This window comes from Pygocentrus nattereri, chromosome 10 (genome assembly GCF_015220715.1).
Source record: "Pygocentrus nattereri isolate fPygNat1 chromosome 10, fPygNat1.pri, whole genome shotgun sequence".
Classification (NCBI taxonomy): Eukaryota; Metazoa; Chordata; class Actinopteri; order Characiformes; family Serrasalmidae; genus Pygocentrus; species Pygocentrus nattereri.
This window is the reverse complement of record NC_051220.1, coordinates 41,466,622-41,538,710: the sequence shown is the minus strand read 5'-3', so window position 1 is coordinate 41,538,710 and position 72,089 is coordinate 41,466,622. Positions and strand designations below refer to the sequence as shown.

General features: G+C 42.3%; 1 protein-coding gene and 1 long non-coding RNA gene across 4 annotated transcripts; one reads left to right on the top strand and one right to left on the bottom strand.

Moving 5' to 3' along the window:
* Positions 1–20,472: 20,472 nt before the first annotated feature.
* Positions 20,473–45,369, bottom strand: LOC108440446. Of its 2 annotated transcripts, none has more exons than XR_001858847.1 (3): positions 45,304–45,369; positions 42,720–42,797; positions 20,473–20,512 (listed from the first exon to the last, which is right to left on the bottom strand). It is a non-coding gene; the product is annotated as an uncharacterized LOC108440446 (long non-coding RNA). The 2 variants fall into 2 exon arrangements; XR_001858846.1 differs by lacking the exon at positions 20,473–20,512 and adding an exon at positions 40,421–40,483.
* On the top strand, positions 40,222–69,896 carry ccdc175 (coiled-coil domain containing 175). 2 transcript variants are annotated; one of them, XM_017719309.2, is made up of 19 exons: positions 40,222–40,487; positions 41,433–41,518; positions 46,613–46,724; positions 46,862–46,997; positions 48,442–48,670; positions 50,348–50,470; positions 52,874–52,983; positions 53,863–53,944; positions 60,547–60,683; positions 61,977–62,087; positions 63,384–63,455; positions 63,549–63,684; positions 63,773–63,901; positions 64,529–64,667; positions 65,909–65,988; positions 66,949–67,101; positions 67,190–67,292; positions 68,359–68,402; positions 69,550–69,896. In XM_017719309.2, the coding sequence occupies exons 1-19, from the start codon at positions 40,421–40,423 to the stop codon at positions 69,724–69,726; spliced, it is 2,226 nt and encodes a 741-aa protein (XP_017574798.1). In that variant the 5' UTR covers positions 40,222–40,420; the 3' UTR covers positions 69,727–69,896. The 2 variants fall into 2 exon arrangements, with proteins under 2 accessions (XP_017574798.1, XP_017574799.1); XM_017719310.2 differs by lacking the exon at positions 40,222–40,487 and adding an exon at positions 41,723–41,906 and having other exon boundaries at positions 41,434–41,518.
* The last annotated feature ends 2,193 nt before the right edge of the window (positions 69,897–72,089 follow it).

The following is a 72,089-nucleotide window of genomic DNA, read 5'->3' as shown; positions in this document are numbered from 1 at the left end:
TATTTCTTACAGCATCAACAGCATTTTTATGAAGCAGTCCTAAAGATATGAATTACAGTCTTGCTATTTTAATGTTTTAATGTGTGTCAGTCATGTGGGCTTTTTGCTGTGATGTGTTCTCTTTTCTTACTCTTAGCATTGTTTTATTTTTGTTTTTTACATAGGATTAACATAATATTGCTTCTTTTTTGATGAAAGATAAATAAATACATACTTCTCACTCATGCCACAACAGAAACGGTCCTCTGTAAGTGACTTTCACACACCGTACAGCTGGTGATGCGTTCCTGGAAAGGCCTGACTTCACTTTGATCAGTCTGGTTTGAATTAAACCCCAACACCACCGTCCTTTTTCAAACCATTACATATAAAATATTGTAAATAAAGTACTCAACACAGCAAACCTGGCAACCCCGTTCTTCCTGTAAATCAATGTGGCATGCTGGCTCAGGCAATGCGCCAGTTTCTTTATCAATGTCTCATAAAAAGCACCAACACAGGTGTCTTTACTTGAGGCATGTGTGCAGTCAGGGGGAAAAGGGGTAACACTTTCTATGAATGTCACGTTTGTAAGCATCTATAAACACATAACATATGCATTCATAAGGCATCATAAACATCAGGAATTTTCTTTATAGTATCTAGGTAGATGTAGCTAAGCAAACTCCCCCATTGTTTGGGACTTCAGAAGCTGAAGAGAAGTCCTAAAAATGAACTCGGCATAATCATGACGTGACCGAGGAATCAAATGTCGCTTAAATTTACAACATGCAGGACCAGTTTAATAAAACAGCAGTCAGTCTAGGCCGTCTGGACATTCCAGGTAAGTCATTAACAATGTAAATGGCAGGCCACAATTCACTTTTACTGGAAAAACAGCAGCAGCAGCAGCAGCAGCAGCTGTACACCAGCGCTCACTACTGAGCATCACTGTAAAAGAGATAGAAGTCAAAAAATAACGTCTGTCAAAAGCTTCAACGAAAAGAACTGCCAGGAAATGTTTATGCAAATCACATTTAGTTTAGCACTAACCAACTCCTACAATCCCATAGGGACACTAGCAGAATTTAACCCCACACGTCAATGATCATGGTTTCTTATTACTTATTGTTTTGGACTTCAATTGAAGGCCGAGCTCTAAAAGCCACGGTTTTCACCACTGACATGGATAAAGAAGCAGAGGTGACTATGCCAGAGAACTTGTAGAGAGGAAAATTCCCACTCTGTAGGTCTTCCAGGTTTCCCTAACTCTAGAGGGCGCTCCCGAGTGAGTGAGTAAACGAAGGGGTTGAGATGGAGCGTTTGAGCAAAATCGTAGTTCATAAATGCTTAAACGTTTTTAATGTAGAAGAATATAATCTGAACACAGAGCAGCATAAACCATGTTAACACTGCGCTTATATATTTAAGAGCTTTTAAACTCGAGCAGCCAATGAGCTGCTCCGCTCACCAACCAATCAGCACTCAGTATCAGTAACGCTGGCGTCCTGCTGCCCAAAACCCGTTTACTGTAGAAAAAAAATAATATTCGTCGCTTTTTCAGTGAAATACGTCTTGTTTTTACCCATTGAGCTCCATTTATTCCCGTTCACTGAGGACTCGCTCTAGGGCGCCCTCTGCTGTTTTGCGGTCCTGTTATATATAACAAGAGAAATAGAAAGTGGCCAGGCTCCTCAAAAACCAGCTCTGATTATGCATTGATAAAATTAGAAGCAGAGGCGATTCACAGGTCCCCAAAAACACAGGGCCCTTATGCAACCGCACACCCTGCATACCACCCGTCACAGAAGCTTTTCTTTGGAAGAAACCACAATTTTGCCGATACTGATAAGACTGTAGTGCCAACATTGGTGCCATATGCACCTCTAACAGAAAAAAAACCCGTCATATTTCATTAAAATGTTCTCCCGTGCAGAAAACATCCCTCAAAATCCTGAAAGGGCACATTTAAAATTTAAATCGCGCTAAAGCGAATGCTTTCCTGCATTGGCAGGAAGCACCGGCAGCAACCCAATTACGACATGAGCAGAGTAATGCTTCTCTGGAGGACCTCAGCGTATAAGGAATGTCACCGTTTTGCTGTTGTAGCATAATGTGCTTTAAACCCTGGACTGAAGGTCATGGCACTCGCCATTATGTGCAATATTACATTCAGCAGCGAATGGCAACAAAAGCCACAACAATCTCTCTCTCTCTCTCTCTCTCTCTCTCTCTCGTTCCTTTCTTCATGATTAGAAAGGGTGTGTGCTGCATGTGCAGCAGGAGCTGTGCCATAAATAATCACCTTGCATTTTCCTAACTGCGTGTTTCGATCCAACAAAGCGTGTCACGAGCAAATTTCACCTAAACATTAGATTTTCATGCATCCCCGTCACTAATGAGGGAGAAAAAGCTCTTTCAGGGGCCACGTGGTTTCGTCATGGGAGAGAACGCTTCGTTCTCAGCCAAGAGGGAGTCTCAGTTGAGGCCTTTAGCAATGAAGTCAAAATCAGAAAATAGGTCTTTAAGCAGTTCTGATAAAGTGACTCATGCATAGGGATGAAAAGGCCTCGCATAAGCAGTAGACAAATTTCCCTTCCCCCTTCCCAAATGTAGATGATCAGGACATCCAGATTTTTCTTTTTCTTTTTTTTGAGGTGGCTGTTTTTGAACCATTTCTACCACCATAGCCTCAAAATCCATGGAACCACCGGTGGGTCCAAACCGCACTCGGTCATGTTCTTCATAACGTTCATATTCCATAAGCTCCATTCAGAAGATGGGCGTCGTGTGAGGCTGTAGCTCTTCTCTCCAGTCTAATAGACGGTGACGTCATTTTAAACCCTTATAATAAAAGAAGCTGAACTCAGTTTGTTTTTCTACTGAAAGTCGACCCGTTTTTCCCCAAATCTGGGCTCTAAACTATAAACAGACGGCGTCTCTTCAGTGATCTGCTCTGGAAACATCACTTTTAGAGAATAACACAAAGAGCCTTTGAGATTTTTGGCTTTCAGCAGTAAATTATAAGCATATAGTGATGTGTAGATCATAAAACACGTTCTGTTCATTTGAGGAGCTTTTACAACAAAAAAGAATTTCATGCGGTTACTGAATAATTTGCCTTGCAATTTGGTCATGAAAATTCAGATGGACAAACCAAAATATACCCTGGAGAATAAGAGGTTAAATAAGACCAGCAGTTCATAACTTTCATTGAGTACAACTGTTTGTTCAGCGTGAAGGCAGGGGTTGTGACCTCAAGCGACGTTCCAGTGCTGATGTTGCTTCCAAAGGCAGTTTGGAACTTTGTGGCAAATGATAATTTATATCGTATTACATACTCCACCACTCGGCAGCCCTCCTCCAAGAACCTGTGTGGTCTACTGCTTCGGGGCTGAGCTGTTGCTCTTAGATGCTTCCATTTCACAATAATAGCACTTACAGTCGTCTAGGGCAGCTCTAGCAGACCACTAATTTCCCAAACTGATGCTCATCAGTACAACCCTCTACAGACAGTGTTCATCTATCGAAACCACAAGGCTGTGTGCTTGGTTTTAGGGACAGGTGTGGCCGTAACACCTGAAGTCAATAATTGGGAGGGGTGTCCACATACTTTTGGCCACGTACTTCATCACGAATGATAATGAATGTAAAGATTAAGTGCAAACAAAATTCAGTTAACCTACTTCTTCCTTTTATTCATCGTCTGAAAAAAGTCTTAATCTGGCCTGGACTCTGTCCACATCTCAGTCTTGACTTGAACTTACCTCTAATGGTCTTGACTACAACACTAGCAACCACTGCTGCTGAGGTCCACAGTGCCCAGACCGAAGCCTGCACTGGCACTCATAGCAACACATGAATCTCAGTCTGTATAAGCGCATCTGAAGCAGCTCAGAAACCATAATGTGCACATGCTGCTTTCCTTATAGGCACATTCAGTGCTACATGCTGTAATATGTGAGAATTATACCCAGCACAGCGTTCCTGATAATTCCCAGAGTGAACTGATTACTACATGCAATGAGAGCTCGAGTGCTGGGAGTGTATCCAACAACCTCAATCAGCCACACACACACACACACTCAAGGAGATTTCCCTCCATAGCCGAGCTGGACCAGGACCTTCATGATCTTACCATTCCATCCCCCTCGAGCCAAGCTCGCCCAACATGTGCATATAGACCCACACATGCATACAGATTCAGCGGCACCTGGTTTGCTAACGCTCTTCTGCCCCCTGCTGGTGGAACTGTGTATTTTTATGAGGCGTACACTGGGGCTGTGCTTTTATTAGCTCTGCAGTCAAGGACGCATCTTCAGTCAAACATGTCAGAATGGCTTTACGTTCGAATTAAGATTAGACAGGCATTGCTTGGCCTGGATCAGCACTGATTGCTGCACAGCATTGCTAAATGCTCGATCGCATTTGCGCATCATGAGTCATTTCCTACAAATTATCCACTACTTAGCCGAGAGCTTTAGTACTATTTTAGGTCACTTGAGAATAAAGAGTTTTAAACTTGATTAGCAGAATGTCAATTGCCACCGTCACATAAGTGTGTTTATCAATACATGTGCATTACATGCATATCAATTTTACATATACATACATGGTTTACATACATCTCAGGTCATCTGAGTCGAGGGCCTGTAAAGCTTTTTATGGGCAATAAGTGTTTATTTAATTGAATAAAAGCAAATAAACAAATAATCAGAGGTGGGCAGTAACAACACATCTACTCGTTCTTTTTTATGATTAATAGGAGTCATCAAGGCAATACCAACTCCTAGTGACCATATTGATAACTCTAAAAAAAAAAAATAAAAAAAACTTTTCAGAATGCCCTATTTTGGTTTTTAGGCTTCATAGAGTGTACTGATGCATCACGCTTTAATATGATGGGCCCTTTATCTGTTTGTATTTAAAAAATTTTAAAAAACAAGAAACGGAAGTGTGTAAAACTGGTTAAAACAAGTTCCGATGCTGCCATACGGATAGTTAGTAACCTCAGAAGTACAGGCGTTCCTATCACTTCAGCTCCCCACCGAAAGGAGTCTCACTTTATCTTTGTCACAGTTGCCAAGACTGAAATTGGAGGATGTGTCTAGAACTGTTGGAGAGCCAAAAAAACATCAATGTGAGAGTCCAAACTAAATAAAGGATATAAATGATTCACAGCTATCAGAGCACAGTAACGTCGGCTGACGTCTACAGAGAGATAAACCGAAGGACAGGTGGAAATAACTACACCCAAAACGCCGGATTAGCCACGTCAGCTGGAGATGCTGAAACAGCTCGCTGACAAACTAGTTGGCAACAAGCTAAACACAAACACGTGCCAGCAGGGGGCGCACAGGGTCATCATGGCCCGTAGCGGCACGGTAGACGTTTTACACAAACAACGACTCGAGTGAACGAACATCCACCTCTGAGCTCTCGGTCTCTCAGATACCGACAGCTTTTGAGAGGAAAATGAAAACGGTTCCTCTGAAAGCGGCTGAAGCAGCGACTTTAAAGCACAGACTGCACATTAATGTTAGTCAACAGAGCTGAATCGCTGACTCAGAGGGTCTTTTCCTCTGTTTATTCCTTCTTTAACTGCACAAACTCATTTTTCCTCTGTTCATCATCAGCTGAACAACCACTGAAACTGAGATGCGGCTGTTTTTGCTTCAAACTTGAACACCTGATTGAGCTGCACACACTCTACGTATCATCACTGTTATTGCTTTAGAATAAGCAGTGTTACCCTGCATTAAACAGTCGGTCAGTTCCGGCCATGCAAGCTGATTGGTTGAGAAGCGCTCTAACCGTGCTGATATTTCACCAACACCATCACTCCGCTGAGACGCCGTTGCTAAGCAACGACTCTGACAGCTGTAGGAGACGCTCAAGCCATGTGAACATTTTCACTTCATGCTTTGCCACAAACAGAAAACGGACACTTAAGACCACATCTGACCGACAGCCGATTTGATCCGACTCTGAAGACGAGACGACACTAAATTCCCAAACTGCCATCACCACTGAGCAGCTTTTCAGTCGGCAGCTGTGACAGAAGAACAGCTGGACAACCTGGAATCAGCCAGAAATGAACCCAACACCATTCGCCAAACTAAACGGGCTGTAAGAAGCTTTACAGACCGGCTGGAACAAAACAACATTAATACTGATCTGGACAAACTGACCAAACTGAGCTGAACCTGATATTGGGTCAGTTTTATGGCTCAGTCTGATTGGGTCAGACTCTGAAGATCAGACTCTAAGTTTCCAGCAGAAAAAAGTCTAAATGTGAAAAGAGCCTATTGTCCCCCGTCGAGTCCCCTGCTGGCCTGCGCTCACATTACACTTAACGTTCTGGGCTTTAGCACACTTACATCACAATGCAACGTTCTGTGTGAAGCAAAGTGATAAAAGATCCGTCACTTAGGCAGTGCAGTGGTTTTCAGTTAATCGTGCTGCTCACACAAAAAGATTTTGGACAGTCGGTCCATGTTCTGTCTTGGTGATTTTGTTGGAATTTAACAAATCCATGCAGTGACCGGAGTGCAGCGAGAGGTGAGGAACCAAACTTCTGCAAACCAGCTTGCAAGAACAACAGCTTTAAGAAAAAAGAAGTTCTTGTTACTTTAACTGTGTTTGTTTATTCTGAGGATGTCAAATAGTTGAAACGATCACAATAAATCACATTTGTCTTATTTGCCCAATTTCTTTCATTCCGAATAAGATCAACCAGAACGTATTTATTAACAATTTGAAAACATTTTTATAACGTGAAAACGAAATCAGGACATAAAAATTAAATTAACTCGTTTATGATGCCCAGCGAGAGCAACAGTGGCTGCATGTGCCAACCAATGAGAATGTATCATCTCATATATGCCGTCAGTGAGTGTGTATACATGCAGTTATCAGATTATTCAAATGGTGATATACTTGCCGTACTCTGATCTAGAAATCTGTTTTTCTGCATCTAACGGATGATCGAGTGCATGTAAACACATTCAATGAATGTACAGATTCTATAGATCATATACACAGCCAGTGGTTTAACTCCTCCTAGTGGCTCTAGCACATTTTTAACATGTTATCTTCTTTACTGGAGCCAATTTATTCCATTAGCTGGTGTTTCTACTGTCAAAACCACACTTACTGCTGAGATAAACAGGTTTATATACTATTTTCATGGCTGCCTAAGACTTTGAACAGAGCTGTCTGTCTAGTAAGTGTGTCGGGTGTGCGCATGGCTAGGGGTTTGTGTTTTAAATCCTCCCCGGCACTGAGAGGCAGGCTAAGATCTATTTTCACTTATGGGAAAGTTCTGCCACCTTTAACAGCTGAAGTGTTTCAGATCCAATAGAGGGGCTGCAGCGCTGGCTCATCTGCACCCAGGGCACCTTTGTAAATAGGATCGTTATCTGTGAGTAAACAGAAGAGCCACTGTTTATCTGGGTGAAATAGATCTCCATGGAGAGCCGGGTTCTTTCGTTAGGGTGAGTGAGAAAGAGAGAGAGAGAGAAAGGCAGAGCAAGGTGAATCAAACAAGGTTTGATTGCAGGGAGGTTGCCTTCACCTCTGCTATTCCCCTCCAGGTCCCATTCACATCTTAACATGAATTGGAATGGGCAATTGGAGTGATGAAATCAATGTAAAACTACACACGCTGCAGATTCATACTGGATTAAAATCACTCCACAATTATTACAGTCAGACAGTAAAACTACACACACTGCAGATTCATACTGGATTAAAATCACTCCACAATTATTACAGTCAGACTGTAAAACTACACACTGCAGATTCATACTGGATTAAAATCTCTCCACAATTATTACAGTCAGACTGTAAAACTACACACACTGCAGATTCATACTGGATTAAAATCACTCCACAATTATTACAGTCAGAATGTAAAATTAAACACACTGCAGATTCATACTGGATTAAAATCTCTCCACAATTATTACAGTCAGACTGTAAAACTACACACACTGCAGATTCAAACTGGATTAAAATCTCTCCACAATTATTACAGACAGACTGTAAAACTACACACTGCAGATTCATACTGGATTAAAATCACTCCACAATTATTACAGTCAGACTGTAAAACTACACACACTGCAGATTCATACTGGATTAAAATCACTCCACAATTATTACAGTCAGACTGTAAAACTACACACTGCAGATTCATACTGGATTAAAATCACTCCACAATTATTACAGTCAGACTGTAAAACAACACACACTGCAGATTCATACTGGATTAAAATCACTCCACAATTATTACCGTCAGACTGTAAAACTACACACTGCAGATTCATACTGGATTAAAATCACACCACAATTATTACAGTCAGACTGTAAAACTACACACTGCAGATTCATACTGGATTAAAATCACTCCACAATTATTACCGTCAGACTGTAAAACTACACACTGCAGATTCATACTGGATTAAAATCACTCCACAATTATTACCGTCAGACTGTAAAACTACACACACTGCAGATTCATACTGGATTAAAATCTCTCCACAATTATTACAGTCAGACTGTAAAACTACACACACTGCAGATTCATACTGGATTAAAATCACTCCACAATTATTACAGTCAGAATGTAAAACTAAACACACTGCAGATTCATACTGGATTAAAATCTCTCCACAATTATTACAGTCAGACTGTAAAACTACACACACTGCAGATTCATACTGGATTAAAATCACTCCACAATTATTACAGACAGACTGTAAAACTACACACACTGCAGATTCATACTGGATTAAAATCACTCCACAATTATTACAGTCAGACTGTACAACTACACACACTGCAGATTCATACTGGATTAAAATCGCTCCACAATTATTACAGTCAGACTGTAAAACTACACACTGCAGATTCATACTGGATTAAAATCTCTCCACAATTATTACAGTCAGACTGTAAAACTACACACACTGCAGATTCATACTGGATTAAAATCACTCCACAATTATTACAGTCAGACTGTACAACTACACACACTGCAGATTCATACTGGATTAAAATCGCTCCACAATTATTACAGTCAGACTGTACAACTACACACACTGCAGATTCATACTGGATTAAAATCGCTCCACAATTATTAGTCAGACTGTAAAACTACACACACTGCAGATTCATACTGGATTAAAATCACTCCACAATTATTACAGTCAGACTGTAAAACTACACACACTGCAGATTCATACTGGATTAAAATCGCTCCACAATTATTACCGTCAGACTGTAAAACTACACACACTGCAGATTCATACTGGATTAAAATCGCTCCACAATTATTACCGTCAGACTGTAAAACTACACACACTGCAGATTCATACTGGATTAAAATCGCTCCACAATTATTACCGTCAGACTGTAAAACTACACACTGCAGATTCATACTGGATTAAAATCGCTCCACAATTATTACAGTCAGACTGTAAAACTACACACACTGCAGATTCATACTGGATTAAAATCACTCCACAATTATTACAGTCAGACTGTAAAACTACACACACTGCAGATTCATACTGGATTAAAATCACTCCACAATTATTGCAGTCAGACTGTAAAACTACACACACTGCAGATTCATACTGGATTAAAATCACTCCACAATTATTACAGTCAGACTGTAAAACTACACACACTGCAGATTCATACTGGATTAAAATCACTCCACAATTGTTACAGTCAGACTGTAAAACTACACACACTGCAGATTCATACTGGATTAAAATCACTCCACAATTATTACAGTCAGACTGTAAAACTACACACTGCAGATTCATACTGGATTAAAATCGCTCCACAATTATTAGTCAGACTGTAAAACTACACACTGCAGATTCATACTGGATTAAAATCACTCCACAATTATTGCAGTCAGACTGTAAAACTACACACACTGCAGATTCATACTGGATTAAAATCACTCCACAATTATTACAGTCAGACTGTAAAACTACACACTGCAGATTCATACTGGATTAAAATCACTCCACAATTATTACCGTCAGACTGTAAAACTACACACTGCAGATTCATACTGGATTAAAATCGCTCCACAATTATTACCGTCAGACTGTAAAACTACACACTGCAGATTCATACTGGATTAAAATCGCTCCACAATTATGACAGTCAGACTGTAAAACTACACACTGCAGATTCATACTGGATTAAAATCACTCCACAATTATTAGTCAGACTGTAAAACTACACACTGCAGATTCATACTGGATTAAAATCACTCCACAATTATTACAGTCAGACTGTAAAACTACACACTGCAGATTCATACTGGATTAAAATCACTTCACAATTATTACAGTCAGACTGTAAAACTACACACTGCAGATTCATACTGGATTAAAATCACTCCACAATTATTACCGTCAGACTGTCAAACTACACACTGCAGATTCATACTGGATTAAAATCGCTCCACAATTATTAGTCAGACTGTAAAACTACACACTGCAGATTCATACTGGATTAAAATCACTCCACAATTATTACAGTCAGACTGTAAAACTACACACACACTGCAGATTCATACTGGATTAAAATCACTCCACAATTATTACAGTCAGACTGTAAAACTACACACACTGCAGATTCATACTGGATTAAAATCACTCCACAATTATTACAGTCAGACTGTAAAACTACACACACTGCAGATTCATACTGGATTAAAATCACTCCACAATTATTGCAGTCAGACTGTAAAACTACACACACTGCAGATTCATACTGGATTAAAATCACTCCACAATTATTACAGTCAGACTGTAAAACTACACACTGCAGATTCATACTGGATTAAAATCACTCCACAATTATTACAGTCAGACTGTAAAACTACACACACTGCAGATTCATACTGGATTAAAATCACTCCACAATTATTACAGTCAGACTGTAAAACTACACACACTGCAGATTCATACTGGATTAAAATCACTCCACAATTATTACAGTCAGACTGTAAAACTACACACTGCAGATTCATACTGGATTAAAATCGCTCCACAATTATTAGTCAGACTGTAAAACTACACACTGCAGATTCATACTGGATTAAAATCGCTCCACAATTATTACAGTCAGACTGTAAAACTACACACACTGCAGATTCATACTGGATTAAAATCGCTCCACAATTATTACAGTCAGACTGTAAAACTACACACTGCAGATTCATACTGGATTAAAATCGTTCCACAATTATTACAGTCAGACTGTAAAACTACACACACTGCAGATTCATACTGGATTAAAATCGCTCCACAATTATTACAGTCAGACTGTAAAACTACACACACACACACTGCAGATTCATACTGGATTAAAATCACTCCACAATTATTACCATCAGACTGTAAAACTACACACACACTGCAGATTCATACTGGATTAATATCACTCCACAATTATTACAGTCAGACTGTAAAACTACACACACTGCAGATTCATACTGGATTAAAATCACTCCACAATTATTACAGTCAGACTGTAAAACTACACACACTGCAGATTCATACTGGATTAAAATCACTCCACAATTATTACAGTCAGACTGTAAAACTACACACACACTGCAGATTCATACTGGATTAAAATCACTCCACAATTATTACAGTCAGACTGTAAAACTACCCACACTGCACATTCATACTGGATTAAAATCACTCCACAATTATTACAGTCAGACTGTAAAACTACACACACTGCAGATTCATACTGGATTAAAATCACTCCACAATTATTACAGTCAGACTGTAAAACTACACACACTGCAGATTCATACTGGATTAAAATCACTCCACAATTATTACAGTCAGACTGTAAAACTGCACACACTGCAGATTCATACTGGATTAAAATCACTCCACAATTATTACCGTCAGACTGTAAAACTACACACTGCAGATTCATACTGGATTAAAATCACTCCACAATTATTACAGTCAGACTGTAAAACTACACACACTGCAGATTCATACTGGATTAAAATCGCTCCACAATTATTACAGTCAGACTGTAAAACTACACACTGCAGATTCATACTGGATTAAAATCGCTCCACAATTATTACAGTCAGACTGTAAAACTACACACTGCAGATTCATACTGGATTAAAATCGCTCCACAATTATTACAGTCAGACTGTAAAACTACACACACTGCAGATTCATACTGGATTAAAATCACTCCACAATTATTACAGTCAGACTGTAAAACTACACACACTGCAGATTCATACTGGATTAAAATCACTCCACAATTATTGCAGTCAGACTGTAAAATTACACACACTGCAGATTCATACTGGATTAAAATCACTCCACAATTATTACGTTCAGACTGTAAAACTACACACTGCAGATTCATACTGGATTAAAATCACTCCACAATTATTACAGTCAGACTGTAAAACTACACACACTGCAGATTCATACTGGATTAAAATCGCTCCACAATTATTACAGTCAGACTGTAAAACTACACACTGCAGATTCATACTGGATTAAAATCGCTCCACAATTATTAGTCAGACTGTAAAACTACACACTGCAGATTCATACTGGATTAAAATCACTCCACAATTATTACAGTCAGACTGTAAAACTACACACACTGCAGATTCATACTGGATTAAAATCGCTCCACAATTATTACAGTCAGACTGTAAAACTACACACTGCAGATTCATACTGGATTAAAATCGCTCCACAATTATTACAGTCAGACTGTAAAACTACACACACTGCAGATTCATACTGGATTAAAATCGCTCCACAATTATTACAGTCAGACTGTAAAACTACACACACTGCAGATTCATACTGGATTAAAATCACTCCACAATTATTACAGTCAGACTGTAAAACTACACACACTGCAGATTCATACTGGATTAAAATCACTCCACAATTATTACAGTCAGACTGTAAAACTACACACACACTGCAGATTCATACTGGATTAAAATCACTCCACAATTATTACAGTCAGACTGTAAAACTACCCACACTGCAGATTCATACTGGATTAAAATCACTCCACAATTATTACAGTCAGACTGTAAAACTACACACACTGCAGATTCATACTGGATTAAAATCACTCCACAATTATTACAGTCAGACTGTAAAACTACACACACTGCAGATTCATACTGGATTAAAATCACTCCACAATTATTACAGTCAGACTGTAAAACTGCACACACTGCAGATTCATACTGGATTAAAATCACTCCACAATTATTACCGTCAGACTGTAAAACTACACACTGCAGATTCATACTGGATTAAAATCACTCCACAATTATTACAGTCAGACTGTAAAACTACACACACTGCAGATTCATACTGGATTAAAATCGCTCCACAATTATTACAGTCAGACTGTAAAACTACACACTGCAGATTCATACTGGATTAAAATCACTCCACAATTATTACAGTCAGACTGTAAAACTACACACACTGCAGATTCATACTGGATTAAAATCACTCCACAATTATTACAGTCAGACTGTAAAACTACACACACTGCAGATTCATACTGGATTAAAATCACTCCACAATTATTGCAGTCAGACTGTAAAATTACACACACTGCAGATTCATACTGGATTAAAATCACTCCACAATTATTACGTTCAGACTGTAAAACTACACACTGCAGATTCATACTGGATTAAAATCACTCCACAATTATTACAGTCAGACTGTAAAACTACACACACTGCAGATTCATACTGGATTAAAATCGCTCCACAATTATTACAGTCAGACTGTAAAACTACACACTGCAGATTCATACTGGATTAAAATCGCTCCACAATTATTAGTCAGACTGTAAAACTACACACTGCAGATTCATACTGGATTAAAATCACTCCACAATTATTACAGTCAGACTGTAAAACTACACACACTGCAGATTCATACTGGATTAAAATCGCTCCACAATTATTACAGTCAGACTGTAAAACTACACACTGCAGATTCATACTGGATTAAAATCGCTCCACAATTATTACAGTCAGACTGTAAAACTACACACACTGCAGATTCATACTGGATTAAAATCGCTCCACAATTATTACAGTCAGACTGTAAAACTACACACTGCAGATTCATACTGGATTAAAATCACTCCACAATTATTACAGTCAGACTGTAAAACTACACACACACACTGCAGATTCATACTGGATTAAAATCACTCCACAATTATTACCATCAGACTGTAAAACTACACACACACTGCAGATTCATACTGGATTAAAATCACTCCACAATTATTACAGTCAGACTGTAAAACTACACACACTGCAGATTCATACTGGATTAAAATCACTCCACAATTATTACAGTCAGACTGTAAAACTACACACACACTGCAGATTCATACTGGATTAAAATCACTCCACAATTATTACAGTCAGACTGTAAAACTACACACACACTGCAGATTCATACTGGATTAAAATCACTCCACAATTATTACAGTCAGACTGTAAAACTACCCACACTGCACATTCATACTGGATTAAAATCACTCCACAATTATTACAGTCCGACTGTAAAACTACACACACTGCAGATTCATACTGGATTAAAATCACTCCACAATTATTACAGTCAGACTGTAAAACTACACACACTGCAGATTCATACTGGATTAAAATCACTCCACAATTATTACAGTCAGACTGTAAAACTACACACACACTGCAGATTCATACTGGATTAAAATCACTCCACAATTATTACAGTCAGACTGTAAAACTACACACACACACTGCAGATTCATACTGGATTAAAATCACTCCACAATTATTACCATCAGACTGTAAAACTACACACACACTGCAGATTCATACTGGATTAAAATCACTCCACAATTATTACAGTCAGACTGTAAAACTACACACACACACTGCAGATTCATAATGGATTAAAATCACTCCACAATTATTACCATCAGACTGTAAAACTACACACACACTGCAGATTCATACTGGATTAAAATCACTCCACAATTATTACAGTCAGACTGTAAAACTACACATTGCAGATTCATACTGGATTAAAATCACTCCACAATTATTACCGTCAGACTGTAAAACTACACACTGCAGATTCATACTGGATTAAAATCACTCCACAATTATTACAGTCAGACTTTAAAACTACACACTGCAGATTCATACTGGATTAAAATCACTCCACAATTATTACAGTCAGACTGTAAAACTACACACACTGCAGATTCATACTGGATTAAAATCACTCCACAATTATTACCGTCAGACTGTAAAACTACACACTGCAGATTCATACTGGATTAAAATCACTCCACAATTATTACAGTCAGACTGTAAAACTACACACTGCAGATTCATACTGGATTAAAATCAGTCATAGACTGATTGAACAGGATGATTAGGCTTCAGAAATGGTGATGTCATGATTAAATATTCGCAGACCTATATAACAAGACTTTTGATAGACTGTTGAAAGTATTTATTTGGTGATAGCACCAAAAATGTAAGATGCCACACCTGGGGCAACTAGACTTCATTTCCTTTCAGACAGCTATTTTGCTAGGTAGCACCATCACGCTATCAGGGACGTCAGTGTTAACTCAAAACATAATTTTGTCATAGTCTGATAAAATGGACAATGTCAGAGCTCCCTGTCCTTCACTAGCTGGCTGTTGCACTTAAAAGATATCTTCAGGAAGCACCTAGAATCTCCAGAAATCACTTAAACCCACGAACTGGTAAGCGTGTTCTATAATTTCACATGTAGCATATCCACCTTGAAGCAATAAAAGCTCCTAGAAATTTGCACTGCGTCCACGTCCTAATATCTTGCAGTAGGAAATGCTGAGAGTGAATATGCATTGCATGGAAGGAGACGAGAGCAAACTGTGAGCACTAGAACCGTTTATTTCTACACAGACGACATTCAAAGCAAATCTTTGGATTGCAAATGCAAGGATATGATAGTTGTCTGGCAATGCATGAGGGTAATAAAGTCATCAGCCTAGTATTAGAGCTCCAACTAACATGACATAATGTGCAAATATTGATTCAAACATCACTGAATACAACATGATGGATATTTGAGAGATCAGTAGCCCTTAAATTTCATTATTTTATAGGTTGATGGGGGGGGGGGGACTCATTAGTTGACTACTTGGTTACGTTACTTTGTTACGTTGATTCTTGGTTACGTGTACGAACACATACACTCAAAAGATTGATGAGCTTCTATGTTTTAAAGGATGTGATTGTGGGGTTTATTTGGTTACTGGAGAATTTCTTTCTCTGAGCCAAACCAATCTGTGTAGAATACAATTAAACATGGACCAGATCCACATCTGCTCCATGCAGACTCTCCACTGGTGTCCCACAAGGCTCCGTGCTGGGGCCCTTTCTCTTGTTGCTTTATACTTGCTCTCTTGGCAATGAAATATCCTCTCATGGCTCTTCTTTCCACTACTTTGCTGAAGACAACTGATCCTTTTCTCCCCACATGCAGAACTTGCATTTGCATGCGTTTTGGGCCTGGATAGTTTCTGGATTAACTTTGGCTGGTTTCCATTTGCACTTTTCACTACGGTGGATCCCCAGGGCAACCAGATGAGACCGGATTGGACTTTTTCTGTGTAGGTGGTCAATACATACATCCTTTCTGTTTTACTTTTGTTTACTCTTTTCCCCTGATACAATACGAGTGGAATTCTCACACCTGCTACTCGGCACTCTGCAGACACATTTCCACTCGCGTAATTGTAAATGGATAACAAACACATTTTGTTTAAACTTGTGTTCAATGCCATTGAGATCTCTTTCTCTCTGACCACCTCCAAATGTGGTGGGTGGGATCCAATCAATCTCTTCACAATTCTTCCTGAGGGTGTTTACATCTGGCTTTTTTAATGCACTAAAGTGAAATCTGAATGTAATCCAACCACCAAAAATGCATGTTAACATGAAGGATTCAAGTCACATCTTCTCATGAAGAAATCTCGGCCCACTCCCAGAAAGACCAAGCTGCTATTCATCCCTGGAACTAGAGGTCCCCACCATTATCTTGCACTCTCATGTGAAGACCCCTTGGTCGTGAAGGTGCACAAAGTCTCTGTTAGATTGAGTAATCGGCCTTGTCTCAAACTTGACTTGGTCATGCAAGCTTCTCCTCTACAACTGACAGTATTCAACACTTTTTCTTGAGGAAGGCCATCCAGGTGCTTCTGTCCTTCGTCACCTCAAGGCTTCATGTGGCAAAGTACTGAAATTTAAGTCAAGTAAAACAGAAGTTTCTTTTACTGCTTTAATCTTTTTATTTTCATAAAGAGCATCGTCTGCAGAAGATGCACCCCTTTAGGCAAATAGTTCACACTAGGGCTAGTTGATTAATCAAAAACCAATCAAAAGCGACATTCAGAACCTCCAATTGATGCAATCTTGTCCATGTCATTTATTTCAATATTTTATTTATTTATTTATTTAATTCTGTTGATCCTTTCCCAACTCTGTGTTCATGTACTGTCCCCTTGAAAACTTACTACTGTGTGTGGTCACATGACTCACCACCTCTACTCTGTGACATGGAAGCTAAGGCTATATTCACACAGCAGGTAAAAGTGGCCCGAATCTGATTCTAACCATACCTGATTTTTCATTTGTTTGGCTGTTCAGGTTCTCTTTTAAATGTGGTCTGTATGTGACATTAATCTGCACAGATCAGCTCCTAAACTGACCCACATGCACAAAAGAACAGAGCATCACGCTGCTTCACGCGACTCATCCAGAGGTAAACAATCACAACTGCCAACAAACACCAGTCGCTCCTGGAGGATCAGCTTCATCTTCACCAGCATCACGGGAGCCATCATGAAGCTTCACTGACTGACAGCTGGGCTCATCACCCAGGACGTGTTTGAGCCGTAAATAGGGAGCGGTCACTTCTTTGGTTCACATCCTCGGGTTCTTTAAACTTTGCTTTCAGACTTTAACTGTTCTTTCGACGCCGCAGCCTCGTTCTCCTGTGGTCGAAATCTCTTCAAACACGGAGGGTTTCGGATGAGTCTCATCGTCTTTGTACAGAAATCTCTCCGAGTCTCAGCAGCGCAAAATTATGGCGCATGTCGAGTTGGACTGACGTAAAAGTCACGTCAATTCCGACCGAACTGTTCAGTCGATTTACATTAAGATATGCAGATTGATTTGATGTCATATTGCCCAACACACTCCCAAACCCCATGTCTCCTCCCAAAATGCACTCTACCATTTTAACAATCAATTTCACCCAGCTGCTTCTGACATCAGCGCCTTACCCATGTGCCTCACGGCACTTCCCTAAACAACAGCAGGGCCCGTCTATAGGATAAGGCCCCATTTTCCTCACATTCCCTCCATTTTCTTTCTTACCATTGTTTAGAGCCCACTAGACAATCCATCACCACATATAACAATGTATACATTTCAGGAGGCCTTCAGGGAGGCTTTTGGTGCTCTACTCAGAATATAAACATTCACAGGTCACCAAGTTCTCACACAACAGAGCACAACATCCCCCTCACATGGTACCATGAAGTGTAGAGGATACATACACTACACTGACTCTCAACTCTCTGGCTGGTATTCTTGGACAATTGATCCAGAATGCAGCAGCATGGATCATCTTCGGTCTTCACTCATGTCCATAGTTGGGTAGTAATGGAATATTTGATGCTGTTATGTAATCAGTACATAAAAAATCAGATTAAACACCTCAGTGTTGCTGCTGGACTGAGAACAGTCCACCAACCAAAAATATCCAGCCAACAGCGTCCTGTGGGCAGCGTCCTGTGGGCAGCGTCCTGTGGGCAGCGTCCTGTGGGCAGCGTCCTGTGACCACTGATGAAGGACTAGAGGATGACCAACACAAACTGTGCAGCAGCAGATGAGCTGTCGTCTCTGACTTTATATCTACAAGGTGGACTGTCAAGGTGGGAGTGTCTAATAGAGTGGACAGTGAGTGGACACAGTGTTTAAAAACTCCAGCCGCACTGCTGTCTGAGATCCACTCGCACCAGCACAACACACACTAACACACCACCACGTCAGTGTCACTGCAGCGCTGAGAATGACCCACCATCCAAACAGTACCTGCTCTGTGAGGGTCCATGGGGTACTGACCACTGAAGAACAGGGTAACAGAGTATCAGAGAAACAGATGGACTACACGCTTAGTTCTCCACAGGCCTGGACAGCCCACAGTACAGCGTGTTCATTTGTGCTGTAGAGCACTTTAGTTCAAGCATTCTCCTCCAGCCCTCTCTTACAGAGCCACTCAGGAAGAAGCACCAAATCAAATGACCTGTGCTACCGAGGGACCTCACAAGAGAGAAATCCAATAAACTCTTGCTCCATAACCACCAGAGCAAACAGCAGCGTTCCGCTCGGGCCTCGTTTATGAAAAATTTTTTGTGTTTGAAAGAGCACTCTGAAATTAGAAATGCTTCATCTAAGAAGATACATAAAGAGGTGGCATTCTTCACGTTCACACCCTCTGCAGTCTGTGGGGAGGCAGCCTCACTGTAGTCAAACATAGGCTGCTACGTATTCAAACACTGCGTAAAGACGGAGTACTTAGAGAGGATTTGCATGACAACTAGAAATCTGTGGAAGCTTCTGCTTAAGAAAGGTGCAATTTGCAAAGGTCTTTTAGGAGAACGCTGAGGGTCGACTCCCGTGTTAAGAGCTACCTGCATGTTTCAGTGGTGTCTGGCTGCAGACGTGCACTCTCACATCCAGTGACGTCACATGAACATGCACTCCCTGCCACATTGAGTGCGTTTACATGCGTTTAATAATACGATAACTGCAGAAAATCAGATTCTAAGTAATCCAATCGAGGCGTTTACATGCATTTGAGTAACAGCAACAGACAGTAATCAGATTTCTGCTTTATAACTGACAGAAGACGACGAGACGTAAAACACTAAAACTTCATACCATGGCTTTTTTTTTTTATAAACGTCGCACCACTTTACCTGAAAATATGAAGATGCATCATCTAGAAGATGAATATTTAAATCCTTTATTTTGTGGTTGGTTTCAGCGCCTCTCCAACAGTTTTTGTGATATGCTACGTCTCGCACATGCGCAGACTGAGAAATGGGAAAGAAATCAGAGTAAGAGTTCACAGCACTGAAATCTGACTAGTGAGCTGAAATCCAGCCTTTTCACCAGGTTTCTAGACCAGAGTACGGTGTTTACATGACCACTTGAATAATCTGATAACTGCAGAAATCCGATTATGATCCGAGTTTATTGGATGAGTTTATTGAGTGCATGTAAACGCAGTCAATGGCACATTAACGCTTGGCTGCTTCTGCTAAGCGAGATCACCACTTCATCCATTTTTCGTCCATAACAAGGCTGGAGAATCCCATTTAATGCACCTCCCTGTTGAAAAAAAATTCATAGAACCCATTAAAAGTGTCTGCTGGTTCCTGGTGGTGTCCAGTAGTCACTGGTATTCTGTGTTTTCTGATGGGTTCTAATTTTTGATCTGGTGTTGTGGGACTGATTTGAGATACACTTGAATGTTGTCTGTCTCATCATCGTGATCGGTATTATTTTGAAAGTTTTTAATTTAAAAAAATTTAATTTATAATTAACCAATATCTGCACGTATTTATTCAGTACTGTCATTATACGCTGTTACCTGCGCCGCCTTGTACACTCATTATTGCACTGTCTATCTCAGGATAGATCTTATTGCATATTTTTGGATATTTCTAGTTCTATATATGCCTACTTACTGTATAGGTGCACTTTGTAGTGCTGTAGTTGTGTAGGCACGAGTGGATCAGACACAGCAGTGCTGCTTGACTTTTTAAACTTTGAGAAGATGCTGTAAGATAAAATTATCAGTGTTATGCTTTTACGCAAATCAACAGTATATACTATTATTAGCTAATTATGTTACAAAGGATCTATAAGCGCCAAAATTAAAGTGAAGCAAAACAGAGATGATGTTGCATGCAGTGTCATTTGTGTGTGTCCTGTAATAAATAAGTTATTTTATTATTAATAATTAGACTGCTCATTGCAATATCATTATTTCTGCACTGTTTTTTCAGGTTTTCTTTTCGGACACATTAACAACCACCTGGGATACCATAGCAACAGTCTAGAAACACCTTAGCAACCACCTGGAATTCCATAGCAATGGCCTGGCAACACCTTAGCAACCATCTGGGATAAGTTGCAATGGCCTAGCAACACTAACAAACACCTGGGATACCATAACACCCTAGCAACCACCTGTGTGTCCACACCAGTAGCATAGCATCATCTTAGCCACTGCCTGGGATCACATAGCAACACCCTAGCAACCACCTAGGATTCCATAGGAATGACTTGGCAACACCTAAGCAACCCCTTTGGGACAAATTGGCAACGGCCTTGCAACACTTTAACAATCACCTGGAATACCATAGCAACACCCTAGCAATTATCTGGGTGTCCATAACAATAGCATAGCATCGTCTTAGCCACCACCTGGGATGTCATAGCAACAGCTTTGTGAAGCCAACTTCAAGTTTATGTACTTTCCTCTTCTAGTTACTAACTTTTCCCCTGCAGCTCATGTGGAGCTTATTTGTCCGCTTCAACAAACAGCCCATAATTGTCCCAGCCTGCCCCTCCCAGCGACCCATTAAACACCCCCACACAAGCCTGCAAACTGTGGCTGTTTACCCGCTATGACAGCAGGGCCTCGAATTAGTTCCGCCTGCAAATTATTTCCCAGATCACATGGGACTCCCAAGTAAACCCGCCTTATATCCCTAATTAGAATCAGCTATAAAATTTCATGATTGGTGGTCCTCTACTGGGACCCACTGTTTTAAGACGTAAGATCACATCCAGTCCATTAATGCCATCTCTGTCCGCAAGCTTTTACAAGGTTTTACTGCCTGTCAGGGCCCAGAATTCCACTGGTCTTGTTCGGCCTTGTTCTTACACTGTCTGTGTTTCTCTCTCTGGCTGGGCAGCTGTGCTGGGAAGCTATTAGCGCAATCAGACAGCAGCTGCATACTTGGCCGTGGAAGCAGGTAAATACAAATAGGATCAGACTTGGCAGAGCTGTTACAGCTCGGCTCCTGAGGACCAGCCGCCTGACAGTTTACTTCTGACGGCCCGCCGATCCCTCGCTGCACCATTGTATGCTCTTAACAGGCTTTCAGTTCTGCCGCCGTTGACTGCAAGACATCCATTATGGCCTGAACTCCCTCTCTCAAGTCATTTGGCCATTGTCAGCAGAGCCCTGACAAGCCACTTATTAGGCTTTGCTATTAGAAAGAAAAAAAAAACAACTGAAACTGATTTCGACCTCTATGCTAATTACTGCCGACCTGCTGAAAGCCAGGCTGCAGCAATAGCCTCTGGACATGCTACAGAGCACTTGCCAGGTAGAACCTACAGACAACTTCAAAAAGTGGCAAACACAAGTGAGGCTGTTTACTAAGTCAATTAGTCATTGACAGTGTCACTTACAGAAAAATGCTCTATAATGACTATGATCCAGTCACTCTGACAGACTGTAATACACTACAGGAAGCGTAGGGGGCGATACGGCTTCTACTGTTTCATTTAAAAAGCTCTATAATGTTCATATGATCCACACAGTCGCTCTGACAGACTGTAATACACTACAGGAAGCGTAGGGGGCGATACGGCTTCTACTGTTTCATTTAAAAAGCTCTATAATGTTCATATGATCCACACAGTCGCTCTGACAGACTGTAATACACTACAGGAAGCGTAGGGGGCGATACGGCTTCTACTGTTTCATTTAAAAAGCTCTATAATGTTCATATGATCCACGCAGTCGCTCTGACAGACTGTAATACACTACAGGAAGCGTAGGGGGCGATACGGCTTCTACTGTTTCATTTAAAAAGCTCTATAATGTTCATATGATCCACACAGTCGCTCTGACAGACTATAATACACTACAGGAAGCGTAGGGGGCGATACGGCTTCTACTGTTTCATTTAAAAAGCTCTATAATGTTCATATGATCCACACAGTCGCTCTGACAGACTGTAATACACTACAGGAAGCGTAGGGGGCGATACGGCTTCTACTGTTTCATTTAAAAAGCTCTATAATGTTCATATGATCCACACAGTCACTCTGACAGACTGTAATACACTACAGGAAGCATAGGGGGCGATACGGCTTCTAACTGTAATACACTACAGGAAGCGTAGGGGGCGATACGGCTTCTACTGTTTCATTTAAAAAGCTCTATAATGTTCATATGATCCACACAGTCACTCTGACAGACTGTAATACACTACAGGAAGCGTAGGGGGCAATACGGCTTCTACTGTTTCATTTAAAAAGCTCTATAATGTTCATATGATCCACAAAGTCGCTCTGACAGACTGTAATACACTACAGGAAGCGTAGGGGGCGATACGGCTTCTACTGTTTCATTTAAAAAGCTCTATAATGTTCATATGATCCACACAGTCGCTCTGACAGACTGTAATACACTACAGGAAGCGTAGGAGGCGATACGGCTTCTACTGTTTCATTTAAAAAGCTCTATAATGTTCATATGATCCACACAGTCGCTCTGACAGACTGTAATACACTACAGGAAGCGTAGGGGGCGATACGGCTTCTACTGTTTCATTTAAAAAGCTCTATAATGTTCATATGATCCACACAGTCGCTCTGACAGACTGTAATACACTACAGGAAGCGTAGGGGGCGATACGGCTTCTACTGTTTCATTTAAAAAGCTCTATAATGTTCATATGATCCACACAGTCGCTCTGACAGACTGTAATACACTACAGGAAGCGTAGGGGGCGATACGGCTTCTACTGTTTCATTTAAAAAGCTCTATAATGTTCATATGATCCACACAGTCGCTCTGACAGACTGTAATACACTACAGGAAGCGTAGGGGGCGATACGGCTTCTACTGTTTCATTTAAAAAGCTCTATAATGTTCATATGATCCACACAGTCGCTCTGACAGACTGTAATACACTACAGGAAGCGTAGGGGGCGATACGGCTTCTACTGTTTCATTTAAAAAGCTCTATAATGTTCATATGATCCACACAGTCGCTCTGACAGACTGTAATACACTACAGGAAGCGTAGGGGGCGATATGGCTTTTATTTCACTTTGCCATAGAAGGAGACACCGTTTGTGCAACACTAAGAATATGTTTATTAGAATCCATGAATGCATTAAAAACACATCTGAGGCATAGAAATGCATTATTGCCATGTTGATGAATTATTAATGCATTATAAGTAGTGTACTTATGCAAGCACTGCAGATTATTCTTGACAGACATACAATATTATAAACCTATCGTATTAAGCAAGTTGTATTTGCGAACTCTACATAAATCTAAGTAGAGGGTCTGGGTCCCCAGAGGCAATAAGAGGCTTCATTTTAGACTAAAATAATGTGTTATGACCAAGTTAATTCATAATGCATAGTAAATGGCTATAACATGTAATGCATCCTTAATGTAAATTATATCCATGCTTATAATGCCTCATGAAGGCATTAGAATGGGTTAAGAATATATTCTAGACATGCTATAAATAGAGAGATATAGTTTGCTGCACATTTAGAATGAAAGACGGAGAGCAGTCCGGAAAGGTGGGACAGATTCATTAGTCGATGAATTCACTGACAGTTAAAATAAAAATGAATCTTTAGTTGCAGCCTTTAAACAAAAGCGGGTGGATGCAGGATTCCCAGAGGCACCGAGAGGCTCGGTGACAGAGAAGCAGAAACCAGAGCAGACAGAAAGCTCGCTACAACCCATCTCCCACCATGATGAATTCCCCCCCGAGCTACTGCAACCACAGAGTCAGCAGAAATACCCAGCGAGCGGTCAAGGTAGGGCGGTCACAGGAGATGGCTCCATCATATGGACACGTGTGTGTGTTGACAGGGGAAGGTCTTCATACCACACAGTCACGAAGCCGCCTCGGGCGCCCAGCAGCCAAGAGCCACATAAAAACACAAATGACTTGTTTCCCAGTCACAATAAAACCCAGTAATTCCATTGGTTTATTTATTTATTTACCTAACAATTTAAAAACTGCATTTTACATTAAAACGATCCACAATTATCAGCCCCATGTCCTGCTTTATTCTCATACTCTACTGTTTTTTGTCTGACAGCATTTACGAAGCTTTTATGCATCAAAAAAACAAAGTCCATCCATCCATCTATCCATTTTCTAAGCCGCTTCTCCGTCAGGGTCGTGGGGGGTGCTGGAGCCTATCCCAGCGGTCATCGGGCGGAAGGCAGGATACACCCTGGACAGGTCGCCAGTCCATCGCAGGGCAGACAGATAGACACAGACAGTCACTCACACCCAGGGGCAGTGTAACATGTCCAGTTGGCCTGACTGCATGTCTGTGGACTGTGGGAGGAACCCGGAGAACCCGGAGGAAACCCACACAGACACGGGGAGAACATGCAAACTCCACACAGAGAGGACCCTGGTCACCCGGCCGGGGAATCGAACCCAGGCCCTCCTTACTGTGAGGCGACAGCGCCACCCACCACGCCAAAAAACAAAGTAATTTTTTTTTAAGTTTCCAAAAAGAAAGATTCATTTTCCCGTTCGATGAACCACTGAATGTTGTTAACATTAGAAACGTTTTTCTTTCTTTTTAGTTTCTTCTTTAAACAAGAAGGGAGACGGAAGGTGGTCAGGGTTGGGAAAGCTACTGAAAAATGATTAGCTGGCCGTTTTCTAGCCACTTTCCCAAAATGTGCAGCTTTCCCAGAGAAAGTAGTCGCCACTTTTTAGCTCCTTTTTGAAAGCGCGATTGTCAGAATGTTTGTGAACTGACGCACCAAACAAGCCCAACTGACAGCGTGAACAAGACACTGCACGTAACGCTGTACCAGAAAGAATTCAAAAGCTGCAAATATTCAAAAAGATCACCAGAAAATGAGCTGAAGTTTAACCAACAATCAAACTTGCGCACCCAAAAGGCGTGACATCCAACAAAGCTTAGACTAAGTAAAGGCAAAAATCAATCATTCCAGGCTTTTCCTAACAAAAATAACCAAAGCAAACAATTTTGTGCAAAGCACTGTGAACTGTTGAAATAAAACTGTTCCGACTGAAACATTTCAGCGAGATCTACAGACGTGACATTCAGAGGGCTTTACACTTCAATACTTCAGCCTCAAAATTCTCAGTGACGCTGGTTCTGCTCAGTGCTCTTAGTATTAGTCCATTAGGAAAGTGGTTTTTTTTCTGCCTGGGTCAAGCCAGCGGTCGACAACACACGGCTGGTTTACTGCCCTGTTGTGGCTCCACAGCAGAACTAGATTATTAGGCAAAATCATCCTTTTCTGTAAAATAAAGCTGTTGATCGTTTTAACACAGTTAACAAACGATCTTAAACACTGGAGTTAACAACTAAAATTTACTATAAAACTAAAACAAAAAAAAAAAAAAAAACTACTTTCTCTGCAAAGTCTCCTGCTGGAGATGTGAGAAAAGCAGCTTCAGCTGAGCTAAAGGTTAAAGCAGAGCAGAGTAAGACGGCGTTATTTATAGTTTTAGTCTACACTCGAACATCAGCTCATACTGAGACATACTTACAGCCATGATGGTAAAACAGACATGAAATATTTTGGCTCCTAAGGTTTCATTTCTGTTGAAAGGACGAAATGGCTCCCCTTAATGTTTCAGTTGCCGACCCCTGAGCCAAGCCTGCTGGAAGGGGTGATCAGCACGTGACCATTTGCTTGAACTGTCCACGGCTCAGTCTTTACTGCACAGTTGCCACCAGAAGCCTGACGTCTGTAGTGAAATTGTAGCGAAAATTATCGCAATAGCTACACAAACGTTTGACCTCAACCCAAATCCTAACCCTCACCTTAACCTCAACCCAAAACCTAATCCTAATTTTAACCTTAATCTCAACCCAAAACTTAATCCTAATTTTAACCTTAATCTCAACCCAAAACCTAATCCTAATTTTAACCTTAATCTCAACCAAAAACCTAATCCTAACCCTCAAACTGGCCCTAATACTAACTTTAATCTTAACCACAACCCAAAACCTAATCCTAACCCTGAACTTAACCACAACGCAAAACCTATCCCTCACCCTGGCCCTAATCCTAACCCTCACCTTAACCTCAACCCAAAACCTAATCCTAACCCTCACGCTGGCTCTAATCCTAACCCTAACCTCAACCCAAAACCTAACTGGCCCTAATACTAAAATTAACCTTAACCTCAACCCAAAACCTAATCCTAACCCTGTACCTAATCCTAACTCTCACCCTGGCCCTAATCCTAACTTCAACCTTAACCTCAACCCTAAATCTAATCCTAACCCTCACCCTAACCTCAACCCAAAACCTAACTGGCCCTAATCCTAATTTTAACCTTAACCTTAACCCTAAACCTAACCCTGACCTTAACCTCAAACCTAAACCTAATCCTAACCCTGACCTTAACCTCAACCCTAAACCTAATCCTAACCCTGACCTTAACCTCAACCCTAAATCTAATCCTAACCCTCACCCTAACCTCAACCCAAAACCTAACTGGCCCTAATCCTAATTTTAACCTTAACCTCAACCCTAATCCTAACCCTGACCTTAACCTCAACCCTAAACCTAATCCTAACCCTCACGCTGGCCCTAATCCTAACTTTAACCTTAATCTCCACCCAAATCCTAACCCTCATATGTTTGACGTTACTGAGAGTCTGTTAAATGTTTGTTTTGTCTAAAAAGGAAACTCAAAATAAAGTGTCACCAGGATTTAATCCACTAGCACAGTAAAGGAGAAAGTCGACGGAAGCTGTAATAAAGGGAACACGCGACACACTGAACACCCACACCTCAAATTACTCCCCGTTCCCGAGGCTTCCGTCTAACAGGCGCTGACAAATGAGTAACTCGTACCGAATGGCGGTTTTGACTGGAAGCTGAATGAAGGGCGCTCTCCGACTTCCGCACAGTACTTTACAACACACCAAACCAGGGAGCGCTGACTACAGTTCAGATTATTTTCAGTGATCTCAGGCCAGACTTACTCTGGACTAACGCGCAAAGGCAGACAGCCATGAGGACGTGATTAATAAAGGACGCCTGGAGAAAGAAGCCCTTAGCGTTCGGGGGAATAACTCTGCACTGCAGTATTAAGTCAGTCATGATTTGTAATTTAGAAGGCGCCCCATTCCTGCCTTCGCCCAAAAAATCATTAAATCTGACCCTGAGCAAGGTGGCCACGTTCCTGTGGCTCAGAGAGGGGTCATTTACTGCAGCGGCCAGGGAAACAGAGCATTCTGACAGAAACGACGCTTAAAACACACCAGATTTAGTCCCAGTGCCAGAGCCGGCGGACCCCAAACTCAGCCCGTCAGCACTACTACCCCTTCCTACTTCATAAATCTCGACCCTGTTCCCTTAAAAAAAAGCCCTCAAACAAACTCGTTAAGGAGAAAATTGAGTTGTGATTTTGCGGAGTATATCACGCTCCTGCGGGCCTGTCCTGAGGGGCCGGCGAGGGAGGCAGCCAGAGCTTTAGTGGGCTTTAAAGGTGAATCAGTTGGGATACGGCGTTGGTCAGACGGCCTGTCGAATGAAGGCTTTTTACTCGCGTAAGCTCTGCTGGTCAAGCGAGAGACGTGGTGATGTATTACCTCTGGCGCTCGGAAATCACCAGCAAGAAGCAAAGAAAAGCTCTCAGCAGCTCCTCCAGCACCGATTACAATCCAGGAAGAGTTCCGACCTAAAGGCTGATTTATGCTGCGGCAAAAGATGTATGGAAACGTTTTTTTGTGTAGAAGTGATTTATGAGTAACCGCAGCTCATAGAGAAGCTGAAATCTCAACCCAGTTCACACGAATTTAACACCTTCCATAGAGTTTCACTTCGTAGCCTCACAGTTACCGACTGTGGACCATTTGTAGCTGCACAGTTTATCAATTTATACCCCATTCATCAGTTGAAAGGGACCACCGCTGAGCAGATATTACGTGGGTGGTGGTCCGTTCAGAGAAACCGACGTGGCAGTGACACATTGCTGGTGTGACTGTTTCAGGCGCTGCAGCGTTGCTGGAGGTTTTACACACAGAGTTTCGCCAATCCGACCAAATACATTCCGATTATAGATTAAAACTGCCGAGTTTATTCTCCCTCTACTCCGTCTGATGGGAAATCCGATGGGTCATTCTCAGCACTGCAGTAACACTGACGTGGTGGTGGTGTGTTAGTGTGTGTTGTGCTGGTACGAGTGGATCAGACACAGCGCTGCTGCTGGAGTTTTTAAACACTGTGTCCACTCACTGTTCACTCTATTAGACGCTCCTACCTTCTCGGTCCACCTTGTAGGTGTAAAGTCAGAGACGACAGCTCATCTGCTGCTGCACAGTTTGTGTTGGTCATCCTCTAGTCCTTCATCAGTGGTCACAGGACGCTGTTGGCTGGATATTTTTGGTTGGTGGGCTATTCTCAGTCCAGCAGCGACACGGAGGTGTTTAAAAACTCCAGCAACACTGCTGTGTCTGATCCACTCAGACCAGCGCAACACGCACTAACACAGCACCACCACGTCAGTGTCACTGCAGTGCTGAGAATGATCCACCACCCAGATAGTACCTGCTCTGTGAGGGTCCATGGGGGTCCTGACCACTGAAGAACAGGGTAACAGTATCAGAGAAACAGATGGACTACAGTCTGTAACTGTAGAACTACAAAGACCAGCTATACAGTAAGTGGAGCTGATAAGATGGACAGTGAGTAGAAACGAGGATCATAAGCGCTGGTGGTTGGTTAGTGTAGTGGTTAACACCTCTGCCTTCTACGCTGTAGACTGGGGTTCAGTCCCCCACCTGGTCAAGCACCCTACACTATACCAATATAGTCCATGGGCAAGACTCCTAACAGCACCTTCACCTAACCTGTGAAATTGATCAAATTGTAAATCGCTCTGGATAAGAGTGTCTGCCAAATGCCGTAATTGTAAACGTAAATCTGAGTCTACAATCAACCATTTCACAGCAAACCACTCTCTCAAACAATTAATCATGCAAGGACTTAAAAAAAATTGGTGGAATTCCCCTTCAAGCCCTTCTAACGATCGGCCTGAACACACAGACCTCTCACTAATTCATCTCTTCACCATCTCTCTCTCCTCCATTCTTAATCACTCTCTCACACAAACGACCTCCGTCAGGCGTCCTCATTCGCTCTCACTCAACCTCCAGACTAAACGGCCCCCATTCGCCGTCGTCTAAAGTGTCTCCCCAGCAAGGAAACCGTCATTTATCTGAAGCGCAGCATATATTCTCCCATCATGCATTATTCAGGGCCTCCTTCTCCTCTTAAGAGGCTCAATAATGTATCAAATGAACAGCAGCTCTAGCGGGAGGCCCCTATCTGGTGACTGGGTTTCAGGTGGGAAAACGCACTGATGGCCTATTGAGAGCGAACAAGGCCTTGCATATGGCTTTGTTTCCCACAACGCTACACACACACACAGCGCACTAATCAGAGTCAGAGGCAGATGTGCAGCCACTTTCATGCCACTCAAACCCTCTTCGTAGAAAAAAAAGGAATTGTCATCAAGATCAAGTGATAACCAGAAATGCAGTTTCACATTAATTATTTAAATCAAATTTTTAAATTTGTAAACAAGGGCTGGATGTCAGCACAAAAACATGTCACAAACATATGAAGCATGTCGATACGATGCACAAGCGTTGTGTTATGATTAACAACGCTATGCAAAAGCAAATAAAACGTTCATCCATACAGGCTACACAAAGCCTTCAGCTATACTTCCGCATTTATGACTGAGAAATACGTCGTCAGTGCAGGCCTCAGAGTGCTGTGCTACCAGAGAACTTGTAGTGAGGAGAATTACCATGATGTCTTCTGGGTTTCTCAAACACTACAGGCCACTCCCGAGTGAGACTAAAATTAATGGATTAAGATGGAGTTTAATCTGAGCCAATATCAGGTTGAGCTCAGTTTGGTCAGTTTGCCCAGATCAGTATTAATGTTGTTTTGTTCCAGCCGGTCTGTAAAGCTTCTTACAGCCCGTTTAGTTTGGCGAATGGTGTTGGGTTCATTTCTGGCTGATTCCAGGTTGTTCAGCTGCTCTTCTGTCACAGCTGCCGACTGAAAAGCTGCTCAGTGGTGACGACAGTTTGGGAATTTAGTGTAAGGAGCTGGAGAACGAACTGCCGGCTGAGCAGCGAGTGGGCGGAGCTCGTTACTCTGACATAGCAACAAGCTGCTTGTAAAAAAAAAAAAAAAAATACATATACATACATTGTGTGTGTGTGTGTGTGTATTATATATATATATATATATATATATATATATATATATATATATATATATATATACACACATTGTATACATACATTATATATATATATATATACACACATATACATATATATATATATATATATATATATATATATATATATATATACACACACACACATATACATATATATATATATATATATATATATATACACACACATATACATATATATATATATATATATATACATATATATATATATATATATATATATATATATATATATATATATATATATATATATACACACACACACACACACACACACACACACACACACACACACACACACATATATATATATACATATATATATATATATATATATATATATATATATATATATATATATATATATATATATATATATATATATATATATAAAATGTATGTATACACACACACACACACATATCTATACATTTTATTTATTTATTTATTAATTAATGAAAGTATTGGGGGTGTGGCTTCCCTTTCAGTGAACTGCAGCCGTCCGGTGTTTTTCTCCTCTCCGTAACGGACGAAGCCATTGGAGCCGACAGCTCGGCCGCTCCGCATGACACACACACGTTCAGCCTTTTAATCTTTCACTCACATCCATCAGCAATGAGCCCCAGCTGCAATGCACTGTAGGACTAACTGACTGCAGCGCACACATGAAGATTAGCCTAGAACCCAGTATGCCGCTCAGAACCCAGAACCCAGTGAACTTGGACATTATGATAATATATGAGCAGAATTTTGTCTGGTTTGCTTTACTTTCTAGTTTTCCTGTATTCTGCTCTTTAATTGCAGTGCTGTGTTATTTACACTAACGTCGTTTGCCGTCAGGCGTCGACCAGAGGACGGGTTCCCCGTCTGAGTCGTGGTTCCTCTCATTGTTTCTTCCTCCTGTTCTTGGGGAGTTTTTCCTGCCACTGTTGCCATTGGCGACACTCGCCGGGGCTCAGACCTGGATTTTTCTGTAAAGCTGCTTCGTGACAAACACCTGCTGTAAAAATCACTGTATGAATAAACTTTGCTTGCTTGCTTATTCTGTGCGTGTTGCTTGCTGTGTTGCTTTATTTGTAGTGAACTTCAGTCTTTATCCTTTCAAGTTGCAGTAGAAATGCTGAAGTGCCAGTGTTTTCTCGCTCAAGTGCAAACAACATTCATGACCCAGAAGAGAAGACCAGGAAACGGTCAGTTTCCAGGCCTTTAAATGCATGGAGAGTACAATGTTAAACACAAGGATCCAAGGAAAAAAAGGGCCAAGGATCACAGAAACAGTTGTGCCTTCTACGAAAGAAAGAATGAATGAATTAATTAATTAAATATTTGATTGATTGAATTCAGAATCATTAGCCAACTGTGTTTTGCACACAGAGGAATTAGACCTCCACATTTTACCCATCTGTGCAGTGAAACACCCACACACACACACTATGGGGCAGTGAGCACACTTGCCCTATCCATGGGGCCTGGGGAGCAACTGGGGGTTTAGGTGCCTTGCACTTCAGTCAAGGACACATCAGCCATGTCCCGTTGGCTCAGGGACTGTTCACATCTTTTAAACGTGACCCATTAGTCTGAACAGATCAGCACCTAAACTGACCCACATGCGCAAAAGAACAATAGTTCACGAGGCAGCTGGTCTAGAGGTAAACGGTCATGACGGCCAACGAACGGCAGTCGCTCCCAGAGCTTCGGTTTCGTCTTGGCCATCATTACAGGAGCGATTCTGAAGTTCCAGTGGTTGACAGCAGGACTCATCACACAGAAGGTGTTGGAGTTCACCATAAAAAAAGCACGTTATTTGGTCACGGCCACTTCTTTGGTTCTTTTATATATATATATATATATATATATATATATATATATATATATATATATATATATATATATATATATATATATATATATATATCAGATTCTTTAAACGCCTCCCTGAACACGGAGCAGCTGCGATGAGTCTATTTTTTGGTACAGAAACATCAGCCTAAACGTTTAGGAGTCTCAGCAGCATGAAATTATGACGAATGTCGAGTTGGATTGATGTAAAAGTCATAAATTCCGATCTGGCTGTTCAGACTGAGTCACACTGCCGCAGATTGGACACGCATCGGATTTCGGTTCCACATATGAAAGCGTCTCAAATCAGAATTGCAAACCAATTCAATGTGTTTATCTGTTCACACAGACACATTTGGGTCACATATGAAGAAAAATATCAGATTTGGGCCACTTTATCTGCTGTGTAAACAAGCCATAGATGACGAACAAAAACAACCCGTCTGTGCCATAATAGTAATTTCTGGCTGTTACTGCAGCAAAAGAGGACGAACACCCTAACGTCATATAAAATGTAATTTTCCAAACTGTCTCTGGAAGCAACATGAACACAAACTGTGTGTCAGGAGCTTCATGAAATGGGTTTCAATGGCTGAGCAGCTGCTCACAAGCCTAAGATCACTATGCGCAATACCAAGCATCGGCTGGAGGGGTGTAAAGCGCCTCTGGACTCTAGAGCAGTGAAAACATGTTCTCTGGAGTGTTGAATCAGCTTCACTATGTCAGTCTGATGGATGAATCTGGGTTTGGTGGACGCCAGGAGAACCTACCAGAATGCATAGCGGCAACAGCAAAGTTTGGTGGAGGAGGGATAATGAGCTTGGGCTGTTTTTCAGGCTTTGAGCTGTAGTTCCAGTGAAGGGTGATGTTGATGCTACAGCACAAAGACATTTTACACAATTATCTGCTTCCAGCTTTGTGTCAGCAGTTTGAAGAAGAGCCTTTCCTGTTCCAGAACAAAGCAGCTCCATAAAGACATGGTTTGACCAGTTTGGTGTGGAGAAACTCCAGTGTCCTGCACAGAGCCCTGACCTCAACCCTACTGAACACCTTTGGGATGAACTGGAACGGAGACTGAGTCAGACCCTCTCGTCCAACACCAGTGTCTGACCTCACGAATGCTCTTTAGACTGAATGGACACAGATTCCCACAGACACTCTCCAACAACTTGTGAAAGCTTCCCACAAGACTGGAGGCGGCAACTCCATATTAATGCCTATGGGATGTCCAAGAAGCTCATATAGGTGTGATGGTCAGGTGTCCACATACTATTAGTGATATAGTGGACAGTGTAGATTGCATGGCTTGATAAGAGCTATGTGGTGACCTTACTGCTGTATGTAGTCCACCTTAAACTGCACACAAAATCCTTGACCAATACGCTGAAGCCTGACCTTATTTCACTAATCATAAGCCATAAGCCAATAATGACCTCTCTCTCTCTCTGCACTCGAGGCCTCCTAAAAGAAACGCACCACAACACAAAAAGAATGTAAATAAAATGGCTTTAAAATCAGTTTCTTTAACTAACCCCTCCCACCCCCCCACTAATGAAATAGCAGATTAAACCAATTACACCTGGCAATATTCAAGCATATATTGAATATGAATGCACCGATGTACCTATGATTAAAACAGGGGTTATTTGTAGCAGAACTGCAAAGCCGGCACTACATTTGTCATTTCCTGCCAGAACTAAAATCAATCGATACGCCATGAAACACAGTAACTTCCTATTGAAAGAAAAAAATAAAGAGGCAGCTATTTATTGAAACGTCCCGCCACGGTTCCCTTTTGTCGGACATGAGAAACCCAACACGCTCTGGCATGTAAAAGCGCGTAGCACCACTTGACCTTGGATCGGAGAGAAACACACCACGTGAGCTGAAACGTGAGCCGAAACGTGAGCCTGCCTTGGATGTGAGCCAAGCACTTAACCAGCGCTCTACCTGTTCCATTATGCACAATCAAGCCGCATAATGAGCCTGTCTGTAAACAACATGGCAAGAGTGACACCAGACACTTCTCTGGCTTTAAGTGCTTCACTGTTGTAAACAAAGCATGAGAGAACTCGTACGGCTCAGTGTGGGTCTACGGCAGCAGGCTGGAGTTACAGCAGCAGTGGGGAAGGAAAAGCTGTAATATTGAGGTCGACTACAATTTATCCATGCAATTTACTCAGATGGCAATACGTTAGAACCCAGAGCCCGCAATTTGCGGAACAGTAAGTTACTTCTTCTTCTTCTTTCGGCTGCTCCCTTTAGGGGTTGCCACAGCGGATCATCTGCCTCCATCTTGCCCTATCCACTGCCTCCTCTATTTTCACACCAACCATCTCCATGTCCACCTTCACTACATCCATAAACCTTCTCTGAGGTCGACCTCTTCTCCTTCTACCCGGCAGCTCCATCTCCAACATTCTTTGCCCAATATATCCACTATTCCTCCTCAACACATGTCCAAACCATCTCAACCTGGCCTCTCTGGCTTTATCTCCAAACTGCTCCACCTTCACCGTCCCTCTGATCTGCTCATTTCTAATCTTGTCCAGCCTGGTCACTCCCAACGAAAATCTCAGAATCTTCATCTCCGCCACCTCCTAGTAAGTTACTTCTAGCCTCTATAATTTTAGAAGGTATAAACATGATCCACATATCAGGAAATTCAGCAGACCCACTGCTGACTAGCAAGGCATGACATCACCAAGCTGTGGCGTCAGCATCAGTTCTGACAGTTCTGACCTCAACCCCACCGAACACCAATTGTGAGCCAGGCCCTCTTGTCCAACATCGGTGTCTGACCCCGCTGATGCTCTTTGGACTGAATGGGCACAAATTCTCCCAGACAAGCTCCAAAATCTTGGGGAGATCTTCCCAGAAGAGCAGAAGCTGTTTCATCCATATAAACGCTCTTGGTCTTGGAATGGGATATCAAAAAAGCTCATACAGCTGAGATGATCAGGTGTCCACATACTTTTGGCCGTACAGTGTATAACTGACTACAATACTAGCTTAGACCAGAAGAAGCTGACTGAAGCCCTCAAGATGGTTCTTTTGATCCTGCAATAACTTAGAGGCCATTATAGGACAATCTACTGGGGTTAGCTATAACAAAACACATGACGTGATCTTCCAGACAGCATCGTTTTCTTATTGTCTGAGAGCTGCTGCTCAAACTTCTCTGATCTTCACAAATTCTCAGTGCTAAAATTCCTCAGAGGCTGCTATGAAGAGCAGGCAGACAGATAAGAGCGGCCGTCAGAGCTTGAGCTTGGAGCACAACTGCTCTCTATTCCTCTGCAGCCCACGCCCAGTGTCTTCTGTGTCCAATTAAAGCCCCTCTGCTCAGCCTGCTCCTCATCCCTATCCATCCTGTACTGCTGCATGAAGAACGCCAAACATTCAAGCAATCATTCAACAAAAAAGTCTAATACAGAAATCGAAAGTGTTGCAATCAGCCAGCCAAGATGCTTTTGGTGTCCAAACTTTGCTTCTTCACTTTTACAACTGGGGCTATGAAGCTAATGGAGCCAATAAGTTATAGATGTCTATGTGGACTGGGGCTCCTGAGCGGCAAGGTCGATCACTGGTGATGCTGCAGCCGTCCTGGCCGGGAGTCCAAGAGAGCACGGTTGGCCTCGCTCTCTCTGGCCCCCCATCTCCCCCCCCCACCCATCACTCAGTGTGATGCTAGTCAGCGCAGGCGTCTGTCAGCTGACGTAACAGATCTGGCGGTTGGCGCTTTCCTCCGAGCGCGTTCGGCTGTCCTGTGACGTTGCGTAAGTGGCAGTTTGAAAAGAAGCGGTGGCTGGTTTGACAGGTCTCGGAGGAAGCCTGTGCTGCCTTCACCCTCCAAACGTTGATGGCATTGTGTGATTATATGGGTAAAAATAAAAAATAAAATGTGTGTCTGTGGACTAATTAGGATGTTGCCAACTGTAGGCTAAATCATCACTTGCCTCAAACTGGTTTCTGACGCTGCATAACGCACTGTTACCTACAGGGCTCGTGGGGCTCGTCTGTCAAAAACTAGGAAAAACCTACCTGCCCATTTCTGCTAGCACCCCTATGGGACTCTAGTAGTATTTTAGCAGGTCATACTCCACACAGACATCTGAAGCTTGTAATGGACACTATATCTGAGCTCATGTGTGTCAGTTTTACAGTGACTCTTACAGTAAAGAATCCTGACGAGCCTCGTTGCTCAAATCTGATTTTTTGCTCAGATCCGTTCTCTCTGACTCGATGGTTCACACTCGTTTAGGTCAGCGACTCAAATCTGTCACTAATGTGATAAACCGGCTCCTGAAATGACCTCATGAGCTCCTCCTACTCAGTGACGTCACGTGACTGAACCACTGCATCATCAGCACAAACTAACGAGCAGAACGAGCTTCACTGAGAAGATCATTAACTCTGATCAGCTCTCAGCTTCATTATTAGAGCCAGACGGAGGAGGAAAAGGTGAGACGAGCTGCTTTTCCACCGTTTACAGGCTGTAACGTCTGTTCGGCGCTGTTGCCATGGTAACGCTGAGTGATGGCGCAGCGCAGTGGGAAAAAAGCACATGAACTCCGATCTGAGCGTCAGCTTAAGGTCACATGGCCACGTGGCATCTGATCTAGGACCACATATGAAAGTGGCTCAGGTCGGATTTGAAAAGATCCACACAGACCTGAAAACACCAGATCTGAGTCACACTAGGGCAAAAAATCTGATTTGCTCCACTTCAGCCTGGAAATGTGAACGTAGCCTCAGATCTGCCGCTGCTGTTTTACATTCCTATCAACTAACCCAAACCTGCTTAGACTACACCTCATTCACACCGAGTGGCATATCTAGAACGTCCAGAAGAACTAGTGTGATGTCATGCTCATAACAACTGGTCTCATTGTAAATCATAGTGCGATTGTTCGATATGTCTCTCACTTCAGAATCATGTTGGTCATTAATCTAATGAGTAAGGCCTTCAGTCCAGCTCCTGAAGTCCTGGCCAATAGGGAAGCAGCTTGGCTGTATCTGCCTAGATACCACAGAGAAAATGATCCTGATTAGTGCGTCGAGAATTTAACCTACTTTTAAATTTTGTTTGTTATTTTTTCATACAGAAGTCATTGTGCCTCCAGTGCTCAAACTAATGGAGATAGATTGGGTGTTGCTTTCACATAAAGACGAAAACGTGCTTTTGTCTAAAGGCACCAACTCCTCTTTAAAGGGCTGAATAATTGTGCAACTACAAAGTTCTCAGAGACTAAAAGGTCAAAAACATAAGAGCACAAATGACTTTCCTTAATCTCTAACACAGCATTGCAGCATCTACCTGTGCAGAGCCCATATTCGTCATCTCAGCAGCTTCACAGGCTGAAAAAGTTTTCCTCTTTTTTTTTTTTTATTCCGACCCAAGGTTATAAACTCATACAGCCAAACTGCTGTGGGCAGGACGGGCTCTATTTGAGCCGGCTTTCCAGGGCAATTCACCGAGACAGAAAGTGCACATATTTTGAGGAGGAGTGTGTGTGGGGTGGGGGGTGAAGGGGTGAAAGGGGGGGTGGGCATACAAGATATTTCCTCACTGCTGCGGTAAGAAAATCAATAGCTACACTGCAGCTCCAAGCCAGGCTAATTGCTTCTCAAGTGTGCTGCGTTGTCCTGTGTGATAAAGCCAGTGGAGCGAGAGCACCCTCTAGTGGCCATGTCTTCAGCAACAGTCTCTCTACATGATTAATGGCAGGACAAATGGCCTAATCACATCACAAATATATAGGAATCATGGCAACAGCAATAACAACAACAACAAGAATGATAATAATAACTATAATAACAAGAAGAAACTTTTTGTGTGGCTTATTTTATACACAGAACAGCAGTAATAATATAGTAGTAATAACTTATAATACAGTAACATCATAATTATAGTACAAATATGGTCTATGCTATGTGTATACATTTATAATGCAGGTACATTTAGACCACATCTAGTGCACTGGGAACTTTATATTGCACGATAAAAAATGAAATATGAGCATAAATGGCTTATTTATGTACAGTGGAAGTACATCAATACTGCACTGAAATGCAGACAGTTGTTTCCCCAAATATGTACAAATACAACAAGCTGGGTATTAATGAAAGCAGAGAAACAAACTAAAACTGAGAAATTAGTGTCCTTATTCTATGACTGTCCTGCATTTTCTTTTCTCTCACGTTTACTTATGTACTTTTTTTTTTAAGGTCAGAATTCATTCTCATATCATTTATCATCTTTTTGGCTCTTAGTAATAAACAGGCTGTCCCTTTAAGACTGCTGTATGTAAACGGCCTCTGTTCTGATTGGCTGCTCTGTTTCGCACCTCATTCATAAAGCAGTCCAGGCTCAGACACTCCTTATATCGTCAGTGCGAGTGGGCGGGGCTAAACAGATGGACGTGTGTAAATATGATGGTTTAAGCTGAAGGTCACAACCTCAGCAGACGCGTTTCATACAATCTTTTTTTACCTGGTCACCCTGTTCTAGGCGTTCTAGCCAAGCCCCCTCACCCCTGCCTGCAAGTCTGGGTCTGTGAGAGTCTCTACAATCGACCACTTCACACCAATCCACCCTGAGTCACTCTGTTTACTACTGAGCCCCGCTGGCGACATCCTGTAGAAATAAAAAAAATAACGCGTGGCCACGACTTGGCAAGCCGCGATCTCGTTCCCGCGCCTTCCCAAGTCGTGGCCACGACCTAGTCATCTCATTCCCACGCCTTACTAAGCCGTGGCCACGCATTAGGATCTTGTTCCCACGCGTTAATAAGGCGTGGCCACGCATTTTTTTTTTTAATTCTTATTTATTTCTTATTATTTCTACAGGATGTCACCAGCGGGGCTCCGTAGTTCACATCCCAAAACACTGAATTGCGCAGAGTATTTGAAAAACCGGCGGAGTTCCCCTTCCAGCCGCGGAGGCGGCCCCCTCCTCAACGTGGGCGTGGCGGCTGTCATGGCAACGCGGTTGTAAACACGCCAGGAGGCTCAGAGTCGAACTGCGTTTGACTGCAGTGTGTCTGTCCATTCGGGTTGGTTTGTTTGTTTGTTTGTTTGTTTGTGTTTTAGTTTCTCAGTCATGGCTTCTTGCTTAGTGCCAGACTTCCCTGCTGTTAAGGTCGCTCTGGAACATCTAGGAGACCTGGGTAAGAAATAAAAAGGAACCAAACTCGACTCGAACTTCACACTCACGGGTACTTTAGATTCGCTGGCTGGTCTAAACCACAAAGTTCAACACGGTTCTTCAAGGGTTCCTCTGCGTGGTAAAATGGTCCTAAAGACTGATGGAGAACATGTTGTATATGGACCTGTATAGAACCTTCTGAAACTGGTTCTGTATAGCACCAAAAAGAGTTTTCCTGCTGTTAGAAGTCTCGTAGAACCATTCACCACACATTGTTTAGCAATCTGAAGAACCATTTCACTGTTGGAACCCAGCGTTCTATAGCTGTAGAACCATTTCATGCTTAAATAGTGATTCAGTGGTGAGGACCCCCATGGACCCTCACAGAGCAGGTACTGTTTGGGTGGTGGATCATTCTCAGCACTGCAGTGACACTGATGTGGTGGTGGTGTGTTTGTGTGTGTTGTGCTGGTGCGAGTGGATCAGACACAGCGGTGCTGCTGGATGTTTTAAACACTGTCCACTCTATTAAACGCTCCTACCTCGTCGGTCCACCTTGTAGATGTAAAGTCAGAGACGACAGCCCATCTGCTGCTGCACAGTTTGTGTCGGTCATCCTCTGGACTCATCAGTGGTCACAGGACGCTGTTGGCTGGATATTTTTGGTTGGTGGGACACTGAGGTATCTGATCCACTCAGACCAGCACAACACACACTAACACACCACCACCACGTCAGTGTTACTGCAGTGCTGAGAATGACCCACCACCCAAATAGTACCTGCTCTGTGAGGGTCCATGGGGGTCCTGACCACTGAATAAAATCTGCTGATTTAAATGCTGAGCTACGCTGGTAACGCACCGCTATATTATACAGTTCAATACAAGTCAATGATATTTTATTAACCCCTCAGAGTAAATTAGGTTTTTTTTATCTGGACGGGACGTGACCGCATGCTCTCTTTCAGATAAGCAGCTGAGGGAGGAAGGCATGTCATTCAGTCAAGAAGCAAGTCATCACCTGAGGGAAATCGCAGACGCTATTAAAGAACTGGTAAATCAGCGCATTTCCAGTTTGATTGCTTTGCTCTGTTTAACAGCTTCGGGTTGTTGGGACATTCATTAGTGCAGCACAGAAACGAGTCAGCTTAGCAGCAATGAACGCTCACTTAATGTGCTATTAGCGTGTCAAATGTGTGTTTCAGCGGTGAGGGCAGAAATTGATTTTTGAGTTTATTTTTCTTTCCTCATCAATTAGATATCCTAAACGGACAGCTGGGAACAAGCGTACTCCACCAGGAGCCTGTATCACGAAGCACGTTCAACTTAGACAGATGTTTCAGCTTCACAGAGCTAACAAACACTACTGTGGCTGAGGTTTACGACGGCAGTTAACAACCTGCCCTGATAAAGCAGGCTGAGATACTCAAGATCAGCTAAAGGTGAAGGAAAAAATTAATAATCCTTCTTAAACATGTTAAATTAAGCATATCACTGCTGTCGGAAGAAAACCTTGCATCTCCATTTTTGTTGGTTTACAGTTTTTGATTATTTGAAAATGCCTAAGGCCATTTAAATAGTGTGGAAATGTCATGAAGATTGGGCAGTTTCTTTTAGCCCAAGTCTTTAAAACTGACTTAAGCCTTCAAAAAACAAACAAACGGCCTTTGGCCCAAGCCTTCAAAAAACAAACGGCCTTTGGCCCAAGCCTTCAAAAAACAAACGGCCTTTGGTCCAAGCCTTCAGAAAAAAACGGCCTTTGGTCCAAGCCTTCAAAAAACAAACGGCCTTTGGTCCAAGCCTTCAGAAAAAAACGGCCTTTGGTCCAAGCCTTCAATAAACAAAATACAACGATGTCTGGTTCCATTGACTTACATTAAAAGTAAAGTATGTTTTTTCCTCCTCCTGTAAAGTTACCATGTTGGAGATATGAGGTTTTCTTCTGACACCAGCCATATGTCAGAGTAAAAAGCAAATCTGGCTATACTGCCACCGAACTGGAGTAATAACTTCATATAAATGCAGGATGGTTTCTTTCATCCACTGAAAAACAATATTTTTCAAGTTGACTGATGCCACAAAAAAAGTGAGCTGAAAAGGTCCATAGGGCTCATCCTTAGTCAAAAGGCCCCCCCGACTGGTCAGAAGCTCGGCCCTGATTTTTCCAAGAGCTGTTTATGGTCTGAAATCTGAAACATAACCTGGCTTAGAGCAGTTTTTGGCATGCAGATGTAGCCTAGTAAAAAGTGACCCACCGTCATAAGAATCCATCCAGAGTAAGATCGACCAAAGACAGCCAGACCCAAGATCGCCGATTCAAAGCACCTCCAATGCTGAACAAACAATAAAAAGGAGAAAGCTCAGTCAGGTCTGGTTCAACATCCTCCCGCACTGGGAAGTAACAACCAAAACACATGACAGTCAAACGTAAAAAAGTGATCATTTCTACGCGATTATATAATTCATAACTAAAGTGTCAATGTTGAAATAACGAGTTTAAAATTTCACACCTCAGAGGACCAATGCAGCCTCTATCATCTCCTCTGAGTGGCCTATTCAGTTGCTCACTGCATAAATCCATTCAGGGCAAAAGCCCAAGCTTTAGGAAGGAATTCTGCTGATTTTCCAAAATTCAAAAACTGCAAATTCAGTGGCTTTGGTGTGAAGCAGTTCAGCTTTCTTTACAGTGGTGGTGATGGGAACCAGGGGTCGCCATGACAACACAGATAGACATTTTATCTACTATCCAAAACCACCAGTGAAGCCACACAAGTCTTCTGAGCTTTATATGGAACGTTGATGGTGGGAAAACAGTGATAAATCAGATGTTTTTGTTGGGGACTATTTTGTCCAACACCACCCAGCATGTATCCCTCCACCATTAACATTTTGAAAAATATATTTTAGGGAATAATGTCTCAAAGCCGCAGCACTTTCATAACCATTTCATGTAGGAGCTTTCTCTGAGGGAGCTTTTAGAGGGGGACGTCTGGTTCCCATCACCACCACTGTGAACAGTTCTGACTCTGTAAGTTTCTCTAAAACGGACCGTTTCACACCAAACCGCTCTGAATGTTTACATCTCAGCCATTTAGCTGTGCAGCAGTAATAACAGAAAATAACTGATGGAAATCTTCTGCAAAGCCTGTAAGAACTACACACAGGCCGCAGCAGAGGAAAGCAACATGAGGGAAAACAAAATGTGGAAACATTTAATAGCTTTAACAAGCAGCAGCGCTACAGCAGCTCAGTTAGAACTGCTATGCCATGAGAATAATAACTCACTGCAAGCAGGCCTACTTTACACTTCTGTTCTCTTCAGCTCCACGTGGGGTGGAGCTGGAGCTGGCTGTAGGGTTTGGTATGCATCCCAAAGCAAATATGCTGTTGGAAATGAGAACGAGTGGCCTTTAAATCACATTGGTTAGCCATGCTGAACTGCTTAACGTCATCAACTGGCACCACAACTGCCAGTTCAGCAATTCTCACCGTCTTCCCTATTCGTTTTAAAGGCTATGACAAACACCATATCCTCTATTTTCCTATTATTAGATAGATCTCTTTACATTTGCAGCATTTAGCAGACGCTCTTATCCAGAGTGACTTACAAGAAGAGCTTTGTCTGTCTAGAGAAAGTGTCTCTGCTAGTTACCAGTAGGTTAGAGAGAGAAAGACAGTCCTGAGCTCAGATACGGCTAGAAACACAGTCACTGTAGATACAGAGAGAAAAGGAGCAGAGCTGAACACAGAACAGTGCAATACAACACACTACAACACACTACAACACACTACACTACACTACACTACACCACAATACAGTACAATACACTACACTACACTACAATACACTACAACACACTACACTACACTACAATACACTACAATACAGTACAATACACTACACTACAATACACTACAACACACTACACTACACTACACTACAATACACTACACTACACCACAATACACTACACTACACTACAACACACTACACTACACTACAACACACTACACTACACTACAACACACTACAATGCACTACAATACACTACACTACACCACAATACACTACAATACACTACACTACACTACAACACACTACACTACACTACAACACACTACACTACACTACAACACACTACAACACACTACAATGCACTACACTACACCACAATACACTACAATACACTACACTACAATGCACTACACTACAACACACTACACTACACTACACTACACCACAATACACTACAATACACTACACTACAACACAACACACTACAACACACTACACTACAACACACTACAATACATAAGTGCAGTTCTGTTTGACTCTATGGATCTCTACGTTTAATCCTGGTAGGCCAGACCACCCGGGCCCTCCAACTCCATGGATCTCTATGTTTAATCCTGGTAGGCCAGACCACCCGGACCCTCCAACTGCTGCATCCTTGTGGTGTGGGTTCATTTATAACCAGCAAAAAGGCTATAATCTCTTTTAAATGCCTTTTCTTCTGGATTTAATACAACAGTGGCGACATTTGGTCATTGAATAGCTGGATTTTTTTTCCTCAGATCAGAGGAAAACTCCAAAACCCCTTCCAGTAAATCCAACATTTTTTTTCCTTTTTTGTTTTGTGTGTTATAAGCAGTAGGTCATGCTATTTTACCCTAACATAATTACAGATGATACCTTTTTCGTTATTATTCAGGTTTAGATTTGAGATGGAGCTGGAGACCAGCTAGTTAGCTTTGAAGTTAGAAAAGACAGAACTGTGTCTGGAACAAACAGGAAAACCAGCAAACGGCTTTAAAGCACAGAAAATTTAGAAATCTTACCACAGAGACATTCTGGAAGAATTCCCAATCTGACTCTGAATGTGGAAAACCAAACCAACGGCTTGGTGGGTGAAAGGGTGATTTGAGGTGTGACTGGAGACAAACTTCATTAAGCCAGAAAGAAACTTCATAATAAAAGTCATGACCTGTTAAACACATATAGGCTGTCGTTCTAAAGACTGGTCAGAATTAAATAGAAAATATTCACATATTCATCTGTTTTAGGTTCATTGTATACTTATTAAATACTTATTAATTTTAATTATTTATTAATTAAGTTAATTCTGTTTTATTTTATTTTATTTGAATGTAGCTTTTGTCATATTTTCCCTTGAATATTTAAAGGGTCTTTTTTTCATGACATATCTATCACATGTCAGAATCCAGTCCTCCTGGGCCAAAACACTTCGATTTCAGCACATTGCCTCTTTTAATACACCTGATTCAGCTCATGAGCTCATTAGCAAGGCCTTCTTGAACTGAATTCAGAACATTAGATGAGGGTACACGATAATATCTGCAGCACTTTGGCCCGAAGGGTCACCAGTTTGATATATGTTGTTGGGAGTGGGCTTTAAACATACACAGTCTAACATGATGACCATCTCCTTGTTTCTACACTCACTGTCCACTTTATCAGCTCCACTTACTGTATAGCTGCACTCTGTAGTTCTACAGTTACAGACTGTAGTCCATCTGTTTCTCTGATACTCTGTTACCCTGTTCTTCAGTGGTCAGGACCCCCATGGACCCTCACAGAGCAGGTACTATTTGGGTGGTGGATCATTCTCAGCACTGCAGTAACACTGACATTGGTATTCATACCAGTAATTGTATGAATGTATTTTCAGAGATTTCACTCGGTTCTCCCTGATGGAAACTGTTTACCTTCAGTGTTTTGTGCTTCTGATCATTTTAATAGACGTCAGCGTCACTAATTAATGACGTTCTATTAAAAGACTGGTTTACCAAGAGAGACGCTGGAGGACTTTCACCTGAAATGAGTTCATGAAGCCAGTCTGGTTATAAAAATGATAACAGGACATCAGAGCCAGAATTCCTCTTTTAGTACTTTTACTTTATACTTAAGTACGTTTGAAGGTAAATACTTTAGTACTTTTACTCAAGTGGAGTTCTAAAGGGAGGAACTTCTACTTTTACTGGAGTAATATTTACCTTGGGGGTCTCGACTTTAACTCAGGTACATGGTTTGTGTACTTCATCCACTTCTGCTTATCACTGATGAGTGAATGTTTTAAAAAGGCATGTGAGGTATAATCATCTCTAACTTTCTCACAACACTATTTAGGAGGCCTCCAGAAAAGCAGCTCACGAGGAACTGGAGGTGGAAACAATTGAAATGAGCAAACTCCGCCATCAGGTTGTGAGTCAGCGCCATGAGATCATGAATGAAATATTGGGTAGGTTAAATGAATCTTACCTGCACCAAACGGATGACTTCAGTGTCTCTGTGTGTGCGGCGGCTCACCTCTCATCTCGCACCTCACATCTCGCTTTTCAAACAAAATTAAGCTGAATTGATTTTGTTGATTTGTAGCCGGTGTGGCCGCCGCCAGAGACGTCAACGCAGCTCAGCTGAATCAACTTCAGTCGGAGATGAAAAGTGCTGTGGAGGAAATAGAGTTCATGGAGAGGAGAAGGAAACTCCTGGAGGAGGAAAATGCCATTCTTCTGTGAGTGCTATCGAGCGGGAGAGATTGAGGTGGAAGGTGGTGGCACTATTAGATGTCCCTTTGCTTTATCTCGGTTCTAAAATCGAGAGCAGAAAATGAAAGTTTGTCTGGCACAACATGCAGGGAACTTTAAAGGCCCAGGCCGTCTGAGACCCCATTGCTTACAGACCCCCAGAAAACAGGCCTGGCAAACATGCAGATGTTTAACATGTATTTGTGCCATAACAGACTATGTATCCTCAGGGTCACACACTTTACTGCTCACTTTTTAATTACACTATTAAAAAATTTGAAGCGCTCGTACTTCATCACAATATCTCGGGTTTATTAGTGACGGCAGTAGTTTTGTTTAGAAAATTCTGCTCACTTGAAAATTGTTTGATTATTTTTATGTGTCAGTATGGTCCTTACTGTAACTTGTGGTTTTAAATGATTGTGTGCAAGAAATCAGTACTTTGTTTATGGGTCATTACTCTTTTTTACCCATCCATCGGCGTCACTGGTGTCACTGACCGTCATCGGTGTTCCACATAATAAAGGAAACACCAGAGACGTTTTTAATGATCAATGCGTTTTACTAAACGGCGGCTACAGAACATCAAACCACACGCTGTCCATCAGGGAACGTCCACTAAAATATGGAATTGAATCCATTTATATTCTATTTTTTCACAGTGACCTCAGAATAAAGTCGGTCGCACCAGTGACGTCAGCTAGAAGCTTCATATGAGATCATGAGCTGAATGAGAAGATCTCTGAGAACTGAGAGACACAGTGGACTCACCATGAGCTTTTCTTCATAGATCCTCAGACAACAGGTCAAAGGAGGTCGAGTGACGTCATCGGCGTGACTTTTATTTCAAAATAAGAGATTTTCTGTTACACAGTAACACCAGTGACACGACTCCTGGGGACAACAGCTTTTATTATATATTTTATCATATTTATTTGCCATTTTTTAAATGTCATTTAAATCATATATTTCATAGTCATGTATAGATTATTGCAGTTAAAATTGCAGAAAAACGTTTTTTTCCTCAAAATACGGCCTCAAAACACAACGTTACTGCAGTGAAGCGACTATCACGTCTGTATTTATTGGCCTCGACATTAGTGGTGCATCAGCGGATTTCTTTACCATCACGGTTATATGTTCTAGCTGGGTATGCTTGGTGCATGCTGGGTATTGTAGTGGGAGAACTCTAATGGCTGGAAACACAGAACAGATACAAAATCGTGATTCAGTCAGACTGATGAGGCTGTTTTAGCTGGAATGCCCCTTTAAAGATAGACCTAATTCCAGCATGAGGAAATCATGGAATGAATCAGAGGAGTAAAGAGGGAAGCAAGTGCAGAATCAAAAGCTTTTCCCTCGGCATGAAGAGATTAAGCAGCCGTGTCAGTTGTTTTCATTGTGGCTGATCTGTGAGGAACGTTGTTCCAGGCCAGAGCGAGAGCTGATTAAGGGCAGCCACGCAGACCTCGTCGACCAGCTCAACGAGCAGCTGTCAGAGAAAGCCGACATGCAGATCGCTCTGAACGAACTGATGAACGACATCCAGACCACAAAGGAGAAGATCACTCAGGTGGAGACGGCCAAAAAACATCTGTCAGACAGCATGACCCAGGAGAGGAAGACGTTTGCAGAGACGAAGGAAATGCTCCGGAAAGAGGTACCCAAGTAATATCACTGTATATTAAAGGGCCCATTTCCTACATAGTTAGAAATAAAGATTCTGTGCAGGTACGTTTTTCGATCATCAAGGTACAAACAGTGTAAATGATCCCTCAAAGCTCCAGCAGTGGGTTTAAGGTCTGATTGTGGAGCTTAAATCAGTTTCTCCAGGTGAAAAGTTGGTATTTGTAAAACAGAGCAGTAGAGTAAAAGCCTGGAGGCGAGGCGGGGTGTGTGGAGTCAGTCCAGCTTAGAACAGATCATTTCAGTGGATTATGGTTCAGTTATGTTCCCTGACTGAAGGCACTCAGATGGAGACCTGAGGGTTCCACCCCAAGGACAAGAGGGGCACAGCCCCAGTGTCAGTTTAGCACCTTTATTTCTGAGAGTGGACAGTTTTATTTTATTTTTTTTTCCCTTATATATATATATATATATTATTTCTTCCCCTCTTACAGTAATGAAACACTCCTTATGACTTTAGTGAGTGGGTGAGCTATATTGCAGCAGGCTGAATAGGTGGATTTGCTTATAAAAATGCAGTAGTTTTTGTGACATCACAAAACAGTGAAGCTGTATTGTATTGAAGCTGAACTCTTTTATTTAAAAACAAGCCAAGAAAACTCAGTTTTCCATGATACAGGTTTAATGCAATGAGCCATGAGACTCATGGCTCATTGCGGTTATTATGGTTAATTGTGGTTATACAGCAGTCAGTTCCGGCCACGCGAGCTGATTGGTTGAGAAGGTTCTAACGGTGCTGTTATTTCACCGTAACATCACGTTTTTTTTTCACAAACACTGTATCACTCCACTGAGATGTTGCTAAGCAACGACTCTGACAGCTGTAGGAGACGCTCGAGCCATCTGAACGTTTTCACTTCTTACTTCACCACAAACAGAAAACGGACACTGTTAAGACCACATCTGACTGACAGCCGATTCGGTCCGACTCTGAAGACGAGACGACACTAAATTCCCAAACTGTCGTCTCCACTGAGCAGCTTTTCAGTCGGTGGCTGTGACAGAAGAGCAGCTGAACAACCTGGAATCAGCCAGAAATGAACCCAACACCATTCGCCAAACTAAACGGGCTGTAAGAAGCTTCACAGACCGGCTGCAACAAAACAACATTAATACTGATCTGGACAAACTGACCAAACTGAGCTGAACCTGATATTCGGTCAGTTTTACGGCTCAGTCTGATTTGGTCCGACTCTGAAGATCAGACACGTCTGGCGAATGGTGTTGGGTTCATTTCTGGCTGATTCCAGGTTGTTCAGCTGTTCTTCCGTCACAGCTGTCGACTGAAAAGCTGCTCAGTGGTGACGACAGTTTGGGAATTTAGTGTAAGGAGCTGGAGAACCAACTGAATTTGCTGAATTTAACACATTGGGGAAAATTATGATTAAAAACGTGGCCTGTGAAAAAGTTATGGCACAGTATCTTTTTCCAATACAAAAAAGCCATGTTACAGATGTGTAACTTATTTTCACTAAAAAAATCAACAAAACATGTAATTTGATCCTGGGGTGTTCAAACGTTTGTGTACGGCTATATATGTGTATGTTTTGTTTAGAAGGCCACTCAGCCAATCAGATTTTAGAACCAGAACTATCCATTTTTTTCAGTAAGTGAAGTCATACGCTGTGATTTGTGTGCTTTTGTGTTACAGATCAACGAAACCATGAACTGCATTCAGGAGCAGAAGAAGACTAATAAGAAGATGCGTAAAGTGCTGGACTCTGTTACAGCGGACCTGATGGACAAAGAGGAGAAAGTGAAGGAGAATTCACAAGTGAGTGGACGGAGAAATTTTTTCCGCTAAGCATTTTTTCCAAACAGGAGCCAACACAACTTATGGTTCTAGTTCTAGCTCTCTTTCCACCTGCTGAGAGACTGAAACCGTCATGATAACACTGACAATTTGATTACCTTTTTTTGTTCGAACCTGATTTTCTCACCAAATCCGATTTTTTTTGTTCGGCTGTTCTCACGATCTTTTAAATGTGATATGTTACTCTGAACAGATCAGCTCCTAAACTGACCCACACACACAAAACAACAGGGATTCACGCTGCTTCACGTGGCTGATCCAGAGGTAAACAATCACAACTGCCAACAAACACCAATCGCTCCAGAGGATCAGCTTCATCTTCGCCAGCATCACAAGAGCTTCACTGACTGACAGCTTCCACAAGGTTTAGGAGTGTTTATGGGAATTTTTGACCGTTCTTCCAGAAGCACATTTGTGAGGTCAGGCGCTGATGTTGGACGAGAAGGCCTGGCTCACAGTCTCCACTCTAATTCATCCCAAAGGTGTTCTATGGGGTTGAGGTCAGGACTCTGTGCAGGCCAGTCAAGTTCTTCCACACCAAACTGGCTCATCCGCGTCTTTATGGACCTGCTTTGTGCACTGGTGCTCAGTCATGTTGGAACAGGAAGGGGCCGTCCCCAAACTGTTCCCACAAAGTTGGGAGCATGAAATTGTCCAAAATCTCTTGGTGCTGAAGCTTTAAGAGTTCCTTTCTCTGGAACCCAGGGGATGCTGTATCACAGAAACTTCTTAACTCTGAAATCTTATCTGTTTATCCGTCGTGACGACTACGGCACTCGCCTTCGGCTTGTGATGTTATTTTGCGATAGCACACTCCCTCTTGTGTTATATTGCTTAAATAGCTACTGTCCTAAATTCAGCCTGTACTGAAGTTGTCATGGTAACTAAACAGATAAGATTTCAGAGTTAAGAAGTTTCTGTAATACGGCCCCTTAAGTTATAATGAGTGCTTCGGCCCAGTTTACTTTTTTTTAATGCGGCACAATACAAGGTGGCCAATAAAAACAGCTCATTTATATATACAAGTCACTAAATGTCCAGAAGTATCCAGACGCCTCTTCTAATTAGTGAATTCAGCGACTCAGTGAGTGATTTCGGGTGCAGCCATTGCTGACACAGGAGCTCACTGGCACGCACAGTTTGTTATCTTTATGGAAAAGCACTGCCGATAGAAGAGGATGTTCCACATGAAGCTGAGATCACCATGTCCAATTCGTCGAGAGGTATAAAGCACTGGGCAGTGGAGCAGTGGAGCAGTGGAGCTGCGCTCTCTGGAGTGATGGAGCTCCATCCGCCACCTTTGGGATGCGCAGGACTGGCTTTTGTAATCCAGAGTTAAAGGGTAACTCTGCAGATTTTTCAAAAAAATCGACGTAATTAAATGGTTGAGGTGTAAACAAAGTCAATCAGAGTTCTTTGATGTGAAATGCTCCGCTCTAGAGAAACATGCCAAGTCGGGTTTGTTCACAGTGGTGGTGATAGGAACCAGACGTCTGAAGAGTTTAACGTCTGTGAAATCCCCCTCACAGAAAGTTATTACATGAAATGATTAGATGTATCCTGTTGTCTGACACAGTATTATGAGGCAGTTTTGATAGGTTTTGGATTAAAATGTATTTTTGTCCATTTATTTCATTCCATTCATGATGGAGAGGTGTGTTCTAAGGCAAAATAGTCCCCAAACTTTCCCATTTATCACTATTTTACCATCATGAGCGTTACGTATAAAAAACTCTGAAGACTCATGTAGGTTCACTGGTGGTTATGGAGAGGAAATAAGATGCCTATAATAATGTTGTGGACATGGTGACACCTGGTTCCTATCACCACCACTGTAAAGAAATGAGTTTCAAAGTTTCTATATGGTTTCTCCTCAAACCACTCTGAAAGACTCTCTTTATATCTCAAGGACTGAAATATATAAGGACAGAAATGTAGAAAAATTGGTGGAATTCCCCTTTAATCATCGGACATCAGTACCTGATCTCACTGATCTTGTGGCTGAATGCACTTGTATCTTCACAGCAATGTTCCAACATCTAGTGTAAAGCCCTCTCATAACAGTACAGAACGAAGCCCCTTGAATGCCCCTGATTTCGGAAGAAACGCTGGATGAATAGGTGTCTAAAAACTTTGGGACATATAGTGCATATCAGTCTTACAGGCACAGTACGGAAAACAGGCTGTTTAGTTCCGAGGGATAAAGAGACGTTGGAAAACGGTCATGTTCAAAATTTTTAAGGACTATTTTTGGAACATAAAGCCACACAAACATCATAAGAGCATAATAAATGCAAGAAAAGTGTGGGATATGCATGGTAAGGGAATTTAAGGTGGAATGTGTGTTCAACCTTTGTGTTTTAGCACATCTCCCAGCTGGAGAGGAGTATAGCCAGACTGAGCGCTTCACAACAGACACACCAACAGCAGCTGGAGGACAACATCAAAAAGTCTGAGGAGCTTGACAGACAGAAGTAGGCCGTGTTATTGTTCAGCTTACTTTTATTTTGCCTTTGGTTTCTTGTAGGGCTGTCAGGGTTATTCACTTCAACTCAGGTTACTCGGTTTTCAAGACGCATTAAAATACACACCAGTCAGGCGTAACATCACAACCACCTCCTCGTTTCTACGCTCACTGTCCACTTTATCAGCTCCACTTACTGTATAGCTGCACTCTGTAGTTCTACAGTTACAGACTGTAGTCCATCTGTTTCTCTGATACTCTGTTACCCTGTTCTTCAGTGGTCAGGACCCCCATGGACCCTCACAGAGCAGGTACTATTTGGGTGGTGGATCATTCTCAGCACTGCAGTGACACTGACCAACCAAAAACCTCCAGCCAACAGCGTCCTGTGGGCAGCGTCCTGTGACCACTGATGAAGGACTAGAGGATGACCAACACAAACTGTGCAGCAGCAGATGAGCTGTCCTCTCTGACATTACATCTGCAAGGTGACTGATGAGGTAGAAGTGTCTAACAGAGTGGACAGTGAGTGGACACAGTGTTTAAAAACTCCAGCAGCACTGCTGTGTCTGATCCACTCGCACCAGCGCAACACACACTAACACACCACCACCACGTCAGTGCTGAGAATGACCCACCACTCAAATAGTACCTGCTCTGTGAGGGTCCAAAGTGCAGCTATACAGTAAGTGGAGCTGATAAAGTGGACAATGAGCGTAGAAACGAGGAGGCGGTCGTGATGTTACGCCTGATCAGTGTGTGGTTATATGGTCACTCCACATAACTGAGCTTGGCACTTTTACATTAACCGTGTGTAATCAGCAGTGACAGCCTGAGCTCTGTGATAGTCTGCTGGTTCATTTGCGTTACAGTTTTCTGTCGTCAACAGAGAGTCGCATGAGAAAGAGCTGCGAGAGACGAGAGACTCATTTGAACAGAGAATTCGGACCCTTCAGGAGAAGACGGCCGAGGTGAGGAACACAAAACAATTTGCTTCTCTCCACTTTTTAAAACACTTTTTTGGAGGAGGGATCAAAACACTAAATCCAGGCTCTTAGATGTCAGATTTAAGGCATCGATTTCCTGCCTGGGGCAAGTCCTGCTGAGCTGTCGTCAAATCAAGCTTTTGAAAAACACGGCCTTCAAAGGCATGTTGTGCAGAGATGACCTTTAGCAGAGCCGAGCGCCGGACTGCCCTCAGATCTGCTATAGTTCACACAGACCAACCGGAGGCCATCAAGTCCGACCGTATGAGCTCATGAAAGGCCAAAATTTACCCTTTTAACAGACTCGCCAACAAATTAACCCGTACCCGGGCATCAAAGGTTTGGGGACGCAGAGCTTTTCAAAATATTTTTCACACCAATGATCATAATGAACCATATTTATGAGGCTCATTCAGAGGAAACAGGGTCACACTCCTAAAAACGAAGGGGCCAATTGTCTGGAAATAAATGTGTCCCAAAGTGTGAAAGTCAGTGTGGAGTTTTAGGCAATGTCACTACATAAACACACATTTTTGTACAACTAAGTGAGCTTTTTTTTTTTTTTTTTTTTTATGAAAAATATTATTTTATGTGTGTACACACAACAATAAAAAAAGATTTGTGATCTTTGTGTACAGGCGAGCATCTTTGGGTCATTCTCCATGAGAATGTGAGAATTCTGCTGGATACGTTTCGAAAAAATCCATTTCTTTCATCCCAAAGCTAAATAATCTTAACATGTCCATTAACATCTCATCTCATCACATATTCACAAAGGAGAGGTTAACTCCAAACATATTTTACAGTCACTCGTGTTGTATGAATATGGAGTAACACCAGGGACGGTGACTCCAGTAGCATCCTGTCCAGTTAAAACTGAGGATTCTGTAAGTCGGCTGACTCGTTGGTGGTTCAGGTGACCTTGTGCAACTGTTTAAAATCAGTAATAAAAATTATATACAGCATTATTTTAACAACATTTCAATTATCCAGCCATTAAAGCACAAACACTGGTGACACAGAAGTTCTGAGCTGCCTGATAAACAAAATGATTAATAAATGAATGAAATATAGTGAGCAGGTGTGACTCGCCTTCTTCCTCTCTGATGAGCCTCGACCCCAAGAGGCAGTTTAATAGAGCTGAAAACACTGTGTTACAATGTAAAATGAGTCCTGATAGCACCAGTGACCCCAATCCATCCATCCATCCATCCATCCATCCATACAACCATACATCCGTGACAAATGATCTTTTAATAAAATACATAATTTTTTAAATGTAGTTTAACGTTAATGATATAAAAAGTAAACATTGAACTGTTTTATACAAAAACCTTGTTTATATTAAAAATAGTAGGAAACTGGTTTTGTGACGAGCTGGTTTACAGATGCAGAGCGACTATGAAACAGGATATAAAGTATTATTTAATCTTAGTTCAACTGTGTAAATGTACAGACTGACTTTTGGAGCTTTGACTAATATTTTAAGCACCTTTTTAATCCTTGAAATGTTTTTTAATGCCCTCCAAATGGAAAATGACCCATTTGAGTTCTGCTTAAAATGAGCGAAAATGATCCACATTGGTAAATTTATCCCCAGTTTTGGTAGTGCCGTGGCTGTTTTGGTCATGTTGTGGCTGGTTTGGTAGTGTCGTGGCTGTTTTGGTAGTGCCGTGGCTGTTTTGGTCATGTTGTGGCTGGTTTGGTAGTGTCGTGGCTGTTTTGGTAGTGCCGTGGCTGTTTTGGTAGTGCCGTGGCTGTTTTGGTAGTATTGTGGCTGGTTTTGGTCATGTTGTGGCTGGTTTGGTATTGTTGTGGCTGGTTTGGTAGTGTTGTGGCTGTTTTTGGTATCGTCGTGGCTGGTTTGGTATTGTTGTGGCTGGTTTGGTAGTGTTGTGGCTGTTTTTGGTATCGTCGTGGCTGGTTTGGTATTGTGGCTGGTTTGGTAGTGTTGTGGCTGTTTTTGGTATCGTCGTGGCTGGTTTGGTATCGTCGTGGCTGGTTTGGTAGTGTTGTGGCTGGTTTTGGTAGTGTTCTGGCTGGTTTTGGTCATGTTCTGGCTGGTTTTGGTAGTGTTGTGAGTGGTTTGGTAGTGTTGTGGCTGGTTTGGTAGTGTTGTGGCTGTTTTGGTAGTGTTGTGGCTGGTTTTGGTCATGTTGTGGCTGGTTTGGTAGTGTTGTGGCTGGTTTGGTAGTGTTGTGGCTGTTTTGGTAGAGTTGTGGCTGGTTTTGGTAGTGTTGTGGGTGGTCTGGTAGTGTCGTGGCTGTTTTGGTAGTGTTGTGGCTGGTTTTGGTCATGTTGTGGCTGGTTTGGTAGTGTCGTGGCTGGTTTTGGTAGTGTTGTGGCTGTTTTGGTAGAGTTGTGGCTGGTTTTGGTAGTGTTGTGGGTGGTTTTGGTAGTGTTGTGGGTGGTCTGGTAGTGTCGTGGCTGTTTTGGTAGTGTTCTGGCTGGTTTTGGTCATGTTGTGGCTGGTTTTGGTAGTGTTGTGGCTGGTTTGGTAGTGTTGTGGCTGTTTTGGTAGAGTTGTGGCTGGTTTTGGTAGTGTTGTGGGTGGTCTGGTAGTGTCTTGGCTGTTTTGGTAGTGTTGTGGGTGGTCTGGTAGTGTCTTGGCTGTTTTGGTAGAGTCGTGGCTGGTTTTGGTAGTGTTGTGGCTGTTTTGGTAGTGTTGTGGCTGGTTTTGGTAGTGTTGTGGCTGTTTTGGTAGTGTTGTGGCTGGTTTTGGTCATGTTGTGGCTGGTTTTGGTAGTGTTGTGGCTGGTTTTGGTAGTGTTGTGGCTGTTTTGGTCATGTTGTGGCTGGTTTGGTAGTGTCGTGGCTGTTTTGGTAGTGCCGTGGCTGTTTTGGTCATGTTGTGGCTGGTTTGGTAGTGTCGTGGCTGTTTTGGTAGTGCCGTGGCTGTTTTGGTAGTGCCGTGGCTGTTTTGGTCATGTTGTGGCTGTTTTGGTAGTGTTGTGGCTGGTTTTGGTAGTGTTGTGGCTGGTTTTGGTAGTGTTGTGGCTGTTTTGGTAGTGCCGTGGCTGTTTTGGTCATGTTGTGGCTGTTTTGGTAGTGTTGTGGCTGTTTTGGTAGTGCCGTGGCTGTTTTGGTAGTGTTGTGGCTGGTTTTGGTCATGTTGTGGCTGGTTTTGGTATCGTCGTGGCTGGTTTGGTATTGTTGTGGCTGGTTTGGTAGTGTTGTGGCTGTTTTTGGTATCGTCGTGGCTGGTTTGGTATTGTTGTGGCTGGTTTGGTAGTGTTGTGGCTGTTTTTGGTATCGTCGTGGCTGGTTTGGTATTGTTGTGGCTGGTTTGGTAGTGTTGTGGCTGTTTTTGGTATCGTCGTGGCTGGTTTGGTATCGTCGTGGCTGGTTTGGTAGTGTTGTGGCTGGTTTTGGTAGTGTTCTGGCTGGTTTTGGTCATGTTCTGGCTGGTTTTGGTAGTGTTGTGAGTGGTTTGGTAGTGTTGTGGCTGGTTTGGTAGTGTTGTGGCTGGTTTTGGTCATGTCGTGGCTGGTTTGGTATTGTTGTGGCTGGTTTGGTAGTGTTGTGGCTGTTTTTGGTATCGTCGTGGCTGGTTTGGTATTGTTGTGGCTGGTTTGGTAGTGTTGTGGCTGTTTTTGGTATCGTCGTGGCTGGTTTGGTATCGTCGTGGCTGGTTTGGTAGTGTTGTGGCTGGTTTTGGTAGTGTTCTGGCTGGTTTTGGTCATGTTCTGGCTGGTTTTGGTAGTGTTGTGAGTGGTTTGGTAGTGTTGTGGCTGGTTTGGTAGTGTTGTGGCTGTTTTGGTAGTGTTGTGGCTGGTTTTGGTCATGTTGTGGCTGGTTTGGTAGTGTTGTGGCTGGTTTGGTAGTGTTGTGGCTGTTTTGGTAGAGTTGTGGCTGGTTTTGGTAGTGTTGTGGGTGGTCTGGTAGTGTCGTGGCTGTTTTGGTAGTGTTGTGGCTGGTTTTGGTCATGTTGTGGCTGGTTTGGTAGTGTCGTGGCTGGTTTTGGTAGTGTTGTGGCTGTTTTGGTAGAGTTGTGGCTGGTTTTGGTAGTGTTGTGGGTGGTTTTGGTAGTGTTGTGGGTGGTCTGGTAGTGTCGTGGCTGTTTTGGTAGTGTTCTGGCTGGTTTTGGTCATGTTGTGGCTGGTTTTGGTAGTGTTGTGGCTGGTTTGGTAGAGTTGTGGCTGGTTTTGGTAGTGTTGTGGGTGGTCTGGTAGTGTCGTGGCTGTTTTGGTAGTGTTGTGGGTGGTCTGGTAGTGTCGTGGCTGTTTTGGTAGTGTCGTGGCTGTTTTGGTAGTGTTGTGGGTGGTCTGGTAGTGTCTTGGCTGTTTTGGTAGTGTCGTGGCTGGTTTTGGTAGTGTTGTGGCTGTTTTGGTAGTGTTGTGGCTGGTTTTGGTAGTGTTGTGGCTGTTTTGGTAGTGTTGTGGCTGGTTTTGGTCATGTTGTGGCTGGTTTTGGTAGTGTTGTGGCTGGTTTTGGTAGTGTTGTGGCTGTTTTGGTCATGTTGTGGCTGGTTTGGTAGTGTCGTGGCTGTTTTGGTAGTGCCGTGGCTGTTTTGGTCATGTTGTGGCTGGTTTGGTAGTGTCGTGGCTGTTTTGGTAGTGCCGTGGCTGTTTTGGTAGTGCCGTGGCTGTTTTGGTCATGTTGTGGCTGTTTTGGTAGTGTTGTGGCTGGTTTTGGTAGTGTTGTGGCTGTTTTGGTAGTGCCGTGGCTGTTTTGGTCATGTTGTGGCTGTTTTGGTAGTGTTGTGGCTGGTTTGGTAGTGTTGTGGCTGTTTTGGTAGTGCTGTGGCTGTTTTGGTAGTGTTGTGGCTGGTTTTGGTCATGTTGTGGCTGGTTTTGGTATCGTCGTGGCTGGTTTGGTATTGTTGTGGCTGGTTTGGTAGTGTTGTGGCTGTTTTTGGTATCGTCGTGGCTGGTTTGGTATTGTTGTGGCTGGTTTGGTAGTGTTGTGGCTGTTTTTGGTATCGTCGTGGCTGGTTTGGTATCGTCGTGGCTGGTTTGGTAGTGTTGTGGCTGGTTTTGGTAGTGTTCTGGCTGGTTTTGGTCATGTTCTGGCTGGTTTTGGTAGTGTTGTGAGTGGTTTGGTAGTGTTGTGGCTGGTTTGGTAGTGTTGTGGCTGTTTTGGTAGTGTTGTGGCTGGTTTTGGTCATGTTGTGGCTGGTTTGGTAGTGTTGTGGCTGGTTTGGTAGTGTTGTGGCTGTTTTGGTAGAGTTGTGGCTGGTTTTGGTAGTGTTGTGGGTGGTCTGGTAGTGTCGTGGCTGTTTTGGTAGTGTTGTGGCTGGTTTTGGTAGTGTTGTGGGTGGTCTGGTAGTGTCGTGGCTGTTTTGGTAGTGTTGTGGCTGGTTTTGGTCATGTTGTGGCTGGTTTGGTAGTGTCGTGGCTGGTTTTGGTAGTGTTGTGGCTGTTTTGGTAGAGTTGTGGCTGGTTTTGGTAGTGTTGTGGGTGGTTTTGGTAGTGTTGTGGGTGGTCTAGTAGTGTCGTGGCTGTTTTGGTAGTGTTCTGGCTGGTTTTGGTCATGTTGTGGCTGGTTTTGGTAGTGTTGTGGCTGGTTTGGTAGTGTTGTGGCTGTTTTGGTAGAGTTGTGGCTGGTTTTGGTAGTGTTGTGGGTGGTCTGGTAGTGTCGTGGCTGTTTTGGTAGTGTTGTGGGTGGTCTGGTAGTGTCTTGGCTGTTTTGGTAGTGTCGTGGCTGGTTTTGGTAGTGTTGTGGCTGTTTTGGTAGTGTTGTGGCTGGTTTTGGTAGTGTTGTGGCTGTTTTGGTAGTGTTGTGGCTGGTTTTGGTCATGTTGTGGCTGGTTTTGGTAGTGTTGTGGCTGGTTTTGGTAGTGTTGTGGCTGTTTTGGTAGTGTTGTGGCTGTTTTGGTAGTGTTGTGGCTGGTTTTGGTAGTGTTGTGGCTGTTTTGGTAGTGTTGTGGCTGGTTTTGGTAGTGTTGTGGCTGTTTTGGTAGTGTTGTGGCTGGTTTTGGTAGTGTTGTGGCTGTTTTGGTAGTGTTGTGGCTGTTTTGGTAGTGTCTTGGCTGGTTTGGTAGTGTTGTGGCTGTTTTGGTAGTGTTGTGGCTGGTTTTGGTATTGTTGTGACTGGTTTTGGTCATGTTGTAGCTGTTTTGGTAGTGTCTTGGCTGGTTTTGGTCATGTTGTGGCTGGTTTTGGTAGTGTTGTGGCTGTTTTGGTAGTGTTGTGGCTGTTTTGGTAGTGTCTTGGCTGGTTTGGTAGTGTTGTGGCTGTTTTGGTAGTGTCGTGGCTGGTTTTGGTAGTGTTGTGGCTGTTTTGGTAGTGTTGTGGCTGTTTTGGTAGTGTTGTGGGTGTTTTGGTGGTGACACAAAGGGCATACTCAATGCGAGAGGATTTTAATCTGAAATACAAAAAGATTTTTTTTTCCAAAATTACAGTTCAGTAGAATCATCCATGTCAGCATCATCCCAGAATTCCCATAGTGATGCTTCTATATATGTATGGAAATTATATATCTATGTACAGTATATCTATTTTTGTACTATATTAATCTCTTTCAAAAAAAGAAGGCAAAGTGCCCTCAAATCTTTGTTTTTCCAAGTTTAGCAACATATTTATTGACTGAAGAATCTATCCAAACCACTCATTAATGCTTGAGTGTGTTGGTTTTTTGTTGTTCAGGTGGAAAATCAGCTAGAAGAAGGATGGAAGCTGAACCAAGTTTATCTACAGTCCATCGCTGAGATATCAGCCAGTTTCAGTGCTCAGAGGAAAAAAGAGGACGATGCCTTAGCAGATCACCACAGCCTGTCCAGACAGTGCGCTTCACTCTGCTACTGTCCACATACTTCACCACAGAACAGCTACACTTTCACCACTTTCATGATTTTTATTCGGACAAAAGCAGTGACGTCACCAAAACCTGCAGCTTTTAAAGCGTTTAAAGTTCTGCCAGCTCACAAAATGTGAAAATTCAAAACCTCCTGCTCTCTCCAATCCATACAGCCCAAAAATAGAAACTAAATAAAGCAAAAACGTCCTGTTTTCAATTTACTGGTTTTGTGATGCAACACAAATCAAGCATCTTACAGTATATACTCCTTTCAACCTACAGCAGTTTAGCTCCTCCCATTCACTCTGAAGTTAAAAGGAATGTTCTTCTTTCTGAAGGAATTGCAATACAGGGAAGCCAATCAGAACAGAGCTAATGTAACAAATGCAGCCTGTTTAATTGTAAGGGATAAATAGAGGCTGTTTTTAGTACACAAAACTACACGACTGTTGACCTCAGGGGGAAAAAAAATACAAAAAAGTAGGATATGGATATTTTTAAAATATTTTTTTCTAAATTTAATTTTTTTAGTACAAATGTTCTTTTTTTTTAAATGTGATCATTCAAAAATTGTATTTTTTACATTTTTTAAATATTTGGCTTTTTTAATAAAAACATATCATCAAAGTAATGATTAATCACAGCTGATTTTGCTTGTTTCTGTATTTGTGTAAAATGTCAGCACATTTCTGTGTAACGCTGGGGAGCGATGAGGAGGAGGACGCATACGATGAGAGAAGCAAGATTTAATAGGGGCAAATCCATAATCAGGGTCTAGACAGTCCAGGGTCAAAGAGCCAACAAGGAGAGATGGCGGGACAGACATGATGAAAAGGAAAACAGACTAAACACAAAAACAGAGACTAGGAAATCTAACAGGCCAGAAGATACGATATCAAACAATACAATACAAACTAACTGGGGAAAGCACAGGGCTTAAATACAGGAACAGGTAACAAGACACAGGTGGTTAACAAGAGGGTTAACAAGACACAGGTGAGAACAATCAAGGGCAGGGTCTGGAAACAAGGGGGCAGAACAGGGAAGAATCAAAACAAGAAAGCACATGGACAAGACCAGAACGTAAACACAAGCACATGGAGGACTGGGAGGGGCCAGTCGTGACATTCTGCTTCATTTGATGGTGTAAAAATGTCAACAAGACATTACACTCCGGTAGTTTTACATCAACGATGCCATTTCCTCTGTTCCTCTTAAAGCCTTTGTGTAAACGAGCTGCAGTTTCTTTCATACTGAACTTCTCTTTGTTTCCTCTCAGACTGGAAAAGTCTAAGCAGAGGCTCGATGAGCGAATTGCATCGATCGCCAAATGCAAGCTTGAGGTCAAAGAGATGGAGAAAGAGATGAAGCAGCTCCAGGAAACCAACATGTATGGCTCAGTAACTCATGTTAACCAGTCTAACGGAAAAAGTAACCCATTAAAAAGAGTTCGTGTAAAAGCTTACTGAAAAATCGAATTTCATTTTCCCAAGATGTGTTTGGTGTGTGATGTTTGCTTCATTAGGCCTGAAACATACTGCACGTGAGGATGTGAACGCAGAAGGTTCTTTGCATCATGGAAGTGCACTTCAGATTGATGAGAAATGAGCACAAATGTGCTATAGACTGTTCTAGATAGAGCCTTCTATATAACAGCCCAAAGCCTTCTTCTATTGTTAAAAACTCTTTTGGGTGCTGTGTAGATTTAAAAAGGTTCTATATAGACTGATGGAAAATGCACTGTAGATGGTTCTATATTGCACCCAAAATGGTTCTTCTATTGTTACAAGTTTTACATTTACATAATAGATGAACTCTTTTGGGTGCTGTATAGAACCCCTTTCAATAAGGTTCTATATAGAAGTATCTACAGCACATTTTCCATTAGTCTGAAAAACATTTCATAATGCAATGCCTTTAATCATGCAAAGGGTTCTTTGAATGTTCAGGGTTTTGTATTGAACCACCCAAACTAGTTCCACGTGGCTGATATTTTCACTGTTGATCTGCTGCAGCTCAAACTGTTTGAACGGATCTGCGCTGATCAGCACAGGAGAGCACAGAAAACCCTTTATTAGTCCCACAACGGAGAAATTTCACCTCCGCATTTAACCCATCCGTGCAGTGAAACACCACATACACACTAGTGAACACACACACTAGGGGGCAGTGAGCACACTTGCCCAGAGCGGTGGGCAGCCCTATCCACAGCGCCTGGGGAGCAGTTGGGGGTTAGGTGTCTTGCTCAAGGGCATCTCAATCACGTACTGTCGGATCTGGGGATCGAACCAGCGACCTTCCGGTCACAAAGCTGGTTCCTTAACCTCCAGCACACGACTGCCCCCCGTTAAAGTGCATGCAAGCATGTACTGGTCAGGCTTAGGCTACATTTTAATGGCCATCCAGATCTCTAAAAAGCACAAACAAAAGCTTCAGGCACCAACCATGTTTTGCTCAACCCCTTAACAATGCAAGTTTATTTCATACAAAGGTTAATTATTCAGTAACTACAGAGACTTCATTGCAAACTAATCGAGCTATTCCTAGGTTGTAGAAGTATGTGATAAAACACGGTGTGTGATAAAACCTTTTGTAGAACTAATCCTGTAATGCCAATAACCAAAATTTTATTTTTTTTCTAGTGACAACAGTTGCCCAATGCCTTTATTTTTGTCTTTGATCTCAGAGTCAACACAGAGCTGTTTCAGAAGAACCTGAAGGACCTCGAAGGTCAACTTGCCAAAGAGAAGAAGAGCAGGTTCAAACTGCTACATCTCATCTTTACTAATGCATCAAAGCCTCCAGTTACAGAGATCTTTCTTAACGTTTTACATGTTAATGTTCTGCTCAGAGCAGCGCTGGAGGTGGAGAGAGCTGAACTCTGTCGATCTCTGGAGACCCTTACAGAACAGAATGAACAGTATGTGAGAGAACTGAGCTCAAACACTGCATTAATGAAGAAGAAATACAGCGATCTACAAGAGGAGGTCAGAGAGGTTTTGCTACAGTAAAATACTCTGAAAACTCTCACTGATAGTGCTCTTGGATCCTAAAGTGGTTTGATGTAATTTGTAGAGGGAGAAATTTCAAGAACATGAAGCCATGAGCTCTTTGATCGAGCGACTTACAGACATGGTCTCCTGCGCCGAAGGGGAGTGTAAACAGATGGAAATCGGTTACCGCGCTGAAATCCAACAACTCACTGTAAGAGAAATGTACTCAATAAATATATATGTATATTTATAATAATATATATATGTGAAGCGACTTTGGGTTTGTGAAAGGCGCTATATAAATGTAATTTATTATTTTATTATTATTATTATTATTATTATAACCAGCTTTAGAGTCACTCACTTACACTCACTGGCCACTTTATTAGAAATACCTACCTTGTACATCCACTTACTGGCCATTTTATTGGAAACATCTCCCTCATACGTCCACCCACTGGCCACTTGATTAGAAACACCGATCATATACCTCCACTATTAGAAACACCCACCCTGTGCTTCCACTCACTGGCCACTTTATTAGAAACACCTCCCATGTACTTCCACAAATTGGCCACTTTATGAGAAACACCAATCTTGTGCTTCCACTCACTGGCCACTTTATTAGAAACACCTCCCATGTACTTCCACAAATTGGCCACTTTATGAGAAACACCAATCTTGTGCTTCCACTCACTGGCCACTTTATTAGAAACACCTAACTTGTACTTCTACTAACTGGCCACTTTATTAGAAACACCTACCTTATACTGTAACCTCTAAGTGATACAGTGGACCATGGTAGTTTGTTAAAATAACTGTTTCCCCTACCTAAAAGATGGAGGCTGAATCAACCACCAGAGCTCAACTGGATCAAGAGGAAGTACTTCAAGTCCAGGAATCCATGTTGAAGGAGGCCGAGGCTCAGTTTGACACCGAACATTCCAGACATGAGACACTTAAACAACAAACAATTGGTACAGCCACCATTCCCACTCAGCTAATGTACGAACAGAAAAAGACATAACACAAACAGTTTAACACACAGAGACCTTTACATACGAGCCCTCTGGGGTCTGAGGGCACTGTCTCAATTTTTATATCTCCTCTAAAGGCTCTTCATAGAACACAATCCTCATATGTTTCATATCAAAACGCTCTGTTATCTCCATCACTACTTTCCAAACCCGCTGCAGCAGCTTCAGCAGCTGTAAACTCTCTGACGCCGTTTCACACGAGTCTCCGATGTGGACTGAATGAAGAATGGTCTCCGACAAGATGTTCAGTCCAGTTCAGAGAGGTCCTGAGTGTCACACAAATCCACCAGCTCCACACGGTGAGAGGCAGATGACGTGTATCTCAGCCCCTCTTCACAGGCTCATAACTCCAGCTGTGAGTCTCGTAGGATCTCGTGATAAGACGGAATGCAAAAGGGCGGCTCTACAGATTCAGGAAGGGTTTGAACTGGATTTCTGAGCTGGATCATCACAAAGATACTTGACGCGAGTTTGTGGACCCCAGAGGGTTAAAAAGCTTATTTAAATACTCTCTAAATATCACTACTATCACAACATGTCAGTAAAGAGTAAAACATTTTACAGCTGGTGGAATAAATGAGTTTTGAAGCCTCTTGTTGGTCTCTTGTGGTGTATTAAAACACTATCCAGAGATCAGCAACATTCCAAATGAGCTACACTTTTTATAAAGATGGTTCTTCAAGGGTTCTTTAGTAAAGAAAATGGTTCTATATAGAACCATGGACACTCAAAAAGCCCTTTGCATGATTGATGAGTTTGTTGCATCATTAAAATGTTCTTCAGATTGATGGAGAATGTGCTTTAGATGGTTCTGTTTAGAGCCCAAAAGGGTTCTTTTATTGTTACAAGCTTCACATTTGCATAACAGAAGAACCCTTTTGGGTACTATCTAGAACCATCCAAAACACATTCTCCATCAATCTAAAGAGCACTTTAATGATGCAAAGAACCCGTTAATCATGTAAATGGTTCTTTTAGTGTTCATGGTTCTATGTAGAACCATTTTCTTTACTAAACATTGAAGGATTAATACACCCACGCTCAGCATCAACATCTGTCAATGATATTTGTTTATTATAGCAGCGAATCTGCCTGTGTTCTACTTGTTTGCTGATATTTGGCTTTTATCAAGTTTTATCTTTATTGTTATTTATTGTTTACTCATTGTTTTTGCCTTGCAGAGATGAAGGCCAGAAAAAATCATTTTGAGCTCTCCATTCAGAAGGTGAAGGAAGAAACTGCTGCACTCCTTCAGCCGAAGGTAAAACACTGTACCCTCATTCACTCATTCATTCATTCAGGGGGTCATCGTTACTCATTGAAATCTGTAATATTTGGAAGACACTTTATTCTGAGTGTCTTTTAAGCAACAGAACACAGAGGGAGCGTGTTTATCGTGAAATAACATCCCGGCTGTGATTTGGTGGCCGTAGGTTTAGGATTAGGGCCAGGGTTAGGATTAGGTTTTGGGTTGAGGTTAGGGTAAGGTTTAGGATTAGGGCCAGGGTTAGGATTAGGTTTTAGGTTGAGGTTAGGGTAAGGTTTATGATTAGGGCCAGGGTTAGGATTAGGTTTTGGGTTGAGGTTAGGGTAAGGTTTATGATTAGGGCCAGGGTTAGGATTAGGTTTTAGGTTGAGGTTAGGGTAAGGTTTAGGATTAGGGCCAGGGTTAGGATTAGGTTTTGGGTTGAGGTTAGGGTAAGGTTTAGCATTAGGGCCAGGGTTAGGATTAGGTTTTAGGTTGTGGTTAGGGTAAGGTTTATGATTAGGGCCAGGGTTAGGATTAGGTTTTGGGTTGAGGTTAGGGTAAGGTTTAGGATTAGGGCCAGGGTTAGGATTAGGTTTTGGGTTGAGGTTAGGGTAAGGTTTAGGATTAGGGCCAGGGTTAGGATTAGGTTTTGGGTTGAGGTTAGGGTAAGGTTTAGGATTAGGGCCAGGGTTAGGATTAGGTTTTGGGTTGAGATTAGGGTAAGGTTTAGGATTAGGGCCAGGGTTAGGATTAGGTTTTGGGTTTTGAGTTTTGCTTCATGGAAGTAACATGCTAAAGAAACATCTACTTAATGTAAGTAATGTATCAACAGAACATCTACAAGATATTTACCTCAGCATATTCAGATGATTTACTACTGCTAAGGTGTTACTGATACTCCGTTAAGAGTTTATTAATCATCAACTCAAAATAAAGTGCTTCCAATATTTGGAACATAATATTCCGGTGAAGGAGGATTTGAAGATGGAGCTGCGGGCGCTGCGGGCGGAGCACATGGAGGAGCTGATTAATCAGGCAGCTGAAATCGGTGCCACGGAGAAGAGCATCTATGAGAACGGACTGATGCTGGAGCGAGTCAGCATGGAAAACAGTCGACTGCACCTGGTGGGTGACCTGCTAGTTCACTTTGTTCTACATGAAAGGCACAGTTGCGGCACTTTAAGGCCTGAAGATGTGCGTTTTCGGTTTGTAGAGAATTGAACAAATGAAGGAGGAGCTCTGCAACGTGGAGAGAGAGAAGGAGAAGCACTCAGACCAGACGGGCCGGATGAAGGAAGAAATGCAGTCCCTCTGCAGTGAGTCTTGCACTGCTTTTCACTCTGCTTCACTAAACTCTCCCAAAAATCTGTGCCGTGAAGAACCCTGTCAGATTCTGACTTGGGCTACCTGACGGTTACATACACCTTTCATCGCCGCTGATAGAAACCTTCATTAACATTTACAGTAACGCTTGAAGGCTGTCGACATTCATAACATCTTAAAGAAACCTTTCATAACGTTTATGAATGTGTAAACCGACATTTATAATGTATAGATGTTTTACATGATATTAATATGGACTTCTAAGCCAGTTTACTGAGAAACGTTTTGCAAAAATAAAAGTCCTCATTTTTAAAATTAATTTTAATCATTATGTGGTTTGACACTCAGGCATGTTTCAGCTGTATGTTTGACTGAAGAAAGTGAGTCGTTATTCTGATTTGCCACATCAAAACTTGGAGAAAACAGATTTTTTAGCCGAACACTCAGCACATACATTAAACTATGGACACGCTGCCATAAACAGAAGGAGCAGAGCTATAAATAGCTACGACAAGTTTAGGTGTTACCTCGATATCGCTGCTGTCCAAATAAAAACGAGTATCTTTCGAGTAGTAACTGGACGGAAGAAGGCAGAAACGCTCTTACCTTTCAATGTAAGTGATTTTATTCCAAGTGATTTTAGAGCGTTTCTATTGGTCCACGTCTACTGGCATTTGAGGTCTTCGCTCCTATATTGTGGAATAATACACTGCCCCCCCTTTTTTTAAGATTTTAGAAAATTTTCCTTCTACTTATCAGGAATTTTTCACACAGCGTAAAGGACAGCTGGTGTGTTGAAATGTAGAAAAACGGCAAATCAGCAAAAATGGAGAGATAACGTGCTTTTCTGTGGACATTGATCGGACATATCATAACTGCACGCGTGTTAATTATAACCTGTGTAACTGGCCACACCCACCAGCACAAACGTTCTGTAGTCTGTTGGTAATTAATTAACTCCCTTTTCAGTAAATATGCCTCTTAGTCTACCGCATGACACAGTTTTATCGTTTACATACACAGCGTTCTTTTATTTAATGACTTGCTTTTCTCCTCCAGGTGGTCTGCTGGAGGGCTGGGCCTCAGATAAACTGGCTACTGAGGTACAGTCTGAAATCTTAGTATATTATGGCTATGCAGAAATGTCTTTAGAACTTTTCCTCCCGTTTATGGTGCCAGTCAACAGTTTAGACCCGACTGTGATGAATATAAAAAGTTGTGCGTTTAATTCATTAAATGATTGTTCTTAAATTATAAATGATTTACTATTACTTAACACTGTGCCTGGTTGCTGGATAGAAAGCCAAGCTATAAACTGCATAAAGAGAAGCTGGTTTGAAGAATCTAAAATAAAACTAGCATTTCGCCAAAATCATAACTTTATGTTACGGGACGGCAGGGAGGTGGACCCAAGTGCAGAGAGGAAAACCCGTGAGAAAGGGTCTTAAATGAATTTAATGAGGTGATGGAGTGTGAACTGGCTGACTCAGAGCCAGACTCAAAAGCCAATGTGCTGATTGGCGGTCCGAGGAGCTACCACTGTGCCACCGGGAAGCACAGGTGACAACGGGAAAAACACCTCAACGTTATACCAACAATGTTTGCTATCCAGAGCAGGATGGGTGCCCTTTCTGAGGCTTGGTTCCTCTCAGTGTTTCCTCCTGTTGCTTTTAGGGAATTTTTCCTTGCTACCGTCGCCGCTGGCGACGCTCATGGGGGCTCAGACCCGGATTGTGACAGCACCTGTTGTAAAAAGCGCTTTATAAATAAACTTTGCTTGCTTGCTCAACATATCGGACACAAAAAACAATGGCGGGAAAAAGGCGAACAAGGGGGACGCTGAAAGCATCGCTCAAAGGCTGAACTAGAAAAAGATAATCAGAAAACAAAAATGACTTCCTCTGTGATTCGGGGGTTTGGACTTGATGTTTCACCTGTTTCCTCTTTTTGGAACAAACACCTTTTGTATGGCACAGAGCCGTTTGTTGCTCAAGCCTTCTTTTGTTTTTTTAAGTAGTTTGGGGCAATTTCCCTCTTTCTTGTCTTTTCTTTGTTTAAATACCCACCTGGGCTAAGTACCGTACCAGTCACCCCTCGACAAAGGTGTGACAAAGCGCTTCTGTTTGCCACAGCCTTAAGTAGAGGAGTGACACCACCTGGAGAGGAACATTTACAATAGATATAGGAGTTTATTTTAGTGTAATCGTCCAACTTGAACAACACGGTAATTTGATTCTTTTCTCACTGTAGGAATCTACAGAAAAAGACCAAAAACTCATTGAAGCCCTGCACAGCCTTACGATAAAGATCCAACAGAGGAAGCGTCACATTGGAGACGTCCACAGCAGACTGGAGAAGGAGCTAAACGCCATGAGCTCCATGCTGAACACCACCAGCAGCAGGCATAAAGATCCATACTGCAGCTGATGGACAGCCTGGGGTCGAACCTTAGTACGGAACCTGTTTCCCTTCAAAGGTCCCAAATCTATTCTTTGTTGCGTCTTTTTCTCTGAGGTCTGCATCTCTGTGGTTTAATGGCCCAAAAATAGTCAATAAAATTTGGACTGTTTTCCAACCTCTTTTTATCCCTTACTTAAACAGGCTGAATGGGTGGGGCTAAACTGCTGTAGGCTGAACGGGTGGGGCTAGACTGCTGTAGGCTGAACGGGTGGGGCTAGACTGCTGTAGGCTGAACGGGTGGGGCTAAACTGCTGTAGGCTGAACGGGTGGGGCTAAACTGCTGTAGGCTGAATGGGTGGGGCTAGACTGCTGTAGGCTGAACGGGTGGGGCTAAACTGCTGTAGGCTGAACGGGTGGGGCTAAACTGCTGTAGGCTGAATAGGTGGGGCTAAACTGCTGTAGGCTGAATGGGTGGGGCTAGACTGCTGTAGGCTGAACGGGTGGGGCTAGACTGCTGTAGGCTGAACGGGTGGGGCTAGACTGCTGTAGGCTGAACGGGTGGGGCTAGACTGCTGTAGGCTGAACGGGTGGGGCTAAACTGCTGTAGGCTGAATAGGTGGGGCTAAACTGCTGTAGGCTGAACGGGTGGAGCTAAACTGCTGTAGGCTGAATAGGTGGGGCTAAACTGCTATAGGCTGAACGGGTGGAGCTAAACTGCTGTAGGCTGAATAGGTGGGGCTAAACTGCTGTAGGCTGAACGGGTGGAGCTAAACTGCTGTAGGCTGAATGGGTGGAGCTAAACTGCTGTAGCTGAATGGGCTGTAAATGGATATGACATCACTGTATGGACTATACGGACTAGAACATGAACAATATCAATTTTAAAAAGTGAGGAAAGTTCAGTTTTACAGTTCACGGTCCGTTTAATGAACGTCGCAGCAGCATTTAGTTTCATTTTGTGACAATCTTGTGATTTCCTTAACATGAAAAAGCACTTTGGACAAACATCCATTTATCAGAGTTGACACCCAAAAGTTGTGTTTTACCCCTTTATTTAAAAAGGTGTGTTGCACCGTTACCAGCTTATTTTATAATATTACTCAGTAAAACTCTGGACATAAATACATTTAAATGTACATCTCAAACACTCGTTTCTTAAATGCATCTGACCATGAGAGATGATCAGGTATTATACTATAGAGTCATGCTCTCAATACAATGTGCATGTGTACATTTACATATACAAATGAATATACATACATGTATAAATAAACAGAACCAGCAGCAAAACTACCATCAAATAAAGACGCATGTGAATGGCATTAGTTCATCCTTTAAATGGAAAAGACTGTTTAATCAGCAAATGCATGTAGAATGTTCACATGCAGGTGAGTGTTCTGGCACAAACAAGCTTTCTGTTTGAATCTTCTGTGAAAATTTGATAAATAATAACACGAGGGGTTTATTTACACATTATAGAGAGATTATACAGAGGACACATCCACCAATACAATTTCCTTACAATAAACCTTACAAAGTTACAAAATTAAAAAAGTACCACTTAAAAACTACAAACTGAGACATTTAGTGAATTTCTTGAAAATACAGTCCATCAATCAGGCAGAACATTCTGACCGCCTCCTCGTTTCTACACTCACTGTCCACTTTATCAGCTCCACTAACTGTATAGCTGGTCTTTGTAGTTCTACAGTTACAGACTGTAGTCCATCTGTTTCTCTGATACTCTGTTACCCTGTTCTTCAGTGGTCAGGACCCCCATGGACCCTCACAGAGCAGGTACTATTTGGGTGGTCATTCTCAGCACTGCAGTAACACTGACGTGGTGGTGGTGTGATAGTGAGTGTTGTGCTGGTCTGAGTGGATCAGACACAGCAGTGTTGCTGGAGTTTTTAAGCACCTCAGTGTCACTGCTGGACTGAGAATAGTCCACCAACCAAAAATATCCAGCCAACAGCGTCCTGTGGGCAGCGTCCTGTGGGCAGCGTCCTGTGGGCAGCGTCCTGTGGGCAGCGTCCTGTGACCACTGATGAAGGACTAGAGGATGACCAACACAAACTGTGCAGCAGCAGATGAGCTGTCGTCTCTGACTTTACATCTACAAGGTGGACCGACAAGGTAGGAGTGTCTAATAGAGTGGACAGTGAGTGGACACAGTGTTTAAAAACTCCAGCAGCACTGCTGTGTCTGATCCACTTGCACCAGCACAACACACACTAACACACCACCACCACGTCAGTGTTACTGCATTGCTGAGAATGACCCACCACCCAAACAGTACCTGCTCTGTGAGGGTCCATGGGGGTCCTGACCACTGAAGAACAGGGTAACAGAGTATCAGAGAAACAGATGGACTACAGTCTGTAACTGTA

What these genes read in the sequence shown, in the direction of transcription:
- ccdc175 (XM_017719309.2), top strand. Translation starts at nt 40,421, where the DNA reads ATGGCTTCTTGCTTAGTGCCAGACTTCCCTGCTGTTAAGGTCGCTCTG. An exon ending in GAGGAGCTTGACAGACAGAA is followed by an intron (nt 52,984 to 53,862) that starts GTAGGCCGTGTT and finishes TGTCGTCAACAG; the next exon opens with AGAGTCGCATGAGAAAGAGC. An exon ending in CAGATAAACTGGCTACTGAG is followed by an intron (nt 68,403 to 69,549) that starts GTACAGTCTGAA and finishes TTCTCACTGTAG; the next exon opens with GAATCTACAGAAAAAGACCA.